Genomic DNA, 68,999 nt, shown 5'->3' with positions numbered 1-68,999 from the left:
GGGTGAGAGGGTCTTTGCGGTACTCACGTAGACTGCTGCTTCCCCATTAAAGTCCTGCCAAGAAAGACAAATGTGTGTTAATGCTGTCTGGTGATGGGAAGAAGGGGATAGAAAATTTTTCTCTGTGGAAGGAAGGTGCCCTCTGTCCCTTTTCCCTAAGCAGACTGTTTCACTGCTCAGGTGTCCTAGGTGAAGACCTTTGCTGAAACCAGTTCTGGGGTTCTTAAAAAGCCCCGTGACTTCAAAGAGACTCTAGTGGGGTCCCATCACACAGGATTCCAGCCTTAGATGAGGTCCCCAGGATTTGTCCAAGATGAGTGTCCTCAAGGCTTGACTTTCATCCAGTGCTCCTCACTCCATCACACGGAAGAGCTCAGCTGCCTTTCAGCCCTTGAGGCTGCACTCCACTCTACCTGGACGTCTCTGGACCAGTCCAACCCAGCCTGACTGTCCTCACCCCCACTTCCTTTTGTCCCTTGGTCTGGATGGGATGGGTGGCCTCTCTGTGTGTCTTGAGTCAGGAGGTGGGAGCAAGGCCTGGGGTCTGTCTCAAATACCTGCCACTTCCACCCTGTCATGTTGACCACGATCCTGCTGTTGAACCTGCCTTTGCCCTGGGAGTCACAGAATGACAGAATGGTAGGGGTTGGAAGGGACCTCTGGAGATCATCTCATCCAACCCTCCTGCCAAAGCAGGTTCGCCTAGAGGAGGTTGCACAGGAACGCGTCCAGGTGGGTTTTGAATGTCTCCAGAGACGGAGAGCCCACCCCCTCTCTGGGCAGCCTGTTCCAGTGCTCTGCCACCCCCAAATGAAGGAAGTTCCTCCTCATGTTTAGGTGGAACTTCCTATGTTCAAGTTTGTTCCTGTTACCTTTTGCCCTGTCGCTGGGCAGCACCTGGCCCCATCGTCCTGACACCCAGCTTTAAGTATTTATAAGAATCAATAAGGTCCCCTCTCAGTCGTCTTTTTTCCAGACTAAAAAGACCCAAGTCTCTCAGCCTTTCTTCATAAGAGAGATGTTCCAGTCCCTTGATCATCTTCGTAGCCCTTTGCTGCACCCTCTCCAGCAGTTCCCTGTTCTTCTTGAACCAGGGAGCCCAGAACTGGGCACAGTACTCCAGGTGCAGCCTCACCAGGGCAGAGGAGAGGGGGAGGATGACCTCCCTCGACCTGCTGGCCACACTCTTCTTGATGCACCCCGGGATGCCGTTGGCCTTCTTGGCCACAACGGCACATTGCTGGCTCATGGTCATCCCGTTGTCCACCAGGACTCCCAGGTCTCTTTCCACTGAGCTGCTCTCCAGCAGGTCAGCCCCCAACCTGTACTGGTGCATGGGGTTATTCCTCCCCAGGTGCAGCACCCTACACTTGCCCTTGTTGAATTTCATAAGGTTTCTCTCCGCCCAACTCTCCAACCTGTCTAGGTCTCTCTATATGGCAGCACAGCCTTCCGGTGTGTCAGACACCCCTCCCAGTTTTGTATCATCAGCAAACTTGCTGGGGGTGCACTCCATCCCTTCATCCAGGTCGTTGATGAATATATTGAAGAGGACTAGGACTGGACTGGAAGAGGACTGGGGACTGGTCCATGAAGAGAACAAGCCCTTTGCAAGAGGTCGTTTCATTCCCCAAGTGGAGCTATCGGAGAGGTTCCACTAAGGAACGTTCAGTCATATTGTTGGGGCTGGGGGTGAGAGTGGGGGCGATGGGGAGCGTTTGTGCTGCTGCCTGCTGTTTTCTACAGTAGGAGTCTGCTGCCTGTATGATTCAGCGCACTCCGTCGGCTTTTTTAGGCAGTTTTGTAGCACCTGAGTACATGCTGATAAACAGAAAAGATGGCTGCCTGTAACTGACTGACAGGCTCCTGAAGATGAAGTTGAAAAATGTTGCAAGACCCTGCTAGTTGAGAGGCACTACAAATATTAAATGTTTTCCCTGGAGTGATATTCCCTGCCTCTGCCCTCCATACAAATGGCCTATGGAAGTACCCAGAGAAATGTTGCACAAAGAAGGGGTGCCTGGAAGTCTTTATTTTTTGATAATTTTGGTGTGTCCAGTCCCAAAACGGAAGAAAATGATGAGGAGAAGAAACAGGTCACATCAGAGAATGAGAGAGAGCGTCTCAGTTGGCAGCTATAGTGTCTTGGATCCAGGAGACATAGTTGCAAACCTTAGTGTAAACTCCGGGATAGCCTCTCTGCGCACATCCAATACCCCAGGAAACAATGCCCTGGAGCTGCCCATTGCAGACTACTGGACCGCCGGAATCCCCCTGTGCACATAAAGGATACGGATATTCAGCAAATGAGAGGAGCGTGAAGTGATGAGGCAGAGATCCCAGAAATCACTGACAGTCGAGGGAGCTCCGTTGGGCTTTTTCTGCACTGAAGTTCTACAGAGGTCATTTCTGATTACCACTCTACACCTGATGCTCCTGTGCCTTACTTTAGCTCCAAGGGCACTGCAGCTGAGGATGAGTAAGCTGCCTATTTTGGATGGATGCAGTCCTTGGCAGACGCTTAGGATATGGGTGTCTTAAACATTATTCTGCCAAATAACTCCGTGGAGCTCGGCACATGTAAAATGCAGACCAATTGTCAGGTGTGTTCGTTTTCCAGACTACCCGGATCTTGGCATACTGGCTATGTAATTTTTGGTGAGTCCAAACCTAACATTTGTGTCCTAAGCTCTGAAGTCACCGTGGTTACTATTGATTCTCTGGTGCAGGACTCCTCCCTTTTCAATAGCCCAGGTGCAGGAGGTGGCATAGTCTGCTTGTGGAAGTTTAGGGCAGAGGTATTGGCCATCTCAAAAAGGGACAATGACCGACAGAGTGGGAAAAAAGCTAGCCTCACTCAGTAAGCAGCTTTCACCCTAAGTCTCTGCTGTTGTTCAAAAATACGACATTCAGACACGCCAGTGCAGTGAGAGTAGCAGATTCTCTAATGCGACGGCCTCTTCTACTGGCAACAGGCAGGAGAGAAACATATGGGAAAGGAGAGACAGATGTTTTACCTGGCAGGAGTCTTTCCCTCCCTCCAGGAATCCTACACACATCATATTGTTGGTAATTTGCCGAGGGTAGGCATCGCTGCACTCTCTTGCGGAGAGTACGGGAGCCTTCAGGCACTGCAAGGTGTCCGGAAACAAATCTAGAAGAAAACAGAGAGAGGTGGTTGATGACATCTCTGAGTTCATTTTGGAGCCCGGAGGAGATCTTCCTTATCAGAAAAGTAATGACTGAGCATCCTGTTTTAGTGGTCGTCATTTTTCCTCTGAACGGTAATCACAGCATGGATTCCTTTTGTTCAGATGGAACTGCAGCCACGTTAATTTTTCTGATACCTAGACAGTCATCAAGTGGCAAGCGTGGTGCCACGAGCTACTCTTGTAGCCCATATGCTGGAGGAAACCTGCGCCTCAGGAAAACCATCCTCTCCTCTGGTGCAGGTTTTGTTGTCGTCGGTGGATTAGACACCAGTCACCATTGGCCATGTGGCCATTGGCCATTGGCCATCTGACCATTGGCGTAGGAGAATGGAGCTCTCTTGTAGTAATTTGAGATCCACAATCACAGATTTTGATCTTGTTCTCAGAGCACTGACAACTCTATTGGCATTAGTTAAATTGCCAGTGCTTGGCACTGCACAGCTGATAGCGCCAGGCCACAAAATTTATGGCGGAGTGAACATGCTGGTGACTCGAGTGATTCCATGTTCGTACCACAGAACAAGAGGAAGGACCTTATAAAGGATTTCCTTCAAAGCAGTTAAATTGTTACCGTCCTATACGGACTCATCAGTGAAAAAGGCCCGTCCCACAGCACTTCTCTGAGCTTTACCCTGCACAGTTTGGAGTTAATTGCGGAGTCTTAGAGCGCCTCCCGGGCCCTTGCGATGCTGTACATTCCCACAGAGTACTCACTGCCATTGCTGAGTGTGTTGCCCCAGCCAGAGATGAGGCACGTGGTGCCTGTGGTCACACAGCTGGTAGGCAGAGGAATTGTTTGGACAGCTCGGTTGAGCTGGGCTGGTACGGAAAGCTTGATGAGCATAATGTCATTGTCCAGTGTTCTGGAGCTGAAGCGAGGGTGGCGGATGACTTTAGCTGAATTGATCAACTGCTGTGTCGATTCTGTGAGTTCCAGGTTATGTTTCCCGAGCTGCACTTGGATGCGCCTGGAAAAGAGAAGGAATGGCACGTACTTTACTGCTACCGCCTGCTTATGAGGAACCTCCCCGTCACCGTATGCGCTCGCTGCAACATCGCTACTGTGGGAGCTGTTTTCATGCAGGTCATCTTTCTTGTCCTGCAACACGTCCTGGGGATCCACACTGAGATCTTACCCACTCCCAGCACAGCTGGTGAGTTTCTGCAGGTTCCTTTTGTTGAGCTGGGACGAGTCGGATATATAACAGTGCTTTATACAAACATTCTGGAAAAAGGCAAACTGCTGTCACCCTGACCTCATTGCCCTTCCTGTTCTCCGGTGACGAAGTTGTAGCAAGATTCATGCAGTTTGTAAGAAGTCACAGCCCGTAACTCATTGCTCGATTATCACCTTGCCATTTCAGAAAGTGCTCTGCATTCCCAGAAGCATTTGCAGAAGTGGAAAAGCCCTCATGATGCCTCAGCCCAGCTTCCTGAACGAGCCACCCATTCCTTGGTTGTCCCCTGTCAGAACAAAGTCCCTTCCAGATTTGGATCTCACAGCTCAGACTTCCTGCTAGAAGCGAACTGGAAGAAAGAAGTAGCTTTAGGGAAGAATATAGTTTTTTGTACTCACGACTTGTAGCAGTGGGCAGCCGACACAACCCACTGGCTGCTGATGAGGGAACCTCCACAGAAGTGATACCCAGAATTCAGGGACACCTGGTAGGGGACAGAGTTCTCTGCACAGGTGTAGCCTCCCACGATCTTGTCATCATCATCGTCAGCGTTGACGGGGAAGGCAACTGGGAGATAAGAAGTGGCATATGTCAACATCTGGCATAGGGAGTCTTGTCCCCCTGCGACTGACTGAAGCGTCTCACTTGCAGGCTGTACTTCTCTGAAAACTCACAGTACCAGCGGGCAAGCACGCGGCCATTGTCCAAAACTTTACAGCAGCTTTAGGACTTCCTGGCCAGCGGTGTTACCTTCGTACTTGGTACTCCTTAAGGGAGAGACAGTCTTTTTTTGAAGCTGACGCCCACATTTCAGTAGTGCTGGGACGAGAACCCCTATGAAGGCTTTCGTTCCCCATTTTGTGACACAAGCAATTGTGAACGGACACAGTCAAAAGAAGTTGCAGTGCTGTGCCGTAAAGTTTGTGCAAGCTGAAACTGGACTTCCCTTTCCCCCAGTAGACTGCCCTGTAAATGTGCTCAGAAAATGGGCTTCCTTACAACTCACAAAAGCAGAAGTACAAAACATACTCACCAGCCACCCCAACAAAGGTGAGAAACAGTATGAATTTCATGATCTCGACACAGCCTCACGCCCCGACTGGTGCACTGCAAGTGTGAGCTGCTAGAAATACATTTTTTGAGATGGCCTTATCTCTAGTCCAAGGTTTTCTCCAGACAAAAAGTACACAGTGGAAAATTTGAAGATCCAAATGTGGTCATTAACAGGCACAGGCAGAAAGTAAAAATAACATATCAGTTAATAATAAACCTTTCCTAAGATAGAGAGCTATTTCAAATTATTTCAGAGGGCTGCCTTCAACTTAAAAATACCTTTGGGCTTTGGAAGGTGTGTAGCTGTTTGTCTGTCTATCTCATTCCTATACGCAGCACCTGTTGAGGGCAACCCTCAAACCCCTTTGAGATTCCTCTGCGCTGATGGTGTCATTATTAAAAATGTGTATTTTTACTGGAAGCTGAATATTGTAGGTAATGGACAGCAATACTATGCATTTATATTTAAAGAAAGCAAAACAAAGCAAAGGAAAGCTGTCCTGGTTCCGGCGGGGATAGGGTTAATTTTCCCTGGTATCCCATGCCATGTGAGCCATGCCCACCCTGAGCTGCCGGGGGAGGGCGCAGGAAGTCGCCGCTTGGAGCGGCGGGGGCGTCCCGGGTCCGGTCGGTGAGTGGCGGTTCCGTAACCGTGTTTGTGTATTCCTCTGTCCGTGTTATTGCTGTTGTTTGCCTGTTCCCTTTGCTGTTCTGGTAAACTGCCTTGGTCTCAACCCAAGAGTCCTGCCTTTTTTTCCTTCCGATTCTTCCTGTATTGGGAAGGCGCGAGCGAGCGGCACCTGGTTCTTTGTTGCTGTCTGAGGCCAAACCACGACAAAAGCAAAACAAAACACCCCCAAACCTCTCAGTGTTCATTTGTTAATTGTATTTCAGCAAATTCCTTTTCTTGAGTCATGTGTGCGTGTGTGTTTTTATCATATCGAACACAGCATTTCCCCAAATAAAATGATTCAAAAGTAGTTTCAATGAGGATAAAACTATTCCGTGCCCACCCCCCACCCCCCCACCTTCTAAGTTAAATAGCTCAAATGTGGGAATTCTCACCACATCTCTTTGAAAGCATTTCTCTCACCTAATCCTTATGATAATATTGGCCTAAGTACCAAAACACGTATTTTTTTATTTAGCTTTGCAATGTTCTACAGATACTAATTTTGGCCACGGAAGAATTTCAGTGTAACATTGATGCTTATGCATGTAGAATCATAGAATCATTTAGATTGGAAAAGAGCCTTGGGATCATCGAGTCCAACCATCAGCTCCACTCTACAAAGTTCTCCCTTACACCATATCCCTTAACACCACATCTAAACGAGTCTTAAACACATTCAGGGATGGTGACTCCACCACCTCCCTGGGCAGCCTATTCCAGTGTCTGACCACTCTTTCTGTGAAGAATTTTTTTCCTAATGTCCAGCCTAAACCTACCGTGCTGCAGCTTGAACCCATTCCCTCTTGTTCTATCGCTAATTACCTGTGAGAAGAGACCAGCACCAACCTCTCTACAATGTCCTTTCAAGTAGTTGTAGAGAGTGAAGAGGTCTCCCCTCAGCCTCCTCTTCCTCAAACTAAACAGTCCCAGCTCCTTCAGTCGCTCCTCATAAGATTTATTCTGCAGGCCCTTCACCAGCTTCGTTGCCCTCCTCTGCACTCGCTCCAGCACCTCGATATCTCTCTCATATTGAGGTGCCCAGAACTGGACACAATACTCAAGGTGTGGCCTCACCAGTGTTGAGTACAGGGCGACAATCACCTCCCTCCTTCTGCTGGTCACACGATTTCTAATACAAGCCAGGATGCCATTGGCCCTCTTGGCCACCTGGGCACACTGCTGGCTCATGTTCAGCCACTTGTCAATTAGAACCCCCAGGTCCTTTTCTGCCAGGCAGCTCTCCAGCCACACTTCCCCAAGGCTGTGGCGATGCATGGGGTTGTTGTGGCCCAAGTGCAGGATCCGGCACTTGGCCTTGTTGAAGCTCATACTGTTAGCATTGGCCCATCAGTCCAATCTATCCAAGTCTCTCTGTAGAGCCTCCCTATCCTCATGTAGATCAACACTCCAGCTTAGCTTTGTGTCATCTGCAAACTTGCTGATGATACACTCTATGTCCTTATCAAGGTCATCAATAAAGATGTTAAACAGAAATGGTCCCAACACTGAGCCCTGAGGGACACCACTTGTGACCGGCTGCCAGCTGGATTTAAGTCTATTGCCCACCACTCTTTGGGACCACCCATCCAGCCAGTGCTTGATCCATCAGATCATATGCTCATCCAGGCCATGAGCTGCCAGTTTTTCCATGAGAATTCTATGGGGGACAGTGTCAAATGCTTTTTGAAAGTCTAGGTAGACAATGTCCACAGCCTTTCCCTCATCCAATAATTGGGTCATCTTGTCATAGAAGGAAATCAGGTTCGTCAGGCAGGATCTGCCTTTCATAAACCCATGCTGACTAGGCCTGATCCCCTGCTTGTCCATTATATGACTTGTAATGGCACTCAAGATGATCTGCTCCATGACCTTCCCTGCTACCGAGGTCAGACTGACAGGCCTATAGTTTCCAGGATCCTCCTTTCTGCCTTTTTTGTACATGTGCGCTGCATTTGCTGCCCTCCAGTCCATTGGGACCTCCCCAGTTAGCTCTGACTTCAGGTAGATAATGGAAAGTGGCTTGGCGAGCACGTCTGCCAACTCTTTCAGCACTCTTGGATGTAACCCATCCAGTCCCATAGACTTGTGCACATCCAAGCAGCGTAGCAGGTCACCGATCACTTCCTCTTTAATTGTGATGACCTCGTTCAGCTTCCCCTCCCTGTCTCCTAGCTCACGAGGCTGGGTGCCCGGGGAACAGCTAGTTCCACTGCTAAAGACTGAGGCAAAGTAGGCATTGAGCACCTCAGCCTTTTCCTCATCCTTTGTGACTATGTTCCCTCTGCATCCAATACAGGAGGAAGATTTTCCCTAATCCTCCTTTTGTTGTTAATGAATTTATAGAAACATTTTTTGTTACCCTTAACGGCTGTAGCTAGGTTGAGCTCTAGCTGCGCTTTGGCTCTCCTAATTTTCTCCCTGCATAGCTTTGCTATATGCTTATAGTCTTCATGAGAGACCTGCCCCCTTTTCCAGAGGTCATAGACTCTCCTTTTGTTCTTGAGGTCCAGCCAAAGGTCCCTATTTAGCCACGCCGGTCTCCTTCCCCACCTACTTGTTTTTGGGCACACGGGGACAGCCTCCTCCTGTGCCTTTATACTTCTCTCTTGAAGTATGTCCAGCCTTCCTGGGCTCCTATATCCTTCAGGGCAGCCTCCCAAGGGATTTTGTCCAGCAGTCTTCTGAACAGGTCAAAATTTGCCCTCCGGAAGTCTAAGGTGGCAGTTTTACTAACCCCTCTCCTTGTTTCCCGAAGAATCAGAAATTCGATCATCTCACGATCACTGTGCCCTAGACGGCCACCAACCTTTACTTCCCCCACAAGTTCTTCCCTGTTCACAAGAAGCAGGTCCAGGAGGGCACCTCCCCTTGTTGGCTCACTTACCAGCTGTGTGAGGAAGTTATCTTCCACACATTCCAGGAACCTCCTGGATTGTTCCCTCTCTGCTGTGTTGTATTCCCAGCAGATATCCGGGAGGTTAAAGTCCCCCACAAGAACAACGGCAAGTGACCGCGAGATTTCCCCCAGCTGCTTATAGAAAGCTTCATCCACCTCACTGCTTTGGTTGGGAGGTCTATAGCAGACTCCCACAGCGATATCAGCTTTATTGGCCCTTAACCTAATCCAAACACTCTCCACCCCATCATCAGTATACTTGATTTCCGAGCTCTCACAGCATTCTCTAATATACAGGGCCACTCCTCCGCCTCTCCTTTCCTGTCTGTCCCTCCTGAAGAGCTTGTAGCCATCGATTGTGGCACTCCAGTCGTATGAGGCATCCCACCACGTTTCTGTGATAGCCACTATGTCATAGTTTCCCTGGTGCATCATGGCTTCAAGCTCCCCCTGTTTGTTGCGCATACTGCTTGCATTGGTATAGATGAACTTCAGATGTGCCAACGACTCCAGCACCTTTTTGTGAGTGTGGGCCCCATTTCCCACCAGACCCCTCTCAGGTGCTTCCATGATTTCTAAACGTCTGTCCCTTCTCTCAAATGAAATGGCAGAGTGAGAGTCCTCGCTAGTCAACCATCCTTCAAGCCCTGGCATGCCTCCCTTGGGTTTATTCCGGACAGGCCCAGTTATCTCCCCTTCCCCCCTCATATCTAGTTTAAAGCCCTGTCAATGAGCCTTGCTAACTCCTGCCCCAAAATTCTTTTCCCCTTCTGGGACAGGTGCATCCCATCTGCCAGCAGCAGGTCAGGTGACTCATATAGCAGCCTGTGGTCAAAAAACCCAAAGCCCTGCTGATAACACCAGTCCCGGATCCAGGAGTTGCCCTTTTGCCTCTTCCTGTTAATTTCCTCATTCATGATTGCCACTGAAGGGATAGAGGAGAAAACAACTTGTGTTCCTGATCCCTTAAGCCACTGCCCCAAGGCTCTAAAATCTCTTTAAATCGATTTTGGGCTCCTCCTACCCACTTCATCACTACCCACCTGAAATACTAAGAGGGGGTAGTAGTCAGAGGAGTTTACTAGGGCTGGAAGTTTGTCCAACACATCCCTGACCCGTGCCCCAGGGAGGCAGCAGACGTCCCTGTGAAGTGGGTCAGGACGGCATATTGGCCCCTCCGCCCCCCTCAGTAGAGAGTCACCCACAACAACGACCCATCTGCTTTTCCTTTTGGAGCCAGTGGTGATGCTGGGTCCATGGCGACTTGGTCTTTCTGACATTTGTGGCCTGGGTGTATCATCCTCCTCTCCAACAGCCAGTTCCTCCTGCAGGACTCCATACCTGTTCTGCAAGGGCAACTGGGAAGGTGGGAGGGGCCGAGAGGGGATTCTCCTGCTTCCCCGAGCAGGGACCTGTTTCCATTCCCCCTCTTCTCTGCGATCCCCTCCTACTGCCTCGTGACGTGAGGGGAGCGAGTCCTCTGACCTGTGTGGGGCCTCACCCTCTTCCCTCTCTCTCAGGGAGGGGGTCCACCAGTCACTCTCCCTCTCACGTTCCCTGACACTCCTCAACCTCTCCACTTCCTCCTTCAGCTCAGCCACCAGAACGAGCAGATCATCTACCTGTTCACACCTGACACAGGTGTTGTCTCCGCTGCCCTCCATCGCGAGTGCCAGGCTCCGGCACTCTCTGCAGCCCGAGGCCTGGACGCCCATATGTTTGCGCGGGGCCTCTGTCTGGGTGCTCACAGTTTTCTAACAGCAGCCTTTGACCGGGTAGCAACCACGGCTGGATCTCTACGCACAAGTGAGACCTTGTGAGTCGACGGTCAGTTGGGGTGAGCACTGGTTGCTCTGTGGCCAGGCACTAGTCCCTGCCCTCCCGGAGGCTTCTTATAAGCTGGTGGCTTGATCGATCGGGGGAGGTGCTGTCTCGGCTCCCAGGCTCCCTCAGCAGCCGGCCCAGCAGCTGTCAGCCCTCAGCACAGGCCGAGGGCTTTTGCCGGCTTCCAAAAGCCCCCCAAAGAGCTTTTTGTCGGCCCTTTTCGCTGCAGATCCCTTCCCCAGCGCAGTCTTACCTGCCCTGCAGCTGGCCCCTGCAGCAGTTTGCCGGGTGTGGTGGCGCACACCTGTCGTCCCAGTACGTGGGAGGCTGAGCCCGCCGGATCGCTGGGCCCCGGGTTCTGGGCTGCAGTTCAGCCATACTAAGCTGGTGTCAGTGCTACAGCCGGCATCACGGCGGCAGTGGGCGCCTTCGGTGGATGAAGGGCAAGCTGTGGGATGTGCTAAGGGGATGGCCGGGCAGACCCCGATGCGGAGTAGGTTTAGAGGTGTGTGGAATTGGTCCCCCATGTAATATATATGCTCACTGCTGTGGGCATCACTCTGGTCCTGCACGTTTGGTGCCAAGGACCGTAGTGATTAACAGCCAGGAATGAAGTCTCTCCGCATGAAGCCAGAGAACAGGACGCAGACGTCTGGCTTCTCAGTACCTCCTTCCCTTTCTGTATCGCCACAGTCGTCTGCTCCATGGCCAGAGCCAGAGGGAATCCAGATGTTGGGGCTGCTGTTCCTTCTATGCCATTCCCGACGGAGAGGTGATGCATCTGATTGGAGGTGGAGTACAGACAACCTCCCCATTTAATGTGCTGGGTGTTTTATTTGTCTCCTAAATAACCGCCAGGAGAATGCACCGTGGGACCGGTGCAGTTCGGGTTTTGACCCCTGGGTGGCACCAGTAACTGCTGACAGAGCGGGATTTTCTGCCGCCCCGTCCCCGCGTCTCCCCTCACGTTCCCGGCCGGCACCTGGCTCCTGCCAAGCGTGCGGAGGAGTTTCAGCCCCGGCTCAGCAGGAACCCGCCACCCCACTGAGATGCGGCACCTCACTGAGATGCTCCCACAGCTGAGTCCCAGGCGCGCTGCCTACCCCTACCCCAGCGGTTGTTCCTGGTAATCCAGTCACACCCAGATTCCCAAAACCCTCTGCCCCCGTGGCAAACCCAAAACCCCCGGGGGGCATGAGGTCCCCCAGCCAGGTGGGGGATGTATGTTCACCTGCCACCTCACCACCATTGGTTAATTAGGAACCACCTCCCGACCCTTTCCCCAAAAGTGACTGTGGGAGGCTTTTCCTTCATCTGCCTGTAAACCGCCTCCTCCTCAGGGAACGCGACGTTCAGGCATACCCTGGTCTAATTCCCAAAACCCACTGCCCTCCAAAGAAAACAAGGTGTCTGGGCCACTACACCTGACTCTAATCTGCAGACGTGGCTGGCTTCTCAGAAGTAGGCTGAGAAAACCAGCATAGAGGCGGTCCTTCCCACTCCCAGATCCACAAAATCCTCGGAGAAAAGAAGAAAAATAACCACTTCACTGCATCATGAAGTAAATAAGCTTGGGGGGCACCGGAGGCCAGTTATCCCAGGGTCAATGGAAAGGAGGGGTGGACGCATCACATCTGAGGATTCTTCGTGTGTGTAGATGAAACAGCCATGGCTCAAACAGGGATGCATCCAATTTATACCTGTTTGTCCTCGTTTCTCACCCGCAAAAGACAACCTCAGGCCTCCACCTCCTTCAGCTCTCCGCTCCCTTCAGCATGGAGCCATAGGGCTCTGGGTTTGTGGAGAACCACAGTTGGGAGAGCAAGGCCACAAAGGGTGATCACAGAGAACAAAGCAATGTGGAGAGGGTGAGGAGCGCTGACATGCAATTTCTACATTTGAATCTGTTGGGAACATTGTGGGAGTCACAAGCTTGCAAACCACAACCCCAGCTCTCTAGGACATGGGTTTATCAAGACCACAAACCTCCAGGAGGATGCAACCCAGGAATTACCTGGAGCCAAACGCATGGACGGTCTCCCCACCTGACCTGTCCTGGCAGGCAGTGGGGTCTATGGCTTAAAAGGGTTAGGCAGGCAACAGGAAGTGAGCTGTTCCCACTCCCAGCAAGAGACATCCCAGATGAGGCATGGGATGGCCAGGATGAGAAAGTCTGGAGAAGTTTCAGAAGGGATTGTTGGGACACCCATTGTTTCGTAGCATGTAGCATCTAGTCTGTCCCACCCACTGCAACCCTTGCTGCTTGCTGCAAGACAAGAGGGCTGCCCTGACTTGCCCACTCTTCTTTTTCTCCCGTGCCGGAGAATGGCAAAAGAGAGTGGGAGTCCCCAGGGGAAGCTGATGCTCAGGTATATTTTCACAGTTTACCAAGGACGGGAGCTGAGAAATCCTTAATGGAGTGTGAGGGATAGGTCCAGTCCGGGGTGCTCCAGCTCATGCTGTAACTGTGGGGAGAGGGAGATGCTGTCTGGCGTGCAAGTGGACTGTGCAACACCACAGTCTCCACCTGTTGATCCAGAGTCTCCCGCTTCGCACCCGCATACAGTTTTCCTTATGCCTTTCCTGAACTGTCTTCTTCAGAGAAACACTGAGCTGGGTGACATCCCACTAGCCTCCTTCTTCCCAGCATGATGAGGCAGGAGTACCACCAGGGATCCTAGCCCATTGCCATTTTGTCTCTTTGCCTGTCACCAGGTAGAGCTCCAGGCACAGGGTCCGACAGTTCCTATGAGGAGGGAAAGGTGCTGCCAGCAGCGCTGGGCATGGTGGAGACCTCTGTCATTTGTTGCCTGGGTTCCTTTCACTCTTGCCACTCTCCCGGCTGCGCATCCCTGCGCCGAGTTTGCCCCATTCAGGAGAAGCCATGTGGCTGTCCCCCTGGGCAGAGACACCCGAGGGCGCTGTGGGGAGGACGGCAGTGGCTGGAGTCCCGTGAGCCTGTGAGCAGAGCAGTAGAGCGGTGTCACTGGTGGGGCACGAGTGAATGAAATCGCACTGTACAGCTGCAGCACCAGGCTGAGACAACCAAGGGTCCCCAGCTGGGTCCCAGGGAGAAATCATCTCTGGAGGAACCTGGGCTACTGCCTGTCAGCAAGGAAAGTGGAGAGAGAAGCCACCCTAGCCCCAGTCCTCAGCGCCTCTTCTCCCTCATGCCTCCCCCTTTGGGCCACACTCTTCAAAGGCATTTACCTTCATCTCCTACTCCTCTCCCCAGCTCTGCTGAGCCAAGGCTGGAGGGAGCCCTGCAGACCCCCACCCCCACACCAAGTGACTCCTCATATACCTATAAAAAAAGAATGAGCCATGGCTGGGGGACAGAGGGAAAATGCCTGGGGAAATGCAAGGGACCTCTGTATGTCCCGCATAGCTCATGTCTCCAGCTCTCGAGGTTTCCAGAAGCAGGAGGGGAACTCTCAGCATTTCTCTGCCTTGCACGCACTCAGACTCCCATGCAACCTCAGCATGGTCCTCTCCATGCAACCCCCCTTCTCCCCTCCCCGCGCACACACCCACCGCCCCCCATCTCTGCAGGGTTTATAGTTTCCTGTGACTGTGTGTGTCCTTCCCCACTGTTCCCAGCCAGCCAATCCTTTCTCACCTTTCATGTCCTGCCCAACCCCAATATGTCTAATATGTCTCACCCTCCTCACCCAGGGCTTCCTCTTCCCATGTCTCTGGGCAGCGACAAAAGGCAGGTCCCTGAAAGGACAGGGGCTTTTCCCGCATGGCTCCCTGCTGGTTCTTTGTGGCCATGCTGGCCCCTATGGGTAAGTGATCTCAAGTCACCCCTGAGCACCTACAGCGATTCCACTGCTGCTGTCCCAGCTGCATCCCCGCTTGCTGGCAGAGCTCCATTCCCCAAAGCTCCCAGTGCTGAGGATGGGCACTGAATGCCGTGGGCAGGAATCCCTGAATCTCCTGCAAGGGCTATCTATTTTTTCTTCTGTGCTCAGCCCCCACATGGTTCATGTTTTGGACACAAACTGCCCAGGAATGTTTCTTGCCTCTTGGAGAGAGACTGGAAAGTCCCCTGCTGATCAGAAGAGCTGTCCCATCCCTTCCACTGCTCCTTAATCTGTCCTGTTCCTTCCCACCCTCTTCTGTACCAATGCGTAGTGCCCAGTTAATGTTTTTCCATTTTTTCCTCTTCCTCAGTGTTCCTCCTTTTCTCTTCCAGCACTGTCTCTTGAACAGTCCCCAGACACAGTGATACGACAAGGCCAGTCCGTGAGTCTGAGCTGTTCCAAGAAGAAACCCTCCAACACAGAAATATACTGGTACAAGCTTCCTTTAGGGAAGGACTCCAGGCTGATCCTGTTGGTTTCTGCATTAGTAGGTGGTAAAGCAGATGTGGAGGAGGATCTCCGCAGCCGTTTGAAGAGCAGTGGGATACAAGGAGACGCGATGACCATCTCGATCGAGCATGCCTTTCTGAATGACTCTGGCACGTATTACTGTGCTGAGAGTGAAACACAGTGGGTAGGCTGCTGAGGGAGCTGAGCGCAAACCTGCTCCTGCACAAAGGGGACCTGCTTTCCTCCTCGTCAGAGCTGCACAAGGCGGGATGCTCCCTTTCCACTCATGAGCTCCTCTGCTTCCTAGCCTGCCCTTCATGCTCTTCTTAGACTCTGTGAGTTTATTTGTCCTGCTTTCTCTCCATGCCACCCCACTCCTCCTTGCCTCTCTCTCCGTTTAGCTCTCATTTCCATTATAGCCACTTCCCTCAATGCTTCTTCCCCTCTCTGACTCCTTTCCTACCCCCGACTTCTTTCTGTCTCTCCTCAGTCTGCACTCTGCAGACCTCCTCTCATTTAACTCCAGGCAGCCCTGGAGTTCATCATTCTCACCGTCACACAGAAAGGATGTTTGCATGAGAGGTTCTTGGTGCACCTTTAGATAAAGGGAAGGCCGGGCACGTGGCGTAAGAGCTGTGAACCGAGCGGGAGCTGCCCACGTCCTGCTCCGTTACAACGACCTGCCTGAGGTTATCCTGTGGCTGAGGAGAAAAGAAGACTGTGGAAAGAAGGCTGGGAAAAGCAGCCAGGAAAGGGGGTCCTGGCCTGCCTTCTTCCTGCCCCTCCTGGTCCCAGGATGAAAGGTGTTCTGGGTAGGGATAGCATGGGGCAGCTGAGACCTCCATGCCTCTCTGTCCTTTGTGATGTCCTGGAACATTCCCAACTCTGCTGCAGAGAGTAAGAGAAACAAAGTGCAGTGGGATTCATAGTTCCCTGCAGGAGAGCAGCGGGAAGCTGCAGGTACAGTTTTGCTCTTCAGAGAACGGGATGGGGGAAGAGTTTCACTGCAAAGCCCGTGAGAGCCCTCAGCAGGCAGAATGCTTGGGCTGTTGTGGTGTCTTTCCTGGTCCTGCCTCCCACTGATATTAATTGCTGTGCTCAGAGTACCGCAGAGAGAAAAAGCAGCCTCACACAGTCAGGGGAAAAAGTAATAAAAAGAAGAAAGAGCTATGGCTGGGGGAGAGAGGGAAAATGCCTGGGGAAGTGCAAGGGACCTGTGTGTGTCCTGCATAGCTCATGTCTCCAGCTCTTGAGGACTTCAGAAGGAGAAAGGGAACTCTCAGCATTTCTCTGCCTTGCACGCACTCAGACTCCCATGCAACCTCAGCATGGTCCTCTCCATGCAAATCCTCTTCTCCCCTCCCCACGCACACACCCACCGCCCCCCATCTCTGCAGGGTTTATAGTTTCCTGTGACTGTGCGTGTCCTTCCCCACTGTTCCCAGCCAGCCAATCCTTTCTCACCTTTCATGTCCTGCCCAACCCCAATATGTCTAATATGTCTCACCCTCCTCACCCAGGGCTTCCTCTTCCCATGTCTCTGGGCAGCGACAAAAGGCAGGTCCCTGAAAGGACAGGGGCTTTTCCCGCATGGCTCCCTGCTGGTTCTTTGTGGCCATGCTGGCCCCTATGGGTAAGTGATCTCAAGTCACCCCTCAGCACCTACAGCGATTCCACTGCTGCTGTCCCAGCTGCATCCCTGCTTGCTGGCAGAGCTCCATTCCCCAAAGCTTCCAGTGCTGAGGATGGGCACTGAATGCCGTGGGCAGGAATCCCTGAATCTCCTGCAAGGGCTGTCTATTTTTTCTTCTGTGCTCAGCCCCCACATGGTTCATGTTTTGGACACAAACTGCCCAGGAATGTTTCTTGCCTCTTGGAGAGAGATTGGAAACTCCCCTGCTGATCGGAAGAGCTGTCCCATCCCTTCCACTGCTCCTTAATCTGTCCTGTTCCTTCCCACCCTCTTCTCTACAAACCCACAGTGTCCAGTTAAAGCTTTTCCATTTTTTCTCATCCTCAGTGCTCTTCCTTTTCCCTTCCAGTGCTGGCTCTGGAACAGTCCCCAGACACAGTGACACGAGAAGGCCAGTCTGTGAGTCTGAGCTGTTCCAAGAAGAAATCCGACAGCACTGCTATATACTGGTACAAGCTTCCTTTGGGGAAGGACTCCAGGCTAATCCTCGTAGTTTCTGCATTAGTCGGTGGTAAAGCAGATGTGGAGGAGGATCTCCGCAGCCGTTTGAAGAGCAGTGGGATACAAGGAGACGCGATGACCATCTCGATCGAGCATGCCTTTCTGAATGACTCTGGCACGTATTACTGTGCTGAGAGTGAAACACAGTGGGTAGGCTGCTGAGGGAGCTGAGCGCAAACCTGCTCCTGCACAAAGGGGACCTGCTTTCCTCCTCGTCAGAGCTGCACAAGGCGGGATGATCCCTTTCCACTCCTTACCTCCTCTGCTTCCTAGCCTGCCCTTCATCCTCTTCTCAGACTCTGTGAATTTATTCGTCCTGCTTTCTTTCCATGCCACCCCACTCCTCCTTGCCTCTCTCTCCGTTTAGCTCTCATTTCCATTATAGCCACTTCCCTCAACCCTTCTTCCCCTCTCTGCCTCCCTTTCTCTCCCCACCTTCTTCTTTCTGTCTCTCCTCAATCTGCACTCTGCAGACCTCCTCTCATTTAACTCCAGGCAGCCCTGGAGTTCATCATTCTCACCGTCACACAGAAAGGATGTTTGCATGAGATGTTCTTGGTGCACCTTTAGATAAAGGCAAGGCCGGGCACGTGCCGTAAGAGCCGGTACCGAGCGGGAGCTGCCCACGTCCTGCTCCGTTATAACGACCTGCCTGAGGTTATCCTGTGGCCAGGGGGAATGTGCAGCACAGCACAGGCCTGAAGGCCATGTTGCAGGTGCAGCACAGCCCAGGCGGGCGCGTGCTCGGGTTCACTGTTTTGTGCATCACTGACTCCTCCATCTACAGTGGTCTCTGGGTCAGGATCACTGCCTTCCACCCCCTGATCCTCACACAGTTTACCTTTCCCAAGGATATATCTAAATTCCAGATTACGTTAGCAAGCTGTGCAGCTAACAGAAGGTTTCCTGATGGGTTAGAGTGGTATCTCTGTCTTAACACACACCGGTGCGCAGCACAGGCCATCATGGGGCTCTCCAGCAGGTTCCCACACTGCATCTTCCCATGCTGACAGACGGGTTTCTCCAGCCCTAAGCACAGGGCCCAAGAGAGCAGGCGTGCCGCGTTTGACATCTCTAACTCCTCGCATCCCATGTGCCCTGCAGGGCTCCCAATGCCCTGCCCTGCCGCCTGCGCACCCCAGGGAACACCATGGGAAATGGAGACCCTTCCCATGGACACATCAAGCCCAGCCTCCTCTCAGCTGGAGTGCTGGGGGTATTGTGGGGTATTGTGGGGTTTCTTCCTGTTGCCTGCACAGTTTAGCCCACCCTCTTGGTTCTTTTCTCCCTTTTCTTTTGAGGAAGCTGGGGTCATTCCTGAATCTTCTACAGGCATTTTTGTGCTAATGAATGCAGTGGGATTTGCTTGGACCTGGAACAGAGGGAGTGGGAGCTGCTGGCATTGCTGCACCCTTCTGCATGGACACAGGGGTACATCTTCTCTGCAAAGCCCATGACAGCCTTGAGCAGCCAGATCCCTTGCTCTCTTGTATGGGCTGTCCTTGCACTGCCGTGCATTGCTGGGCCCACAGCATGGCAGGGACGTGCAGAAGCTCTGTCAGGCCTCTGACACACAGAGAGGGTGTCAGTGTGGACACAAAGCAAGTCAGATCTTGCCAGCAGTGATTTCTCACAGCGTTGGGCTGGTGAACAGGCTGTTCCCCAAGCAGAGAAGAAGACAGGATTTTCTCCAGCTCTGCCCATCCTCGTCCTGCTGCTCCTTTGCAGAATGCTCCAGAAAAAAGGCTGCTGGAGAGAAGACTCAGCTGAGGGGCACACAACAAACATGCATCCCTACGCTCTCTTTCTCTTCCCTTCGTTTGGTGCCTCCTTGTGCACCCCTGTGCCGTGCACGCACTCAGGCTGCCACACAGCCCCATCCTGCTCCTGTGATCACCCCTGTCCCCCACCTCTGCCTATACACACACACAGACACAGCAGGAAGTGCGTGGAGCAGGGTGGATGCACCTCATGCCTGCATGCAGGTCTCATTCCCTGCTGTTCCCAACTGCCTCCTCACACTTCAGGCTCTCTCTCACCGCCCTGCCCACCCGCAGAGAGACACGTGTCTCTTCCTCTCCCAGCCTCTCGTCTTGGCACGTCTCTGTGCCTGTGCTGCCACACCGGGCAGGGTGCTGGAAGGAGGTGGCCTTTCCCCATGGTTCTCCTCTGGTTCCTTGTGGCTGTCCTGGTCCCTGTGGGTAAGTGATCTTCTCTTCTGCTTGAAGAGCTGCCCTGGAGCTGCTGCTGCTGCCTCAGCCGTGTGCCCAGTTGTTGTCAGTGCCCCATTCCCCAAGGCTTCCTGGGGGAGGATGGGCAATGAATGAGGTGAGCTTTTCCTCAACCTCTAAACTCAGAAAACTCTACACATCTACAAAGGTGTTTTTTCTATCCCAGTTTAATACTTCAATTGAGAGTACTGAAGCCATTATTTGTCATAACAAATTTGCCGTTATCTGGAAGGTGGTTTATGTTTTTTTTTTTCTGTGTGTGTCTCTCAGAGAAATGGGACACTGTCCCATAGAGCTTGCTGACATCCTTATGCCGACCCATGCCATGTCTTAATTCTAGGATGTGTTTTCATGTCTCCTTCAGTGTGTTTCACTCCTCGCATCTCTTCCCTTCTCTTTGCAGGCCAGGCCCTTCAGCAGTCGCCAGACACAGTTTTCCGAGTGGGAGACTCTGTGGTTCTGAACTGTTCCCAAAAGGACAATGCATACTCTGCCATGTCCTGGTACAAGTTGCCCATGGGAAGGATGCCACTCTGCAGTTGGTTGTATATTCGGTGGAAGGTGGCAGGGCAGAGATTGAGAAGGAATTCAGAAATCACTTTTTAGTAATGGGACTAAGGGCTACCGCTTATCTGTGGCGATAGATTACGCCCTACTCAATGACTCTGGCACATATTTCTGTGCTGAGGGAGGCCCACAGTGACTCAAAATGCGGAGCAGCATAGCACAAACCTTTCCATGCAACGAGGGATGTGCCCCCAGCACACACACAGAGCCCTGTGTTTGACAGTAGATCATTTTGTCTTGGTTCACCCAGCCCTTTCCTTCTCCATCTGCTGGAAAGCCAAGCCAAATGGAGTTAAATCTGGCAAGGGATTCGAGGTCTCCTGGGATTGCTCACACTGTGGTTTCCTAGAGTACAGGTTCCTCGCTGGTAACCCAGGGCTCGACACACTGCTGTACACGAGGGGCTCTGAGTTGCAGAGTACTGGCAGGACCATGCCACTGAGGACTTCTATGTGTGCATTGGTCCCTTGGCCCCAGCAGTCTCCAGGGAATGGGTACGCTGTTGTGTTCGCTGTTGTGTGCCATGGTCCTTGGGTCATGCCACTACCCTGTGACCTGAACATTCAGATGTATGCCATATAGCCCAAGTCTCAACGGTATTCAGGATGGAGCGCAGCCCTGTAGGTGAGGAGCCCCAGGCCACAAGGTGCTCTGTGGCAATAACCCACCATACCCTTGGCTCTGCTAGCCTGAATGGAGGTGTCAGGGCCAGGAGGGGGATCATTCCTCCACCGGGCTTGATGAGAATGCAGGGGAGCATTAGGTGCAGCCTCTCGTTCCCTGGAGGGAGCTGAGGATGAGTTAGAGACAGAGTCTTCTTGGAGCTCCCCATGAAAAGACTGAAAAGCGATGGGCACAATCTGTGATGGGGAAATTCTGCTGAGGCAGAGGGACAAATTCTTTGCCAGAGGAGTGTGGCAGCCCAGGGACAAGGCCACAAGGCCTTTCACTCGAAGGAGAAGTTTGCATTTAGGGAGACTTTCCCACCTGCCCTGGTCCATGCCCTGAGAGACCTGCTCCAATTTTAGAGACAAACCTTACCTGAGTGCAGGGCAGACTGGAAACCCTTGGATACCACCCCCCACCCCCCAAGCGCTTCCGTCAGCCTTTGGTGTGTTCCCCAGTGCCCTACGTCTTTCAAGAAAAATGGGGGAATATTTGGGTGAGAGGGTCTTTGTGGTACTCACGTAGACTGCTGGTTTCCCATTAAAGTCCTGCCAGGAAAGAGAAATGTGTGTTAATGATGTCTGGTGATGGGAAGAAAGGGATAGAAAGTTCCTCTCTGTGGAAGGAAGGTGCCCTCTGTCCCTTTTCCCTAAGCAGACTGTTTCACTGCTCAGGTGTCCCAGGTGAAGACCTTTGCTGAAACCAGTTTTGGGCTTCTTAAAAAGCCCTGTGACTTCAAAGAGATTCTAGTGGGGTCTCATCACACAGGATTCCAGCCTTAGATGAGGTCCCCAGGATTTGTCCAAGATGAGTGTCCTCAAGGCTTGACTTTCATCCAGTGCTCCTCACTCCATCACACGGAAGAGCTCAGCTGCCTTTCAGCCCTTGAGGCTGCACTCCACTCTACCTGGACGTCTCTGGACCAGTCCAACCCAGCCTGACTGTCCTCACCCCCACTTCCTTTTGTCCCTTGGTCCGGATGGGGTGGGTGGCCTCTCTGTGTGTCTTGAGTCAGGAGGTGGGAGCAAGGCCTGGGGTCTGTCTCAAATACCTGCCACTTATATCCTGTCACGTTGACCACAATCCTGCTGTTGAACCTGCCTTTGCCCTGGGAAGACAAATGGCTGTCAGCCTTTGCCCAGCGTGAAGCAGGGGCCACTCTATGCTGCTGCCCAGGGCCAGGGCTCATCTCTGTGCCCAAACCTCTGCCCACTCAGGTCCAGCCTGGGAAGTGACTGCTCTGCAGTAACTCATGTCACCAGGTTATAAGGCACAGATAGCTTTCCCAGAGACGGAGAGGCCATAATCCATGTGGGGATTAATCCCGTAACCCCCCTGGGAACTAATCCCATAATTCTTTTTTGATTAATCCGATTATCTCAATGAAAAGAATTCCGTAATGCCATTGAGCAGTAATATCATAGCCCCCCCGAGGTTAGTCCCATCACCTCAGTGAGGATTAATCCTGTAATCCCAAATGGCATAAACTCTGAAATCCCATTTGGGATTATTCCCAAACCACATATGGGAATTAAGCAGGAAATTGCAATGCGATTATACCCATAACTGGATTCTACTTATGTCCTAATCCCAGTGGGCAAGAATCCCATCATCCCCACCAAGAGACAGAAGCCAGAAATAATCCCCAGAGAGAGACCATCCACATTTTTCCTGAAGGAAGAATCACAGGGCTGCAAATGGGGTGGGTGAGGATGCCTAAACCTATTTGTTCACTTTGGTATGGAAGATATGAGGGATTAATTTTTGTGCCCACAGCCTCACTGGCATCCAGACGCCCAGCCCCATAGCCCCAACCAAACCGTGGATTTCATCTAAGGGGTTCCAGTGGACTCAGGAGAGAGCTCGCCAAGAGCACTTATGTGTCCCAGGGCTTTTGAAGCAGAAGATGTTCCTTTGCCCGTTCCCGTCATCCTCTCCCCATGCCCGGACACCCAGAGCACAGGCTTTTTATTTGACTTGCTTGGATATTTCTGGAATGTGGATACACCAGCTAGGGCTTCACTGTGTCTCAAACTTGCCCTGCCCCAGGTCGAGTTCTCAACTTTGGGTCCAGCCCAGCCCTGAGAAGAGGGGAGAGTGTGGTCCTCAAGGAGACCTCCCTCTCCACCTACCTGGTCCTTCTGTGTCTATGGTCTGTATCCCCCACAACAGGTTCATTACTCTTTGCACATTCCCTAGAGACTCACCCTAGACCCCCCCAGCATTGCCCTGGGCTGGGAGCGTTTTAACCTGGGCTTGTTGGAGAGGCCTTGGCCCCCCTTCATGACCCCATCCAGAGCTGTCGGCATGGTGGGAGAAAGGGGTAAGTTAGGTTGCTTCTCGGCATGAGGAGAATGTGAAATCTGGGTTCCCAGCACACGGGAAACTCTGAAGAGTAACACAGGGAACAAAGCAGGTGTCTCACCACCACCTCCCACCCCCAATCCCAGGAATGCGGAGGGACCGCAGCTGCATGCTGGCTGCCCATGGCCACCTTTTTGTTCTGCCATTGTGCTGAAAGCTTTTGAACTCCACCCATGGAAGCTCTTGCCATGGAATGGTAAGGGTGGTAGATGGGGATGGAGGTGGAGGGGTATGGCTGTGGGAGTGTGTGTGCTCCCTGCTTTCCTACGGCATGGGGGATCTTGACCTTTCCCCAGACCCACTCTCGGAATGACATGAACACACAGAGCCAGTCCCCAGGGATCCATGGAACCAAGATTTGACTGTCCCTATGAGCATCAAGAACACTGGACATTTGGAAGTGGATGCGATCCGTGGGGGGGAAAGAAAGTCTCCTGTTTGACCAGAAATAACCCACAAGGAGGAGGCAGGCATTAGATGTTACCTTGTTCTATGTCCTTGAGGGGGAATTCCTGAAGAGCTTCTTCCTACTACCCTCACCCCCAAATAATCATTCTCACGGGGAAGTTTTCTTGGCACGGTCATTGGATCTCTACTCCTAGTCTAATGCCAAGGGTAGGTTTTTCTCCCTTCAGATCTCTCTTTGGAGGAGAAAGTTGCATTTCACAGAATCACAGAATCACAGAATCTTCAGAGTTGGAAGGGACCTCTAGAGATCGTCTAGTCCAACTCCCCTGCTAGAGCAGGATTACCTAAAGCACATCCCTCAGGGCTGCATCCAGGCGGGTCTTGAAAATCTCCAGAGAAGGGGACTCCACAACCTCCCTGGGCAGCCTGTTCCAGTGCTCCGTCACCCTCACCGTAAAGAAGTTTTTCCGTGTATTTGAACGGAACTTCCTATGTTCTAGCTTGTGCCCATTGCCCCTCGTCCTGTCACTGGGAACCATTGAAAAAAGCCTGGCTCCATCCTCCTTAAACCCACACTTTAGGTACTTGTAAACATTAATCAGGTCCCCCCTCAACCTTCTCTTCTCCAGGTTAAAGAGTCCCAGCTCTTTCAGCCTTTCCTCATAAGGGAGGTGCTCCAGTCCCATAATCATCTTGGTTGCCCTTCGCTGGACTCGCTCCAGTAGTTCCCTGGAGGAACTCCTCTCTGTCAAGCTACAAGCCATGCCAAGAGCGTTATGTCAGCAGCCTGCTTGGTGCCTGGGGCCATGGCATGGACAGCATAGGGCTGAGCAGAGACAACACGACGCTGTGGCTTGTGGGGTCAGGGCCTGTGAAGTTCCAGGGCGTCTGGAATGGCGTGTCAGCTGTGGGACAGCGAAGCAGAACCCGTGCCCCATATCTCTGTGTCCTTTGCATAATACTTCTTTTCTGGAGATCTCAGCTGATGCCACAGGAAGAAAGGGAAAACCCCCAGCATCCCCCCTGCCCTGCCTCAAACCCAGGCTCCCATCCAGCCCCATCATGTTCCTGTGATTGCACGCATAATCACACACACACACACACATAGCAAGACATCTGTGCAGGATTCATACCACCCATTGCTGTGTGTGAGCGTTCTCTCCCACTGATCCCAGCCAGCCATCTCCTTTCTCACATTTCAGGTGCTCTCCCACTGCCTTGCCCACCCCCACTGTCATGCCTATCTTCCTTCCTCAGCATTTCCTCCACACACGTCTCTGTGCCTGTGCTGCCTGTGCTGCCACCATGGGCAGATTTCCATCGCTGACTGCTCCTTTCTTCTGATTTCCTCCCCATTTCAAATATTGACATTTGCTGTCAGCTGTTTCTCCTGGTCTTTCATAGACAGATGAGAAACTTGCCCATAGCTTTTAAACTCATCCCATCTCTTACCCCTGCTAGATTTTGTGGGTTTTTTTCATCCCCTTCCTCCTCACACCATTTCACCTTCTGCCTAGACTCCCCCTACTTTTTTCTTTTGTTTTTCTTTTCTCCCGGCAGTGTGGGCCCTTCAACAGCCTGCTGATGCAGTCATCCGAGAGGGAGGAGCTGTGACTCTCAGCTGTTTCCAGATGGGAACCACATGCCCCTACATGCCATGGTAGGAGTAGGCTCAAAGAAAGGATGCCATACTGCAGCTGGTACCATACTGCAGTGTGTGGAGTGGAAGGGGAAAAGGCAGAGTTTGAGGACGAATTTCAGAATGCCTTCAAGAGTTGTGGGAGTATGCGATATTGCATGTCCTTTTCAATAGATTTTGCCTCAGTGAATGATTCTGGCAGCTATGACTGCGCTAGGATACACCTTGATTCAGATGCTGAGGCAGCTGAGCACAAATCTCTTTGTACGTGCAGGCTTCTCTCTGTTTCTATAGACAGCAGGGTAGACAGTGATGAGACAGGGTTACTTCCCAAGGCAGATGAGAGTCTGAATGTCTGGGATGTGCATCAGGTATTGTCTCTGTGGAGAAGGTAGGACCTTGCAGGGTGCTCAAGGCCAGCTGCGCTTCCTGCAAGCACCCAGAACCACTGGAAAAGCTGAGGACGGTTTGTGGAGGGAAAGAACCTCTAGATGTGCATGAGGCAGGGAAACAGAGCTGATGCTGGGGGGAAAGATGGAATGCACCTCATCAGAGACACACTGAATTTCTGTGCTGCCTATGTGTGTGCTGATATTGCCAGTACATCATCTGTGCATCATAATGCTTTCTCCCTTTCCCTTTTGTCTTAAGCACCACGTGAATGAGGAAAGTGTTAGCCACCTTGGAGAGGCAGACAACGATCCCCACTTTTCTAGAGGGAAATGGGAGGAAAACTTCAATGTTAAGCATATCAGAGACTGCAGAGACACCTACACACCCTATTCAGCTCGGGCTGTCTTTCTCTGTACCGTGCAGCTGTGTCATACCTGCAGAGCTGTAGCATGCCCATGCATGAAGCCCTTCCCAGTAACGCAGACTGCAGTCTCCCAAGCACAAAGCCAGGTGGCCCCAAGAATGAGGTGTCTCAGAAGTCTGATATATCAGGGTAAAGTCTCCCACTTATAGCCATACGCCCACAGAAAGAATAGACCCCTGTGTGCGCTCAGAGTCCAGAGATCTGTTCACACCAGCTGTGTGGGGACAGGCTTGCTCACTAATGGCATTATTGCTCCTCTGCCAGATTTTATCTTTCCTTCTCTGTCACTTTTTTTTTCTTTGCTCTTTTTGGTCCTTTTTTTTGATCTTATGAGGTTTTGCTCCCTTCTTCTGCATGAGGCAGGAGTACCACCAGGGATCCTAGCCCATTGCCATTTCTTCTCTTTGCCTGTCACCAGGTAGAGCTCCAGGCACAGGCTCCGACAGTTCCTATGAGGAGGGAAAGGTGCTGCCAGCAGCGCTGGGCATGGTGGAGACCTCTGTCATTTGTTGCCTGGGTTCCTTTCACTCTTGCCACTCTCCCGGCTGCGCATCCCTGCGCCGAGTTTGCCCCATTCAGGAGAGGCCATGTGGCTGTCCCCCTGGGCAGAGACACCCGAGGGCGCTGTGGGGAGGACGGCAGTGGCTGGAGTCCCGTGAGCCTGTGAGCAGAGCAGTAGAGCGGTGTCACTGGTGGAGCACGAGTGAATGAAATCGCACTGTACGGCTGCAGCACCAGGCTGAGACAACCAAGGGTCCCCAGCTGGGTCCCAGGGAGAAACAATCTCTGGAGGAACCTGGGCTACTGCCTGTCAGCAAGGAAAGTGAAGGGAGAAGCCACCCTAGCCCCAGTCCTCAGCGCCTCTTCTCCCTCATGCCTCCCCCTTTGGGCCACACTCTTCAAAGGCATTTACCTTCCTCTCCTACTCCTCTCCCCAGGTCTGCTGAGCCAAGGCTGGAGGGAGCCCTGCAGACGCCCACCCCCACCTCCACACAGAGTGACCCCTCATATACCTATAAAAAAAGAACGACCCATGGCTGGGGGAGAGAGGGAAAATGCCTCGGGAAATGCAAGGGACCTCTGTGTGTCCTGCATAGCTCATGTCTCCAGCTCTCGAGAACTTCAGAAGGAGAAAGGGAACTCTCAGCATTTCTCTGCCTTGCACGCACTCAGACTCCCATGCAACCTCAGCACGGTCCTCTCCATGCAACCCCCCTTCTCCCCTGCCCACACACACCCACCGCCCCCCATCTCTGCAGGGTTTACAGTTTCCTGTGACTGTGCGTGTCCTTCCCCACTGTTCCCAGCCAGCCAATCCTTTCTCGACTTTCATGTCCTGCCCAACCCCAATATGTCTAATATGTCTCACCCTCCTCACCCAGGGCTTCCTCTTCCCATGTCTCTGGGCAGCGACAAAAGGCAGGTCCCTGAAAGGACAGGGGCTTTTCCCGCATGGCTCCCTGCTGGTTCTTTGTGGCCATGCTGGCCCCTATGGGTAAGTGATCTCAAGTCACCCCTGAGCACCTACAGCGATTCCACTGCTGCTGTCCCAGCTGCATCCCTGCTTGCTGGCAGAGCTCCATTCCCCAAAGCTCCCAGTGCTGAGGATGGGCACTGAATGCCGTGGGCAGGAATCCCTGAATCTCCTGCAAGGGCTGTCTATTTTTTCTTCTGTGCTCAGCCCCCACATGGTTCATGTTTTGGACACAAACTGCCCAGGAATGTTTCTTGCCTCTTGGAGAGAGATTGGAAACTCCCCTGCTGATCGGAAGAGCTGTCCCATCCCTTCCACTGCTCCTTAATCTGTCCTGTTCCTTCCCACCCTCTTCTGTACCAATGCGTAGTGCCCAGTTAATGTTTTTCCATTTTTTCCTCTTCCTCAGTGTTCCTCCTTTTCTCTTCCAGCACTGGCTCTGGAACAGTCCCCAGACACAGTGATACGACAAGGCCAGTCCGTGAGTCTGAGCTGTTCCAAGAAGAAACCCTTCAACAGAGAAATATACTGGTACAAGGTTCCTTTGGGGAAGGACTCCAGGCTGATCCTGGTGGTTTCTGCATTTGAAGGTGGTAAAGCAGATGTGGAGGAGGATCTCCGCAGCCGTTTGAAGAGCAGTGGGATACAAGGAGACACGATGACCATCTCGATCGAGCATGCCTTTCTGAATGACTCTGGCACGTATTACTGTGCTGAGAGTGAAACACAGTGGGTAGGCTGCTGAGGGAGCTGAGCGCAAACCTGCTCCTGCACAAAGGGGACCTGCTTTCCTCCTCGTCAGAGCTGCACAAGGCAGGATGATCCCTTTCCACTCCTTACCTCCTCTGCTTCCTAGCCTGCCCTTCATCCTCTTCTCAGACTCTGTGAATTTATTCGTCCTGCTTTCTCTCCATGCCACCCCACTCCTCCTTGCCTCTCTCTCCGTTTAGCTCTCATTTCCATTATAGCCACTTCCCTCAACCCTTCTTCCCCTCTCTGCCTCCCTTTCTCTCCCCACCTTCTTCTTTCTGTCTCTCCTCAGTCTGCACTCTGCAGACCTCCTCTCATTTAACTCCAGGCAGCCCTGGAGTTCATCATTCTCACCGTCACACAGAAAGGATGTTTGCATGAGATGTTCTTGGTGCACCTTTAGATAAAGGCAAGGCCGGGCACGTGGCGTAAGAGCCGGTACCGAGCGGGAGCTGCCCACGTCCTGCTCCGTTACAACGACCTGCCTGAGGTTACCCTGTGGCCAGGGGGAATGTGCAGCACAGCACAGGCCTGAAGGCCATGTTGCGGGTGCAGCACAGCCCAGGCGGGCGCGTGCTCGGGTTCACTGTTTTGTGCATCACTGACTCCTCCATCTACAGTGGTCTCTGGGTCAGGATCACTGCCTTCCACCCCCTGATCCTCACACAGTTTACCTTTCCCAAGGATATATCTAAATTCCAGATTACGTTAGCAAGCTGTGCAGCTAACAGAAGGTTTCCTGATGGGTTAGAGTGGTATCTCTGTCTTAACACACACCGGTGCGCAGCACAGGCCATCATGGGGCTCTCCAGCAGGTTCCCACACTGCATCTTCCCATGCTGACAGACGGGTTTCTCCAGCCCTAAGCACAAGGCCCAAGAGAGCAGGCGTGCCGCGTTTGACATCTCTAACTCCTCGCATCCCATGTGCCCTGCAGGGCTCCCAATGCCCTGCCCTGCCACCTGCGCACCCCAGGGAACACCATGGGAAATGGAGACCCTTCCCATGGACACATCAAGCCCAGCCTCCTCTCAGCTGGAGTGCTGGGGGTATTGTGGGGTATTGTGGGGTTTCTTCCTGTTGCCTGCACAGTTTAGCCCACCCTCTTGGTTCTTTTCTCCCTTTTCTTTTGAGGACGCTGGGGTCATTCCTGAATCTCCTGCATAAGTTTTTGTGGCAATGATTGCATTGGGATACACTCAGACCTGGAACAGAGGGTGTGGGAGGTGCTAGCATTGCTGCACCCTTCTGCATGGACACAGGGGTACATCTTCTCTGCAAAGCCCATGACAGCCTTGAGCAGCCAGATCCCTTGCTCTCTTGTATGGGCCGTCCTTGCACTGCCGTGCATTGCTGGGCCCACAGCATGGGCAGAGACGTGCAGAAGCTCTGTCAGGCCTCTGACACACAGAGAGGGTGTCAGTGTGGACACACTGTGAGCCCCACTTCCTGCCAGCAGTGATTTCTCACAGCATTGGGCTGCTGAACAGGCTGTGCCCCATGTAGAGAAGAAGACAGGATTTTCTTCAGCTCTGCCCGTCCTCATCCTCCTGCTCCTTTGCAGAATGCTCCAGAAAAGAGAGTGTCATCTCTTCTCTGGCATGGAGAAGGTAAGTCTGTACCAGCCTATCCCACGGTGAATAGCCTTCTCCTCACAAACTGCTCTGTGGTGCGGTTTCCCAAGAGAACTCTTGGGAGTCCCGGTCCCAGTGCAGAGCCAAAGGCAGCCTTTTCTCTCCTTGAGATGTCTCTTTGGAGGAAGAGAGGAACAGTTACAGAACTCCTCTCTGGCATACTACAGTAGACAGCAGGGTGAGAGGTCAGCAGCCTTTCCCATACCTGGGCAACATGACGAGCAGCACTGGGATAAGCAGAGAAGATTCCACAATACCAGCTCGAGTCCTGAACTTTGGGCTCAGCCCTGCCCTGAGATGCGGGGAGAGTGAGGTCCTCAAGGAGACCTCCCTCTCCACCTACCTGGTCCTTCTGTGTCTATGGTCTGTATCCCCCACAACAGGTTCATTACTCTTTGCACATTCCCTAGAGGATCACCACAGCCTGACTCACCACTGCCCTGGGCTGGGTGCATTTTCACCTGGGCTTGTTGGAGAGGCCTTGGCCCCACTTCATGACCCCATGCAGTGCTTTCAGTCTGGTTGGAGGAAGGGTCAACATTGTTTGTTTCTCGGCATGAGGAGAATGTGAAATCTGTGTTCCCAGCACATGGAAAACTCTGAAGAGTAACACAGGGAGCAAAGCAGGCATCTCACCACCACCTCCCACCCCCAGTCCCAGGAGTGAGGAGGGACCGCAGCTGCATGCTGGCTGCCCATGGCCACCTTTCTTGTTCCACCATTGTGCTGAAAGCTGTTGGACTCCACCCATGGAAGCTCTTGCCATGGAATGGTAAGGGTGGTAGATGGGGATGGAGGTGGAGGGGTATGGGTGTGGGAGTGTGTGTGCTCCCTGCTTCCCTAGGGCATGGGGATTCTCGACCTTTCCCCAGACCCACTCTCGGAATGACATGAACACACAGAGCCAGTCCCCAGGGATCCATGGAACCAAGATTTGACTGTCCCTATGAGCATCAAGAACACTGGACATTTGGAAGTGGATGTGATCCGTGTGAGGGAAAGTAAGTCTCCCGTTTGACCAGAAATAACCCACAAGGAGGAGGCAGGCATTAGATGTTACCTTGTTCTATGTCCTTGAGGGGGAATTCCTGAAGAGCTTCTTCCTACTACCCTCACTCCCAAATAATCATTCTCACGGGGAAGTTTTCTTGGCACGGCCATTGGATCTCTACTCCTAGTCTAATGCCAAGGGTAGGTTTTTCTCCCTTCAGATCTCTCTTTGGAGGAGAAAGGTGCTTTTGTGCAACTCCTCTCTGTCAAGCTACAAGCCACGCCAAGAGCGTTATGTCAGCAGCCTGCTCGGTGCCTGGGGCCATGGCATGGACAGCATAGGGCTGAGCAGAGACAACACCACGCTGTGGCTTGTGGGGTCAGGGCCTGTGAAGTTCCAGGGCGTCTGGAATGGCGTGTCAGCTGTGGGACAGCGAAGCAGAGCCCGTGCCCCATATCTCTGTGTCCTTTGCGTAATACTTCTTTTCTGGAGATCTCAGCTGATGCCACAGGAAGAAAGGGAAAACCCCCAGCATCCCCCCTGCCCTGCCTCAAACCCAGGCTCCCATCCAGCCCCATCGTGTTCCTGTGATTGCACGCATAATCACACACACACACACATAGCAAGACATCTGTGCAGGATTCATACCACCCATTGCTGTGTGTGAGTGTTCTCTCCCACTGATCCCAGCCAGCCATCTCCTTTCTCACATTTCAGGTGCTCTCCCACTGCCTTGCCCACCCCCACTGTCATGCCTATCTTCCTTCCTCAGCATTTCCTCCACACACGTCTCTGTGCCTGTGCTGCCTGTGCTGCCACCATGGGCAGATTTCCATCGCTGACTGCTCCTTTCTTCTGACTTCCTCCCCATTTCAAATATTGACATTTGCTGTCAGCTGTTTCTCCTGGTCTTTCATAGACAGATGAGAAACTTGCCCATAGCTTTTAAACTCATCCCATCTCTTACCCCTGCTAGATTTTGTGGGTTTTTTTCATCCCCTTCCTCCTCACACCATTTCACCTTCTGCCTAGACTCCCCCTACTTTTTTCTTTTGTTTTTCTTTTCTCCCGGCAGTGTGGGCCCTTCAACAGCCTGCTGATGCAGTCATCCGAGAGGGAGGAGCTGTGACTCTCAGCTGTTTCCAGATGGGAACCACATGCCCCTACATGCCATGGTAGGAGTAGGCTCAAAGAAAGGATGCCATACTGCAGCTGGTACCATACTGCAGTGTGTGGAGTGGAAGGGGAAAAGGCAGAGTTTGAGGACGAGTTTCAGAATGCCTTCAAGAGTTGTGGGAGTATGCGATATTGCGTGTCCTTTTCAATAGATTTTGCCTCAGTGAATGATTCTGGCAGCTATGACTGCGCTAGGATACACCTTGATTCAGATGCTGAGGCAGCTGAGCACAAATCTCTCTGTACGTGCAGCCTTCTCTCTGTTTCTATAGACAGCAGGGTAGACAGTGATGAGACAGGGTTACTTCCCAAGGCAGATGAGAGTCTGAATGTCTGGGATGTGCATCAGGTATTGTCTCTGTGGAGAAGGTAGGACCTTGCAGAGTGCTCAAGGCCAGCTGCGCTTCCTGCAAGCACCCAGAACCACTGGAAAAGCTGAGGACATTTTGTGGAGGGAAAGAACCTCTAGATGTGCATGAGGCAGGGAAACAGAGCTGATGCTGGGGGGAAAGATGGAATGCACCTCATCAGAGACACACTGAATTTCTGTGCTGCCTATGTGTGTGCTGATATTGCCAGTACATCATCTGTGCATCATAATGCTTTCTCCCTTTCCCTCTTGTCTTAAGCACCACGTGACTGAGGAAAGTGTTAGCCACCTTGGAGAGGCAGACAACGATCCCCACTTTTCTAGAGGGAAATGGGAGGAAAACTTCAATGTTAAGCATATCAGAGACTGCAGAGACACCTACACACCCTATTCAGCTCGGGCTGTCTTTCTCTGTACCGTGCAGCTGTGTCATACCTGCAGAGCTGTAGCATGCCCATGCATGAAGCCCTTCCCAGTAACGCAGACTGCAGTCTCCCAAGCACAAAGCCAGGTGGCCCCAAGAATGAGGTGTCTCAGAAGTCTGATATATCAGGGTAAAGTCTCCCACTTATAGACATACGCCCACAGAATGAATAGACCCCTGTGTGCGCTCAGAGTCCAGAGATCTGTTCACACCAGTTGTGTGGGGACAGGCTTGCTCACTAATGGCATTATTGCTCCTCTGCCAGATTTTATCTTTCCTTCTCTGTCACTTTTGTTTTCTTTGCTCTTTTTGGCACTTTTTTTTTGATCTTATGAGGTTTTGCTCCCTTCTTCTGCATGAGGCGGGAGTACCACCAGGGATCCTAGCCCATTGCCATTTCTTCTCTTTGCCTGTCACCAGGTAGCGCTCCAGGCACAGGCTCCGACAGTTCCTATGAGGAGGGAAAGGTGCTGCCAGCAGCGCTGGGCATGGTGGAGACCTCTGTCATTTGTTGCCTGGGTTCCTTTCACTCTTGCCACTCTGCCAGCTGCGCATCCCTGCGCCGAGTTTGCCCCATTCAGGAGAGGCCATGTGGCTGTCCCCCTGGGCAGAGACACCCGAGGGCGCTGTGGGGAGGACGGCAGTGGCTGGAGTCCCGTGAGCCTGTGAGCAGAGCAGTAGAGCGGTGTCACTGGTGGAGCACGAGTGAATGAAATCGCACTGTACGGCTGCAGCACCAGGCTGAGACAACCAAGGGTCCCCAGCTGGGTCCCAGGGAGAAACAATCTCTGGAGGAACCTGGGCTACTGCCTGTCAGCAAGGAAAGTGAAGGGAGAAGCCACCCTAGCCCCAGTCCTCAGCGCCTCTTCTCCCTCATGCCTCCCCCTTTGGGCCACACTCTTCAAAGGCATTTACCTTCCTCTCCTACTCCTCTCCCCAGGTCTGCTGAGCCAAGGCTGGAGGGAGCCCTGCACACACCCACCCCCACCCCCACACAGAGTGACCCCCCACATACATTTAAAAAAAGAATAAGCCATGGCTGAAGGGAGAGAGGGAAAATGCCTCGGGAAATGCAAGGGACCTCTGTGTGTCCTGCATAGCTCATGTCTCCAACTCTCGAGGACTTCAGAAGCAGAAGGGGAACTCTCAGCATTTTTCTGCCTTGCACGCACTCAGACTCCCATGCAACCTCAGCATGGTCCTCTCCATGCAACCCCCCTTCTCCCCTCCCCATGCACACTCCCACCGCCCCCCATCTCTGCAGGGTTTATAGTTTCCTGTGATTGTGTGTGTCCTTCCCCACTGTTCCCAGCCAGCCAATCCTTTCTCGCCTTTCATGTCCTGCCCAACCCCAATATGTCTAATATGTCTCACCTTCCTCACCCAGGGCTTCCTCTTCCCATGTCTCTGGGCAGCGACAAAAGGCAGGTCCCTGAAAGGACAGGGGCTTTTCCCGCATGGCTCCCTGCTGGTTCTTTGTGGCCATGCTGGCCCCTATGGGTAAGTGATCTCAAGTCACCCTTGAGCACCTACAGCGATTCCACTGCTGCTGTCCCAGCTGCATCCCCGCTTGCTGGCAGAGCTCCATTCCCCAAAGCTCCCAGTGCTGAGGATGGGCACTGAATGATGTGGGCAGGAATCCCTGAATCTCCTGCAAGGGCTGTCTATTTTTACTTCTGTGCTCAGCCCCCACATGGTTCATGTTTTAGACACAAACTGACCAGGAATGTTTCTTGCCTCTTGGAGAGAGACTGGAAACACCCCTGCTGATCGGAAGGACTGTCCCATCCCTTCCACTGCTCCTTAATCTGTCCTGTTTCTTCTCACCCTCTTCTCTACAAACCCACAGTGCCTAGTTAATCTTTTTCCATTTTTTCGTCTTCCTCAATGTTCCTCCTTTTCTCTTCCAGTGCTGGCTCTGGAACAGTCCCCAGACACAGTGACACGAGAAGGCCAGTCCGTGAGTCTGAGCTGTTCCAAGAAGAAATCCGCTGGCTCAGCTGTATACTGGTACAAGGTTCCTATGGGGAAGGACTCCAGGCTGATCCTCGTGGCTTCTGCAATACCAGGTGGTAAAGCAGATGTGGAGGAGGATCTCCGCAGCCGTTTGAAGAGCAGTGGGATACAAGGAGACGCGATGACCATCTCGATCGAGCATGCCTTTCTGAATGACTCTGGCACGTATTACTGTGCTCAGGATGAAACACAGTGGGTAGGCTGCTGAGGGAGCTGAGCGCAAACCTGCTCCTGCACAAAGGGGACCTGCTTTCCTCCTCGTCAGAGCTGCACAAGGCGGGATGCTCCCTTTCCACTCATGACCTCCTCTGCTTCCTAGCCTGCCCTTCATTCTCTTCTCAGGCTCTGTGAGACTTCTCACACTCTTTGCCTCTCTCTCCATTTATCTCTCATTTCCATTTATCCTCTTCTCATATTCTGTGAGTTTATTTGTCCTGCTTTCTCTCCACGCCACCCCACTCCTCCTTGCGTCTCTCTCCGTTTAGCTCTCATTTCCATTATAGCCACTTCCCTCAACGCTTCTTCCCCTCTCTGCCTCCCTTTCTCTCCCCACCTTCTTCTTTCTGTCTCTCCTCAATCTGCACTCTGCAGACCTCCTCTCATTTAACTCCAGGCAGCCCTGGAGTTCGTCATTCTCACCATCACATAGAAAGGATGTTTGCATGAGAGGTTCTTCTACCTAAGGTGCACCTTTAGATAAAGACAAGGCCGGGCACGTGGCGTAAGAGCCGGTACCGAGCGGGAGCCGCCCACGTCCTGCTCCGTTACAACGACCTGCCTGAGGTTATCCTGTGGCTAGGGGGAATGTGCAGCACAGCAGAGGCCTGAAGGCCATGTTGCGGGTGCAGCACAGCACAGGCGGGCGCGTGCTCGGGTTCACTGTTTTGTGCATCACTGACTCCTCCATCTACAGTGGGAAATGGAGACCCTTCCCATGGACACATCAAGCCCAGCCTCCTCTCAGCTGGAGTGCTGGGGGTATTGTGGGGTATTGTGGGGTTTCTTCCTGTTGCCTGCACAGTTTAGCCCACCCTCTTGGTTCTTTTCTCCCTTTTCTTTTGAGGAAGCTGGGGTCATTCCTGAATCTGCTACAGGCATTTTTGTGGCAATGAATGCATTGGGATACACTCGGACCTGGAACAGAGGGTGTGGGAGCTGCTGGCATTGCTGCACCCTTCTGCATGGACACAGGGGTACATCTTCTCTGCAAAGCCCATGACAGCCTTGAGCAGCCAGGTCCCTTGCTCTCTTGTATGGGCTGTCCATACACTGCCGTGCATTGCTGGGCACACAGCATGGGCAGAGACGTGCAGAAGCTCTGTCAGGCCTCTGACACACAGAAAGGGTGTCAGTGTGGACACACTGTGAGCCCCACTTCCTGCCAGCAGTGATTTCTCACAGCATTGGGTTGGTGAACAGGCTGTGCCCCATGTAGAGAAGAAGCCAGGATTTTCTTCAGCTCTGCCCATCCTCGTCCTGCTGCTCCTTTGCAGAATGCTCCAAGAAAGAGAGTGTCATCTCTTCTCTGGCATGGAGAAGGTAAGTCTGTACCAGCCTATCCCACAGTGAATAGCCTTCTCCTCACAAATTGCTCTGTGGTGCGGTCTACGAAGAGGCAGTCCCAGTGCAGAGCCAAAGGCAGCCTTTTCTCTCCTTGAGATGTCCCTTTGGAGGAAGAGAGGGACAGCTACAGAACTCCTCTCTGGCATACTACAGTAGGCAGCAGGGTTAGAGGTCAGCAGCCTTTCCCATACCTGGGCAACATGACGAGCAGCACTGGGATAAGCAGAGAAGATTCCACGTTGCAGCTTGCGGGCTGGGAGCCTGAGTGTGAGGCTGCTGGAGAGAAGACTCAGCTGAGGGGCACACAACAAACATGCATCCCTACGCTCTCTTTCTCTTCCCTTCGTTTGGTGCCTCCTTGTGCACCCCTGTGCCGTGCACGCACTCAGGCTGCCACACAGCCCCATCCTGCTCCTGTGATCACCCCTGTCCCCCACCTCTGCCTATAGACACACACAGACACAGCAGGAAGTGCGTGGAGCAGGGTGGATGCATCTCATGCCTGCATGCAGGTGTCATTCCCCGCTGTTCCCAGCCAGCCAACTGCCTCCTCACACTTCAGGCTCTCTCTCACCGCCCTGCCCACCCGCAGAGAGACACGTGTCTCTTCCTCTCCCAGCCTCTCGTCTTGGCACGTCTCTGTGCCTGTGCTGCCACACCGGGCAGGGTGCTGGAAGGAGGTGGCCTTTCCCCATGGTTCTCCTCTGGTTCCTTGTGGCCGTCCTGGTCCCTGTGGGTAAGTGATCTTCTCTTCTGCTTGAAGAGCTGCCCTGGAGCTGCTGCTGCTGCCTCAGCCGTGTGCCCAGTTGTTGTCAGTGCCCCATTCCCCAAGGCTTCCTGGGGGAGGATGGGCAATGAACGAGGTGAGCTTTTCCTCAACCTCTAAACTCAGAAAACTCTACACATCTACAAAGGTGTTTTTTCTATCCCATTTTAACACTTCAACTGAGAGTACCGAAGTAATTGTTTGTCATAAGAAATTTGCCATTGTCTTTGAAGCTGGTTTGTGTTTTTTTTTTTTCCTGTGTGTCTCAGCGAAACGGGACACTGTCCCATAGAGCTTGCTGACATCCTTATGCCACCCCATCTCCTTCAGTGTGTTTCACTCCTCACATCTCTTCCCTTCTCTTTGCAGGCCAGGCCCTTCAGCAGTCGCCAGACACCGTCGTCCGAGTGGGAGACTCTGTGGTTCTGAACTGTTCCCAAAAGGACAATGCATACTCTGCCATGTCCTGGTACAAGTTGCCCATGGGAAGGATGCCACTCTGCAGTTGGTTGTATATTCGGTGGAAGGTGGCAGGGCAGAGATTGAGAAGGAATTCAGAAATCACTTTTGGAGTAATGGGACTAAGGGCTACCGCTTATCTGTGGCGATAGATTACGCCCTTCTCAATGACTCCTGCACATATTTCTGTGCTGAGGGAGGCCCACAGTGACTCAAAATGCGGAGCAGCATAGCACAAACCTTTCCATGCAACGAGGGATGTGCCCCCAGCACACACACAGAGCCCTGTGTTTGACAGTAGATCATTTTGACTTGGTTCACCCAGCCCTTTCCTTCCCCATCTGCTGGAAAGCCAAGCAAAGCTGGAGTTAAATCTGGCAAGGGATTCAAGGTCTCCTGGGATTGCTCACATTGCGGTTTCCTAGAGTACAGGTGCCTCGCTGGTAACCCAGGGCTCGACACACTGCTGTACACGAGGGGCTCTGAGTTGCAGAGTACTGGCAGGACCATGCCACTGAGGACTTCTATGTGTGCACTGGTCCCTTGGCCCCAGAAGTCTCCAGGGAATGGGTACGCTGTTGTGTTCGCTGTTGTGTGCCATCGTCCTTGGGTCATGCCACTACCCTGTGACCTGAACATTCGGATGTATGCCATATAGCCCAAGTCTCCACGGTATTCAGGATGGAGCGCAGCCCTGTAGGTGAGGAGCCCCAGGCCACAAGGTGCTCTGTGGCAATAACCCACCGTACCCTTGGCTCTGCTAGCCTGAATGGAGGTGTCAGGGCCAGGAGGGGGATCATTCCTCCACCGGGCTTGATGAGAATGCAGGGGAGCATTAGGTGCAGCCTCTCGTTCCCTGGAGGGAGCTGAGGATGAGTTAGAGACAGAGTCTTCTTGGAGCTCCCCATGAAAAGACTGAAAAGCGATGGCACAATCTGTGATGGGGAAATTCTGCTGAGGCAGAGGGACAAATTCTTTGCCAGAGGAGTGTGGCAGCTCAGGGACAAGGCCACAAGGGCTTTCACTCGAAGGAGAAGTTTGCATTTAGGGAGACTTTCCCACGTGCCCTGGTCCAGGCCCTGAGAGACCTGCTCCAATTTTAGAGACAAACCTTATGTGGAATAAATACTAAATTGGCTAAAATATACAAAAGTACAGCATTGTTCACACATTAAGGAAAACTATAAAATCAAGAGGCTTCTGAGGTAGAAAATAGCCGCAGCTGGCATGAAGGACACAACATCTGTGGTTCCCTGATAAGCTACATGAGGTATGGGATGGGATGCAATTATTCCGTGGCTTTACCTTATGATGTATAGCGGATACGGGAATGGGATGATACCGTGAAACAGATAAGCTGCCAATTAGCTGCCTGCTAGATGCTCAGAGCCAACATTTTGTCAAATTTTGATGAAATGCTGTCCTTTGTGCGAACTTTGCTCATTATAATGTCATTATAATACCAAAACACACCTCCATCCCGAAGGCTACCTGCCTCCAAGGTGCGACCACTCCTTCTTGAGTCTGCGCCCTGAATTTCTCATAAACTATACCTTTAATTGTGAAGCGAGAGAAATTTACACCAATCATGATAAAAGTATGTATGACTAAAGTCACCCAAACTCCACCTTAAAGATAACAAATAGTATAAAAATAGCCTGAGAGAGGGGGGATACCCAGGGAAGACACCATCATAAAGAATTACATCACTGACTTCTGGGATCAGTCGACGGGCTGAGCCTCTCTTCCCCCCCATAGGGACGCCTTTGGGTAAGACTTAGATTATACTGAGTGCTTCCTCGGGAAACTTAGAAATTTCTCTAGAGACTCTTTTTTCTACATTTAGAGCCAGGCTGTACCGTTTATAACTGTCGCGCATTTTGTATATGTAAAAATACTTTCATTTGCACGTGCTTTGCAGACAGTGTATTTATCACCGGCAATCCTAAGAACCTATATATCTGTTGTTTAAATAAACTGTACTTTTTTAAGTAGCTAGTCGTTTTGGTTTCTCACTGAACGCGACCAAAGACTCAAGAGTGGCCGTGCTAGTTCATGAGCATGACTAGACTGAAGGTGCAGTCCACTGTTAGTGTATCCAAATCGTAATAGTTTAATACATATTAAACGCGATTGGACTGATAGTGCTGAATTGGGCATCACTCAGAATTTAAACCTAGCCGCACCTAGCCTCCCACCTCGGTGAGGAGTGTTAGAACGCAAGGGGGTTTATTTTCTGCCAAAACCGCTTTGCCCCTTTTCACGCAACACCTTACCTGAGTGCAGGGCAGACTGGAAACCCTTGGATACCACCCCCCCACCCCCCAAGCGCTTCTGTCAGCCTTTGGTGTGTTCCCCAGTGCCCTACGTCTTTCAAGAAAAATGGGGGAATATTTGGGTGAGAGGGTCTTTGTGGTACTCACGTAGACTGCTGGTTCCCCATTAAAGTCCTGCCAAGAAAGACAAATGTGTGTTAATGCTGTCTGGTGATGGGAAGAAGGGGACAGAAAGTTCCTCTCTGTGGAAGGAAGGTGCCCTCTGTCCCTTTTCCCTAAGCAGACTGTTTCACTGCTCAGGTGTCCCAGGTGAAGACCTTTGCTGAAACCAGTTCTGGGCTTCTTAAAAAGCCCTGTGACTTCAAAGAGACTCTAGTGGGTTCCCATCACACAGGATTCCAGCCTTAGATGAGGTCCCCAGGATTTGTCCAAGATGAGTGTCCTCAAGGCTTGACTTTCATCCAGTGCTCCTCACTCCATCACACGGAAGAGCTCAGCTGCCTTTCAGCCCTTGAGGCTGCACTCCACTCTACCTGGACGTCTCTGGACCAGTCCAACCCAGCCTGACTGTCCTCACCCCCACTTCCTTTTGTCCCTTGGTCCAGATGGGATGGGTGGCCTCTCTGTGTGTCTTGAGTCAGGAGGTGGGAGCAAGGCCTGGGGTCTGTCTCAAATACCTGCCACTTCCACCCCGTCGTGTTGACCACGATCCTGCTGTTGAACCTGCCTTTGCCCTGGGAATCACAGAATGACAGAATGGTAGGGGTTGGAAGGGACCTCTGGAGATCATCTCATCCAACCCTCCTGCCAAAGCAGGTTCGCCTAGAGGAGGTTGCACCGGAACGCGTCGAGGTGGGTTTTGAATGTCTCCAGAGATGGAGAGCCCACCCCCTCTCTGGGCAGCCTGTTCCAGTGCTCTGCCACCCCCAAATGAAGGAAGTTCCTCCTCATGTTTAGGTGGAACTTCCTATGTTCAAGTTTGTTCCTGTTACCTTTTGTCCTATCATTGGGCAGCACTGAAAAGAGCCTGGCCCCATCCTCCTGACACCCACTCTTTAAGTATTTATAAGTGTTGATAAGGTTCCCCCTCAGCTGTCTTTTCCAGACTAAAAAGACCCAAATCTCTCAGCCTTTCTTCATAAGAGAGATGTTCCAGTCCCCTGATCATCTTCGTAGCCCTTTGCTGCACCCTCTCCAGCAGTTCCCTGTTCTTCTTGAACCAGGGAGCCCAGAACTGGACACAGTACTCCAGGTGCAGCCTCACCAGGGCAGAGGAGAGGGGGAGGATGACCTCCCTCGACCTGCTGGCCACACTCTTCTTGATGCACCCCGGGATGCCGTTGGCCTTCTTGGCCACAACGGCACATTGCTGGCTCATGGTCATCCTGTTGTCCACCACGACTCCCAGGTCTCTTTCCACTGAGCTGCTCTCCAGCAGGTCAGCCCCCAACCTGTACTGGTGCATGGGGTTATTCCTCCCCAGGTGCAGCACCCTACACTTGCCCTTGTTGAATTTCATAAAGTTTCTCTCCGCCCAACTCTCCAACCTGTCTAGGTCTCTCTATATGGCAGCACAGCCTTCCGGTGTGTCAGACACCCCTCCCAGTTTTGTATCATCAGCAAACTTGCTGGGGGTGCACTCCATCCCTTCATCCAGGTCGTTGATGAATATATTGAAGAGGACTAGGACTGGACTGGAAGAGGACTGGGGACTGGTCCATGAAGAGAACAAGCCCTTTGCAAGAGGTCATTTCATTCCCCAAGTGGAGCTTTCGGAGAGGTTCCACTAAGGAACGTTCAGTCATATTGTTGGGGCTGGGGGTGAGAGTGGGGGCGATGGGGAGCGTTTGTGCTGCTGCCTGCTGTTTTCTACAGTAGGAGTCTGCTGCCTGTATGATTCAGCGCACTCCGTCGGCTTTTTTAGGCAGTTTTGTAGCACCTGAGTACATGCTGATAAACAGAAAAGATGGCTGCCTGTAACTGACTGACAGGCTCCTGAAGATGAAGCTGAAAACTGTTGCAAGACCCTGCTAGTTGAGAGGCACTACAAATATTAAATGTTTTCCCTGGAGTGATATTCCCTGCCTCTGCCCTCCATACAAATGGCCTATGGAAGTACCCAGAGAAATGTTGCACAAAGAAGGGGTGCCTGGAAGTCTTTATTTTTTGATAATTTTGGTGTGTCCAGTCCCAAAACGGAAGAAAATGATGAGGAGAAGAAACAGGTCACATCAGAGAATGAGAGAGAGCGTCTCAGTTGGCAGCTATAGTGTCTTGGATCCAGGAGACATAGTTGCAAACCTTAGTGTAAACTCCGGGATAGCCTCTCTGCGCACATCCAATACCCCAGGAAACAATGCCCTGGAGCTGCCCATTGCAGACTACTGGACCGCCGGAATCCCCCTGTGCACATAAAGGATACGGATATTCAGCAAATGAGAGGAGCGTGAAGTGATGAGCCAGAGATCCCAGAAATCACTGACAGTCGAGGGAGCTCCGTTGGGCTTTTTCTGCACTGAAGTTCTACAGAGGTCATTTCTGATTACCACTCTACACCTGATGCTCCTGTGCCTTACTTTAGCTCCAAGGGCACTGCAGCTGAGGATGAGTAAGCTGCCTATTTTGGATGGATGCAGTCCTTGGCAGACGCTTAGGATATGGGTGTCTTAAACATTATTCTGCCAAATAACTCCGTGGAGCTCGGCACATGTAAAATGCAGACCAATTGTCAGGTGTGTTCGTTTTCCAGACTACCCGGATCTTGGCATACTGGCTATGTAATTTTTGGTGAGTCCAAACCTAACATTTGTGTCCTAAGCTCTGAAGTCACCGTGGTTACTATTGATTCTCTGGTGCAGGACTCCTCCCTTTTCAATAGCCCAGGTGCAGGAGGTGGCATAGTCTGCTTGTGGAAGTTTAGGGCAGAGGTATTGGCCATCTCAAAAAGGGACAATGACCGACAGAGTGGGAAAAAAGCTAGCCTCACTCAGTAAGCAGCTTTCACCCTAAGTCTCTGCTGTTGTTCAAAAATACGACATTCAGACACGCCAGTGCAGTGAGAGTAGCAGATTCTCTAATGCGACGGCCTCTTCTACTGGCAACAGGCAGGAGAGAAACATATGGGAAAGGAGAGACAGATGTTTTACCTGGCAGGAGTCTTTCCCTCCCTCCAGGAATCCTACACACATCATATTGTTGGTAATTTGCCGAGGGTAGGCATCGCTGCACTCTCTTGCGGAGAGTACGGGAGCCTTCAGGCACTGCAAGGTGTCCGGAAACAAATCTAGAAGAAAACAGAGAGAGGTGGTTGATGACATCTCTGAGTTCATTTCGGAGCCCGGAGGAGATCTTCCTTATCAGAAAAGTAATGACTGAGCATCCTGTTTTAGTGGTCGTCATTTTTCCTCTGAACGGTAATCACAGCATGGATTCCTTTTGTTCAGATGGAACTGCAGCCACGTTAATTTTTCTGATACCTAGACAGTCATCAAGTGGCAAGCGTGGTGCCACGAGCTACTCTTGTAGCCCATATGCTGGAGGAAACCTGCGCCTCAGGAAAACCATCCTCTCCTCTGCTGCAGGTTTTGTTGTCGTCGGTGGATTAGACACCAGTCACCATTCACACCTCTGACCATTGGCGTAAGAGAACGGAGCTCTCTTGTAGTAATTTGAGATCCACAATCACAGATTTTGATCTTGTTCTCAGAGCACTGACAACTCTATTGGCATTAGTTAAATTGCCAGTGCTTGGCACTGCACAGCTGATAGCGCCAGGCCACAAAATTTATGGCGGAGTGAACATGCTGGTGACTCGAGTGATTCCATGTTCGTACCACAGAACAAGAGGAAGGACCTTATAAAGGATTTCCTTCAAAGCAGTTAAATTGTTACCGTCCTATACGGACTCATCAGTGAAAAAGGCCCGTCCCACAGCACTTCTCTGAGCTTTACCCTGCACAGTTTGGAGTTAATTGCGGAGTCTTAGAGCGTCTCCCGGGCCCTTGCGATGCTGTACATTCCCACAGAGTACTCACTGCCATTGCTGAGTGTGTTGCCCCAGCCAGAGATGAGGCACGTGGTGCCTGTGGTCACACAGCTGGTAGGCAGAGGAATTGTTTGGACAGCTCGGTTGAGCTGGGCTGGTACGGAAAGCTTGATGAGCATAATGTCATTGTCCAGTGTTATGGAGCTGAAGCGAGGGTGGCGGATGACTTTAGCTGAATTGATCAACTGCTGTGTCGATTCTGTGAGTTCCAGGTTATGTTTCCCGAGCTGCACTTGGATGCGCCTGGAAAAGAGAAGGAATGGCACGTACTTTACTGCTACCGCCTGCTTATGAGGAACCTCCCCGTCACCGTATGCGCTCGCTGCAACATCGCTACTGTGGGAGCTGTTTTCATGCAGGTCATCTTTCTTGTCCTGCAACACGTCCTGGGGATCCACACTGAGATCTTACCCACTCCCAGCACAGCTGGTGAGTTTCTGCAGGTTCCTTTTGTTGAGCTGGGACGAGTCGGATATATAACAGTGCTTTATACAAACATTCTGGAAAAAGGCAAACTGCTGTCACCCTGACCTCATTGCCCTTCCTGTTCTCCGGTGACGAAGTTGTAGCAAGATTCATGCAGTTTGTAAGAAGTCACAGCCCGTAACTCATTGCTCGATTATCACCTTGCCATTTCAGAAAGTGCTCTGCATTCCCAGAAGCATTTGCAGAAGTGGAAAAAGCCCTCATGATGCCTCAGCCCAGCTTCCTGAACGAGCCACCCATTCCTTGGTTGTCCCCTGTCAGAACAAAGTCCCTTCCAGATTTGGATCTCACAGCTCAGACTTCCTGCTAGAAGCGAACTGGAAGAAAGAAGTAGCTTTAGGGAAGAATATAGTTTTTTGTACTCACGACTTGTAGCAGTGGGCAGCCGACACAACCCACTGGCTGCTGATGAGGGAACCGCCACAGAAGTGATACCCAGAATTCAGGGACACCTGGTAGGGGACAGAGTTCTCTGCACAGGTGTAGCCTCCCACGATCTTGTCATCATCATCGTCAGCGTTGACGGGGAAGGCAACTGGGAGATAAGAAGTGGCATATGTCAACATCTGGCATAGGGAGTCTTGTCCCCCTGCGACTGACTGAAGCGTCTCACTTGCAGGCTGTACTTCTCTGAAAACTCACAGTACCAGCGGGCAAGCACGCGGCCATTGTCCAAAACTTTACAGCAGCTTTAGGACTTCCTGGCCAGCGGTGTTACCTTCGTACTTGGTACTCCTTAAGGGAGAGACAGTCTTTTTTTGAAGCTGACGCCCACATTTCAGTAGTGCTGGGACGAGAACCCCTATGAAGGCTTTCGTTCCCCATTTTGTGACACAAGCAATTGTGAACGGACACAGTCAAAAGAAGTTGCAGTGCTGTGCCGTAAAGTTTGTGCAAGCTGAAACTGGACTTCCCTTTCCCCCAGTAGACTGCCCTGTAAATGTGCTCAGAAAATGGGCTTCCTTACAACTCACAAAAGCAGAAGTACAAAACATACTCACCAGCCACCCCAACAAAGGTGAGAAACAGTATGAATTTCATGATCTCGACACAGCCTCACGCCCCGACTGGTGCACTGCAAGTGTGAGCTGCTAGAAATACATTTTTTGAGATGGCCTTATCTCTAGTCCAAGGTTTTCTCCAGACAAAAAGTACACAGTGGAAAATTTGAAGATCCAAATGTGGTCATTAACAGGCACAGGCAGAAAGTAAAAATAACATATCAGTTAATAATAAACCTTTCCTAAGATAGAGAGCTATTTCAAATTATTTCAGAGGGCTGCCTTCAACTTAAAAATACCTTTGGGCTTTGGAAGGTGTGTAGCTGTTTGTCTGTCTATCTCATTCCTATACGCAGCACCTGTTGAGGGCAACCCTCAAACCCCTTTGAGATTCCTCTGCGCTGATGGTGTCATTATTAAAAATGTGTATTTTTACTGGAAGCTGAATATTGTAGGTAATGGACAGCAATACTATGCATTTATATTTAAAGAAAGCAAAACAAAGCAAAGGAAAGCTGTCCTGGTTCCGGCGGGGATAGGGTTAATTTTCCCTGGTATCCCATGCCATGTGAGCCATGCCCACCCTGAGCTGCCGGGGGAGGGCGCAGGAAGTCGCCGCTTGGAGCGGGCTGGGGCATCCCGGGTCCGGTCGGTGAGTGGCGGTTCCGTAACCGTGTTTGTGTATTCCTCTGTCCGTGTTATTGCTGTTCTTTGCCTGTTCCCTTTGCTGTTCTGGTAAACTGCCTTGGTCTCAACCCAAGAGTCCTGCCTTTTTTTCTTCCGATTCTTCCTGTATTGGGAAGGCGCGAGCGAGCGGCACCTGGTTCTTTGTTGCCGTCTGAGGCCAAACCACGACAAAAGCAAAACAAAACACCCCCAAACCTCTCAGTGTTCATTTGTTAATTGTATTTCAGCAAATTCCTTTTCTTGAGTCATGTGTGCGTGTGTGTTTTTATCATATCGAACACAGCATTTCCCCAAATAAAATGATTCAAAAGTAGTTTCAATGAGGATAAAACTATTCCGTGCCCACCCCCCACCCCCCCACCTTCTAAGTTAAATAGCTCAAATGTGGGAATTCTCACCACATCTCTTTGAAAGCATTTCTCTCACCTAATCCTTATGATAATATTGGCCTAAGTACCAAAACACGTATTTTTTTATTTAGCTTTGGAATGTTCTACAGATACTAATTTTGGCCACGGAAGAATTTCAGTGTAACATTGATGCTTATGCATGTAGAATCATAGAATCATTTAGATTGGAAAAGACCCTTGAGATCATCGAGTCCAACCATCAGCTCCACTCTACAAAGTTCTCCCTTACACCATATCCCTTAACACCACATCTAAACGAGTCTTAAACACATTCAGGGATGGTGACTCCACCACCTCCCTGGGCAGCCTATTCCAGTGTCTGACCACTCTTTCTGTGAAGAATTTTTTTCCTAATGTCCAGCCTAAACCTACCGTGCTGCAGCTTGAACCCATTCCCTCTTGTTCTATCGCTAATTACCTGTGAGAAGAGACCAGCACCAACCTCTCTACAATGTCCTTTCAAGTAGTTGTAGAGAGTGAAGAGGTCTCCCCTCAGCCTCCTCTTCCTCAAACTAAACAGTCCCAGCTCCTTCAGTCGCTCCTCATAAGATTTATTCTGCAGGCCCTTCACCAGCTTCGTTGCCCTCCTCTGCACTCGCTCCAGCACCTCGATATCTCTCTCATATTGAGGTGCCCAGAACTGGACACAATACTCAAGGTGTGGCCTCACCAGTGTTGAGTACAGGGCGACAATCACCTCCCTCCTTCTGCTGGTCACACTATTTCTAATACAAGCCAGGATGCCATTGGCCCTCTTGGCCACCTGGGCACACTGCTGGCTCATGTTCAGCCACTTGTCAATTAGAACCCCCAGGTCCTTTTCTGCCAGGCAGCTCTCCAGCCACACTTCCCCAAGGCTGTGGCGATGCATGGGGTTGTTGTGGCCCAAGTGCAGGATCCGGCACTTGGCCTTGTTGAAGCTCATACTGTTAGCATTGGCCCATCAGTCCAATCTATCCAAGTCTCTCTGTAGAGCCTCCCTATCCTCATGTAGATCAACACTCCAGCTTAGCTTTGTGTCATCTGCAAACTTGCTGATGATACACTCTATGTCCTTATCAAGGTCATCAATAAAGATGTTAAACAGAAATGGTCCCAACACTGAGCCCTGAGGGACACCACTTGTGACTGGCTGCCAGCTGGATTTAAGTCTATTGCCCACCACTCTTTGGGACCACCCATCCAGCCAGTGCTTGATCCATCAGATCGTACGCTCATCCAGGCCATGAGCTGCCAGTTTTTCCATGAGAATTCTATGGGGGACAGTGTCAAATGCTTTTTGAAAGTCTAGGTAGACAATGTCCACAGCCTTTCCCTCATCCAATAATTGGGTCATCTTGTCATAGAAGGAAATCAGGTTCCACCACCCCCACCACCCCGAAGTGCTTCCGTCAGCCTTTGGTGTGTTCCCCAGTGCCCTACGTCTTTCAAGAAAAATGGGGGAATATTTGGGTGAGAGGGTCTTTGCGGTACTCACGTAGACTGCTGGTTTCCCATTAAAGTCCTGCCAAGAAAGACAAATGTGTGTTAATGATGTCTGGTGATGGGAGAAAGGGATAGAAAGTTCCTCTCTGTGGAAGGAAGGTGCCCTCTGTCCCTTTTCCCTAAGCAGACTGTTTCACTGCTCAGGTGTCCCAGGTGAAGACCTTTGCTGAAACCAGTTCTGGGGTTCTTAAAAAGCCCTGTGACTTCAAAGAGATTCTAGTGGGTTCCCATCACACAGGATTCCAGCCTTAGATGAGGTCCCCAGGATTTGTCCAAGATGAGTGTCCTCTAGGCTTGACTTTCATCCAGTGCTCCTCACTCCATCACACGGAAGAGCTCAGCTGCCTTTCAGCCCTTGAGGCTGCACTCCACTCTACCTGGACGTCTCTGGACCAGTCCAACCCAGCCTGACTGTCCTCACCCCCACTTCCTTTTGTCCCTTGGTCTGGATGGGGTGGGTGGCCTCTCTGTGTGTCTTGAGTCAGGAGGTGGGAGCAAGGCCTGGGGTCTGTCTCAAATACCTGCCACTTCCACCCCGTCGTGTTGACCACGATCCTGCTGTTGAATGTGCCTTTGCCCTGGGAAGACAAATGGCTGTCAGCCTTTGCCCAGCGTGAAGCAGGGGCCACTCTATGCTGCTGCCCAGGGCCAGGGCTCATCTCTGTGCCCAAACCTCTGCCCACTCAGGTCCAGCCTGGGAAGTGACTGCTCTGCAGTAACTCACGTCACCAGGTTATAAGGCACAGATAGCTTTCCCAGAGACGGAGAGGTCATAATCCATGTGGGGATTAATCCCGTAACCCCCCTGGGAACTAATCCCATAATTCTTTTTTGATTAATCCGATTATCTCAATGAAAAGAATTCCGTAATGCCATTGAGCAGTAATATCATAGCCCCCCTGAGGTTAGTCCCATCACCTCAGTGAGGATTAATCCTGTAATCCCAAATGGCATAAACTCTGAAATCCCATTTGGGATTATTCCCAAACCACACATGGGAATTAAGCAGAAAATTGCAATGCGATTATGCCCATAACTGCATTTTCTTATGTCCTAATCCCAGTGGGCAAGAATCCCATCATCCCCACCAAGAGAAAGAATCCAGAAATAATCCCCAGAGAGAGACCATCCACATTTTTCCCGAAGGAAGAATCACAGGGCTGCAAATGGGGTGGGTGAGGATGCCTAAACCTATTTGTGCACTTTGGTATGGAAGATATGAGGGGTTAATTTTTGTGCCCACAGCCTCACTGGCATCCAGACTCCCAGCCCCACAGCCCCAACCAAACCGTGGATTTCATCTAAGGGGTTCCAGTGGACTCAGGAGAGAGCTCGCCAAGAGCACTTATGTGTCCCAGGGCTTTTGAAGCAGAAGATGTTCCTTTGCCCGTTCCCGTCATCCTCTCCCCACACCCGGACACCCAGAGCACAGGCTTTTTATTTGACTTGCTTGGATATTTCTGGAATGTGGATAAACTAGTTATGGCTTCCCTGTGTCTCAAACTGGCCCTGCCCCAGCTCGAGTCCTCAACTTTGGGCCCAGCCCTGCCCTGAGAAGAGGGGAGAGTGAGGTCCTCAAGGAGACCTCCCTCTCCACCTACCTGGTCCTTCTGTGTCTATGGTCTGTATCCCCCACAACAGGTTCATTACTCTTTGCACATTCCCTAGAGGATCACCGCAGCCTGACTCACCACTCCCCTGGGCTGGGTGCATTTTCACCTGGGCTTGTTGGAGAGGCCTTGGCCCCCCTTCATGACCCCATGCAGTGCTTTCAGTCTGGTTGGAGGAAGGGACAAGTTTGCTTCTCGGCATGAGGAGAATGTGAAATCTGGGTTCCCAGCACACGGGAAACTCTGAAGAGTAACACAGGGAACAAAGCAGGCGTCTCACCACCACCTCCCACCCTCAATCCAGGAGTGAGGAGGGACCGCAGCTGCATGCTGGCTGCCCATGGCCACCTTTTTGTTCTGCCATTGTGCTGAAAGCTTTTGAACTCCACCCATGGAAGCTCTTGCCATGGAATGGTAAGGGTGGTAGATGGGGATGGAGATGGAGGGGTATGGGTGTGGGAGTGTGTGTGCTCCCTGCTTCCCTACGGCATGGGGGATCTTGACCTTTCCCCAGACCTCCAGACCTAGCTTGTGCCCATTGCCCCTCGTCCTGTCACTGGGAACCATTGAAAAATCCTGGCTCCGTCCTCCTTAAACCCACACTTTAGGTACTTGTAAACATTAATCAGGTCCCCCCTCAACCTTCTCTTCTCCAGGCTAAAGAGTCCCAGCTCTTTCAGCCTTTCCTCATAAGGGAGGTGCTCCAGTCCCATAATCATCTTGGTTGCCCTTCGCTGGACTCGCTCCAGTAGTTCCCTGGAGGAACTCCTCTCTGTCAAGCTACAAGCCATGCCAAGAGCGTTATGTCAGCAGCCTGCTCGGTGCCTGGGGCCATGGCATGGACAGCATAGGGCTGAGCAGAGACAACACCACGCTGTGGCTTGTGGGGTCAGGGCCTGTGAAGTTCCAGGGCGTCTGGAATGGCGTGTCAGCTGTGGGACAGCGAAGCAGAACCCGTGCCCCATATCTCTGTGTCCTTTGCGTAATACTTCTTTTCTGGAGATCTCAGCTGATGCCACAGGAAGAAAGGGAAAACCCCCAGCATCCCCCCTGCCCTGCCTCAAACCCAGGCTCCCATCCAGCCCCATCATGTTCCTGTGATTGCACGCATAATCACACACACACACACACACATAGCAAGACATCTGTGCAGGATTCATACCACCCATTGCTGTGTGTGAGCGTTCTCTCCCACTGATCCCAGCCAGCCATCTCCTTTCTCACATTTCAGGTGCTCTCCCACTGCCTTGCCCACCCCCACTGTCATGCCTATCTTCCTTCCTCAGCATTTCCTCCACACACGTCTCTGTGCCTGTGCTGCCTGTGCTGCCACCATTTCACCTTCTGCCTAGACTCCCACTACTTTTGTTTTTTCCTTTCTTTTCTTCTAACACCGTGGGCCCTTAAACAGCCTGCTGATGCAGTCATCCGAGAGGGAGGAGCTGTGACTCTCAGCTGTTTCCAGATGGGAACCACATGCCCCTACATGCCATGGTAGGAGTAGGCTCAAAGAAAGGATGCCATACTGCAGCTGGTACCATACTGCAGCGTGTGGAGTGGAAAGGGAAAAGGCAGAGTTTGAGGACGAATTTCAGAATGCCTTCAAGAGTTGTGGGAGTATGCGATATTGCGTGTCCTTTTCAATAGATTTTGCCTCACTGAATGATTCTGGCAGCTATGACTGCGCTAGGATACACCTTGATTCAGATGCTGAGGCAGCTGAGCACAAATCTCTTTGTACGTGCAGGCTTCTCTCTGTTTCTATAGACAGCAGGGTAGACAGTGATGAGACAGGGTTACTTCCCAAGGCAGATGAGAGTCTGAATGTCTGGGATGTGCATCAGGTATTGTCTCTGTGGAGAAGGTAGGACCTTGTGGAGTGCTCAAGGCCAGCTGCGCTTCCTGCAAGCACCCAGAACCACTGGAAAAGCTGAGGACATTTTGTGGAGGGAAAGAACCTCTAGATGTGCATGAGGCAGGGAAACAGAGCTGATGCTGGGGGGAAAGATGGAATGCACCTCATCAGAGACACACTGAATTTCTGTGCTGCCTATGTGTGTGCTGATATTGCCAGTACATCATCTGTGCATCATAATGCTTTCTCCCTTTCCCTCTTGTCTTAAGCACCGCGTGAATGAGGAAAATGTTAGCCACCTTGGAGAGGCAGACAACGATCCCCACTTTTCTAGAGGCAAACGGGAGGAAAACTTCAATGTTAAGCATATCAGAGACTCCAGAGAGACCTACACACTCTATTCAGCTCGGGCTGTCTTTCTCCGTACCGTGCAGCTGTGTCACACCTGCAGAGCTGTAGCATGCCCATGCATGAAGCCCTTCCCAGTAACGCAGACTGCAGTCTCCCAAGCACAAAGCCAGGTGGCCCCAAGAATGAGGTGTCTCAGAAGTCTGATATATCAGGGTAAAGTCTCCCACTTATAGCCATACGCCCACAGAATGAATAGACCCCTGTGTGCGCTCAGAGTCCAGAGATCTGTTCACACCAGCTGTGTGGGGACAGGCTTGCTCACTAATGGCATTATTGCTCCTCTGCCAGATTTTATCTTTCCTTCTCTGTCACTTTTGTTTTCTTTTTGGTCCTTTTTTTTTTGATCTTATGAGGTTTTGCTCCCTTCTTCTGCATGAGGCAGGAGTACCACCAGGGATCCTAGCCCATTGCCATTTCTTCTCTTTGCCTGTCACCAGGTAGAGCTCCAGGCACAGGCTCCGACAGTTCCTATGAGGAGGGAAAGGTGCTGCCAGCAGCGCTGGGCATGGTGGAGACCTCTGTCATTTGTTGCCTGGGTTCCTTTCACTCTTGCCACTCTCCCGGCTGCGCATCCCTGCGCCGAGTTTGCCCCATTCAGGAGAGGCCATGTGGCTGTCCCCCTGGGCAGAGACACCCGAGGGCGCTGTGGGGAGGACGGCAGTGGCTGGAGTCCCGTGACCCTGTGAGCAGAGCAGTAGAGCGGTGTCACTGGTGGAGCACGAGTGAATGAAATCGCACTGTACAGCTGCAGCACCAGGCTGAGACAACCAAGGGTCCCCAGCTGGGTCCCAGGGAGAAACAATCTCCGGAGGAACCTGGGCTACTGCCTGTCAGCAAGGAAAGTGGAGGGAGAAGCCACCCTAGCCCCAGTCCTCAGCGCCTTTTCTCCCTCATGCCTCCCCCTTTGGGCCACAATCAAGTCTGTCTTCCTTCCTTCCTTTGCCAGAGCATTGAGTGTCCCTGGGCTCTTCACAGGCATTTACCTTCCTCTCCTACTCCTCTCCCCAGCTCTGATGGGCCAGGGCTGGAGGGAGCCCTGCACATGCCCACACCGCCATCACCGAGTGACCCCCCATTATACCTATAAAAAGGAACGACCCATGGCTGGGGGAGAGAGGGAAAATGCCTGGGGAAATGCAAGGGACCTCTGTGTGTCCTGCATAGCTCATGTCTCCAGCTCTCGAGGTTTCCAGAAGCAGAAGGGGAACTCTCAGCATTTCTCTGCCTTGCACGCACTCAGACTCCCATGCAACCTCAGCACGGTCCTCTCCATGCAACCCCCCTTCTCCCCTCCCCACACACACACCCACCGCCCCCCATCTCTGCAGGGTTTATAGTTTCCTGTGACTGTGCGTGTCCTTCCCCACTGTTCCCAGCCAGCCAATCCTTTCTCGCCTTTCATGTCCTGCCCAACCCCAATATGTCTAATATGTCTCACCCTCCTCACCCAGGGCTTCCTCTTCCCATGTCTCTGGGCAGCGACAAAAGGCAGGTCCCTGAAAGGACAGGGGCTTTTCCCGCATGGCTCCCTGCTGGTTCTTTGTGGCCATGCTGGCCCCTATGGGTAAGTGATCTCAAGTCACCCCTCAGCACCTACAGCGATTCCACTGCTGCTGTCCCAGCTGCATCCCCGCTTGCTGGCAGAGCTCCATTCCCCAAAGCTCCCAGTGCTGAGGATGGGCACTGAATGCCGTGGGCAGAAATCCCTGAATCTCCTGCAAGGGCTGTCTATTTTTTCTTCTGTGCTCAGCCCCCACATGGTTCATGTTTTGGACACAAACTGCCCAGGAATGTTTCTTGCCTCTTGGAGAGAGACTGGAAACTCCCCTGCTGATGGGAAGAGCTGTCCCATCCCTTCCACTGCTCCTTAATCTGTCCTGTTCCTTCCCACCCTCTTCTCTACCAACGCGTAGTGCCCAGTTAATGTTTTTCCATGTTTTCCTCTGCCTCAGTGTTCCTCCTTTTCTCTTCCAGCACTGGCTCTGGAACAGTCCCCAGACACAGTGATACGACAAGGCCAGTCCGTGAGTCTGAGCTGTTCCAAGAAGAAACCCTCCAACACACAAATATACTGGTACAAGGTTCCTTTGGGGAAGGACTCCAGGCTGATCCTGGTGGTTTCTGCATTTGAAGGTGGTAAAGCAGATGTGGAGGAGGATCTCCGCAGCCGTTTGAAGAGCAGTGGGATACAAGGAGACACGATGACCATCTCGATCGAGCATGCCTTTCTGAATGACTCTGGCACGTATTACTGTGCTGAGAGTGAAACACAGTGGGTAGGCTGCTGAGGGAGCTGAGCGCAAACCTGCTCCTGCACAAAGGGGACCTGCTTTCCTCCTCGTCAGAGCTGCACAAGGCGGGATGATCCCTTTCCACTCATTACCTCCTCTGCTTCCTAGCCTGCCCTTCATCCTCTTCTCAGACTCTGTGAGTTTATTCATCCTGCTTTCTCTCCATGCCAGCCCACTCCTCCTTGCCTCTCTCTCCGTTTAGCTCTCATTTCCATTATAGCCACTTCCCTCAACGCTTCTTCCCCTCTCTGACTCCCTTTCTCTCCCCACCTTCTTCTTTCTGTCTCTCTTCAATCTGCACTCTGCAGACCTCCTCTCATTTAACTCCAGGCAACCCTGGAGTTCGTCATTCTCACCGTCACACAGAAAGGATGTTCGCATGAGAGGTTCTTCTACCTAAGGTGCACTTTTAGATAAAGACAAGGCCAGGCACGTGGCGTAAGAGCGGGCGCGTGCTCGGGTTAAATGTTTTCTGCATCACTGACTCCTCCATTGTCCTGGTCCCTGTGGGTAAGTGAACTTCTCTTCCGCCTGAAGAGCTGCCCTGGAGCCGCTGCTGCCGCCTCAGCCGTGTGCCCAGTTGTTGTCAGTGCCCCATTCCCCAAGGCTTCCCGGGGGAGGATGGGCAATGAACGAGGTGAGCTTTTCCTCATCCCCTTAACTCAGAAAAATCTACACATCTACAAATGTGTTTTTTTCTATCCCAGTTTAATACTTCGATTGAGAGTACCGAAGTAATTGTTTGTCGTAAGAAATTTGCCATTGTCTTTGAAGCTAGTTTTTGTTTTGTTTTTTTTTTTCTCCTGTGTGTGTCTCTCAGAGAAACGGGACACTGTCCCATAGAGCTTGCTGACATCCTTATGCCGCCCCATGCCATGCCGTATTTCAAGGATGTGTTTTCATGTCTCCTTCCGTGTGTTTCACTCCCCACATCTCTTCCCTTCTCTTTGCAGGCCAGGCCCTTCAGCAGTCGCCAGACACCGTCGTCCGAGTGGGAGACTCTGTGGTTCTGAACTGTTCCCAAAAGGACAATGCATACTCTGCCATGTCCTGGTACAAGTTGCCCATGGGGAAGGATGCCACTCTGCAGTTGGTTGTATATTCGGTGGAAGGTGGCAGGGCAGAGATTGAGAAGGAATTCAGAAATCACTTTTGGAGTAATGGGACTAAGGGCTACCGCTTATCTGTGGCGATAGATTACGCCCTACTCAATGACTCTGGCACATATTTCTGTGCTGAGGGAGGCCCACAGTGACTCAAAATGCGGAGCAGCATAGCACAAACCTTTCCATGCAACGAGGGATGTGCCCCCAGCACACACACAGAGCCCTGTGTTTGACAGTAGATCATTTTGTCTTGGTTCACCCAGCCCTTTCCTTCCCCATCTGCTGGAAAGCCAAGCCAACCTGGAGTTAAATCTGGCAAGGGATTCAAGGTCTCCTGGGATTGCTCACATTGCGGTTTCCTAGAGTACAGGTGCCTCGCTGCTAACCCAGGGCTCGACACACTGCTGTACACGAGGGGCTCTGAGTTGCAGAGTACTGGCAAGACCATGAGGACTTCTATGTGTGCACTGGTCCCTTGGCCCCAGCAGTCTCCAGGGAATGGGTACGCTGTTGTGTTCGCTGTTGTGTGCCATGGTCCTTGGGTCACGCCACTACCCTGTGACCTGAACATTTGGATGTATGCCATATAGCCCAAGTCTCCACGGTATTCAGGATGGAGCGCAGCCCTGTAGGTGAGGAGCCCCAGGCCACAAGGTGCTCTGTGGCAATAACCCACCGTACCCTTGGCTCTGCTAGCCTGAATGGAGGTGTCAGGGCCAGGAGGGGGATCATTCCTCCACCGGGCTTGATGAGAATGCAGGGGAGCATTAGGTGCAGCCTCTCGTTCCCTGGAGGGAGCTGAGGATGAGTTAGAGACAGAGTCTTCTTGGAGCTCCCCATGAAAAGACTGAAAAGCGATGGCACAATCTGTGATGGGGAAATTCTGCTGAGGCAGAGGGACAAATTCTTTGCCAGAGGAGTGTGGCAGCCCAGGGACAAGGCCACAAGGCCTTTCACTCGAAGGAGAAGTTTGCATTTAGGGAGACTTTCCCACCTGCCCTGGTCCATGCCCTGAGAGACCTGCTCCAATTTTAGAGACAAACCTTACCTGAGTGCAGGGCAGACTGGAAACCCTTGGATACCACCCCCCACCCCCCAAGCGCTTCCGTCAGCCTTTGGTGTGTTCCCCAGTGCCCTACGTCTTTCAAGAAAAATGGGGGAACGTTTGGGTGAGAGGGTCTTTGTGGTACTCACGTAGACTGCTGGTTTCCCCATTAAAGTCCTGCCAAGAAAGAGAAACGTGTGTTAATGCTGTCTGGTGATGGGAAGAAAGGGATAGAAAGTTCCTCTCTGTGGAAGGAAGGTGCCCTCTGTCCCTTTTCCCTAAGCAGACTGTTTCACTGCTCAGGTGTCCCAGGTGAAGACCTTTGCTGAAATCAGTTCTGGGCTTCTTAAAAAGCCCCGTGACTTCAAAGAGATTCTAGTGGGGTCTCATCACACAGGATTCCAGCCTTAGATGAGGTCCCCAGGATTTGTCCAAGATGAGTGTCCTCAAGGCTTGACTTTCATCCAGTGCTCCTCACTCCATCACATGGAAGAGCTCAGCTGCCTTTCAGCCCTTGAGGCTGCACTCCACTCTACCTGGACGTCTCTGGACCAGTCCAACCCAGCCTGACTGTCCTCACCCCCACTTCCTTTTGTCCCTTGGTCCGGATGGGGTGGGTGGCCTCTCTGTGTGTCTTGAGTCAGGAGGTGGGAGCAAGGCCTGGGGTCTGTCTCAAATACCTGCCACTTATATCCTGTCACGTTGACCACAATCCTGCTGTTGAACCTGCCTTTGCCCTGGGAAGACAAATGGCTGTCAGCCTTTGCCCAGCGTGAAGCAGGGGCCACTCTATGCTGCTGCCCAGGGCCAGGGCTCATCTCTGTGCCCAAACCTCTGCCCACTCAGGTCCAGCCTGGGAAGTGACTGCTCTGCAGTAACTCACGTCACCAGGTTACAGGACACAGATAGCTTTCCCAGAGACGGAGAGGTCATAATCCATGTAGGGATTAATCCCGTAACCCCCCTGGGAACTAATCCCATAATTCTTTTTTGATTAATCCGATTATCTCAATGAAAAGAATTCTGTAATGCCATTGAGCAGTAATATCATAGCCCCCCTGAGGTTAGTCCCATCACCTCAATGAGGATTAATCCTGTAATCCCAAATGGCATAAACTCTGAAATCCCATTTGGGATTATTCCCAAACCACACATGGGAATTAAGCAGAAAATTGCAATGCGATTATGCCCATAACTGGATTCTACTTATGTCCTAATCCCAGTGGGCAAGAATCCCATCATCCCCACCAAGAGACAGAAGCCAGAAATAATCCCCAGAGAGAGACCATCCACATTTTTCCCGAAGGAAGAATCACAGGGCTGCAAATGGGGTGGGTGAGGATGCCTAAACCTATTTGTGCACTTTGGTATGGAAGATATGAGGGGTTAATTTTTGTGCCCACAGCCTCACTGGCATCCAGACTCCCAGCCCCACAGCCCCAACCAAACCGTGGATTTCATCTAAGGGGTTCCAGTGGACTCAGGAGAGAGCTCGCCAAGAGCACTTAAGTGTCCCAGGGCTTTTGAAGCAGAAGATGTTCCTTTGCCCGTTCCCGTCATCCTCTCCCCACACCCGGACACCCAGAGCACAGGCTTTTTATTTGACTTGCGTGGATATTTCTGGAATGTGGATACACCAGCTAGGGCTTCCCTGTGTCTCAAACTGGCCCTGCCCCAGCTCGGTCATTGGATCTCTACTCCTAGTCTAATGCCAAGGGTAGGTTTTTCTCCCTTCAGATCTCTCTTTGGAGGAGAAAGGTGCTTTTGTGCAACTCCTCTCTGTCAAGCTACAAGCCATGCCAAGAGCGTTATGTCAGCAGCCTGCTCGGTGCCTGGGGCGATGGCACGGACAGCATAGGGCTGAGCAGAGACAACACCACGCTGTGGCTTGTGGGGTCAGGGCCTGTGAAGTTTCAGGGCGTCTGGAATGGCGTGTCAGCTGTGGGACAGCGAAGCAGAACCCGTGCCCCAGATCTCTGTGTCCTTTGCGTAATACTTCTTTTCTGGAGATCTCAGCTGATGCCACAGGAAGAAAGGGAAAACCCCCAGCATCCCCCCTGCCCTGCCTCAAACCCAGGCTCCCATCCAGCCCCATCATGTTCCTGTGATTGCACGCATAATCACACACACACACACACATAGCAAGACATCTGTGCAGGATTCATACCACCCATTGCTGTGTGTGAGCGTTCTCTCCCACTGATCCCAGCCAGCCATCTCCTTTCTCACATTTCAGGTGCTCTCCCACTGCCTTGCCCACCCCCACTGTCATGCCTATCTTCCTTCCTCAGCATTTCCTCCACACACGTCTCTGTGCCTGTGCTGCCTGTGCTGCCACCATGGGCAGATTTCCATCGCTGACTGCTCCTTTCTTCTGATTTCCTCCCCATTTCAAATATTGACATTTGCTGTCAGCTATTTCTCCTGATCTTTCATGCACAGATGAGAAACTTGCCCATAGCTTTTAAACCCATCCCATCTCTTACCCCTGCTAGATTTTGTGGGGTTTTTTTCATCCCCTTCCCCCTCACACCATTTCACCTTCTGCCTAGACTCCCCCTACTTTTTTCTTTTGTTTTTCTTTTCTCCCGGCAGTGTGGGCCCTTCAACAGTCTCCAGATGCAGTCATCCGAGAGGGAGGAGCTGTGACTCTCAGCTGTTTCCAGATGGGAACCACATGCCCCTACATGCCATGGTAGGAGTAGGCTCAAAGAAAGGATGCCATACTGCAGCTGGTACCATACTGCAGCGTGTGGAGTGGAAAGGGAAAAGGCAGAGTTTGAGGACGAGTTTCAGAATGCCTTCAAGAGTTGTGGGAGTATGCGATATTGCGTGTCCTTTTCAATAGATTTTGCCTCAGTGAATGATTCTGGCAGCTATGACTGCGCTAGGATACACCTTGATTCAGATGCTGAGGCAGCTGAGCACAAATCTCTTTGTACGTGCAGGCTTCTCTCTGTTTCTATAGACAGCAGGGTAGACAGTGATGAGACAGGGTTACTTCCCAAGGCAGATGAGAGTCTGAGTGTCTGGGATGTGCATCAGGTATTGTCTCTGTGGAGAAGGTAGGACCTTGTGGAGTGCTCAAGGCCAGCTGCGCTTCCTGCAAGCACCCAGAACCACTGGAAAAGCTGAGGACATTTTGTGGAGGGAAAGAACCTCTAGATGTGCATGAGGCAGGGAAACAGAGCTGCTGCTGGGGGGAAAGATGGAATGCCCCTCATCAGAGACACACTGAATTTCTGTGCTGCCTATGTGTGTGCTGATATTGCCAGTACATCATCTGTGCATCATCATGAGGAAAATGTTAGCAATCTTTGAGAGGCAGACAACGATCCCCACTTTTCTAGAGGCAAACGGGAGGAAAACTTCAATGTTAAGCATATCAGAGACTCCAGAGAGACCTACACACTCTATTCAGCTCGGGCTGTCTTTCTCCGTACCGTGCAGCTGTGTCATACCTGCAGAGCTGTAGCATGCCCATGCATGAAGCCCTTCCCAGTAACGCAGACTGCAGTCTCCCAAGCACAAAGCCAGGTGGCCCCAAGAATGAGGTGTCTCAGAAGTCTGATATATCAGGGTAAAGTCTCCCACTTATAGCCATACGCCCACAGAATGAATAGACCCCTGTGTGCGCTCAGAGTCCAGAGATCTGTTCACACCAGCTGTGTGGGGACAGGCTTGCTCACTAATGGCATTATTGCTCCTCTGCCAGATTTTATCTTTCCTTCTCTGTCACTTTTGTTTTCTTTTTGGTCCTTTTTTTTTTGATCTTATGAGGTTTTGCTCCCTTCTTCTGCATGAGGCAGGAGTACCACCAGGGATCCTAGCCCATTGCCATTTCTTCTCTTTGCCTGTCACCAGGTAGAGCTCCAGGCACAGGCTCCGACAGTTCCTATGAGGAGGGAAAGGTGCTGCCAGCAGCGCTGGGCATGGTGGAGACCTCTGTCATTTGTTGCCTGGGTTCCTTTCACTCTTGCCACTCTCCCAGCTGCGCATCCCTGCGCCGAGTTTGCCCCATTCAGGAGAGGCCATGTGGCTGTCCCCCTGGGCAGAGACACCCGAGGGCGCTGTGGGGAGGACGGCAGTGGCTGGAGTCCCGTGAGCCTGTGAGCAGAGCAGTAGAGCGGTGTCACTGGTGGAGCACGAGTGAATGAAATCGCACTGTACAGCTGCAGCACCAGGCTGAGACAACCAAGGGTCCCCAGCTGGGTCCCAGGGAGAAACAATCTCCGGAGGAACCTGGGCTACTGCCTGTCAGCAAGGAAAGTGGAGGGAGAAGCCACCCTAGCCCCAGTCCTCAGCGCCTCTTCTCCCTCATGCCTCCCCCTTTGGGCCACAATCAAGTCTGTCTTCCTTCCTTCCTTTGCCAGAGCATTGAGTGTCCCTGGGCTCTTCACAGGCATTTACCTTCCTCTCCTACTCCTCTCCCCAGCTCTGATGGGCCAGGGCTGGAGGGAGCCCTGCACACACCCACACCGCCATCACCGAGTGACCCCCCATTATACCTATAAAAAGGAACGACCCATGGCTGGGGGAGAGAGGGAAAATGCCTGGGGAAATGCAAGGGACCTCTGTGTGTCCCGCATAGCTCATGTCTCCAGCTCTCGAGGTTTCCAGAAGCAGGAGGGGAACTCTCAGCATTTCTCTGCCTTGCACGCACTCAGACTCCCATGCAACCTCAGCATGGTCCTCTCCATGCAACCCCCCTTCTCCCCTCCCCGCGCACACACCCACCGCCCCCCATCTCTGCAGGGTTTATAGTTTCCTGTGACTGTGTGTGTCCTTCCCCACTGTTCCCAGCCAGCCAATCCTTTCTCACCTTTCATGTCCTGCCCAACCCCAATACGTCTAATATGTCTCACCCTCCTCACCCAGGGCTTCCTCTTCCCATGTCTCTGGGCAGCGACAAAAGGCAGGTCCCTGAAAGGACAGGGGCTTTTCCCGCATGGCTCCCTGCTGGTTCTTTGTGGCCATGCTGGCCCCTATGGGTAAGTGATCTCAAGTCACCCCTGAGCACCTACAGCGATTCCACTGCTGCTGTCCCAGCTGCATCCCCGCTTGCTGGCAGAGCTCCATTCCCCAAAGCTCCCAGTGCTGAGGATGGGCACTGAATGCCGTGGGCAGGAATCCCTGAATCTCCTGCAAGGGCTGTCTATTTTCTCTTCTGTGCTCAGCCCCCACATGGTTCATGTTTTGGACACAAACTGCCCAGGAATGTTTCTTGCCTCTTGGAGAAAGACTGAAAACTCCCCTGCTGATCGGAAGGGCTGTCCCATCCCTTCCACAGCTCCCTAGCCTTTCCTGTTCCTTCCCACCCTCTTCTCTACCAACGCGTAGTGCCCAGTTAATGTTTTTCAATTTTTTTGTCCTCCTCAGTGTTCCTCCTTCTCTCTTCCAGCACTGGCTCTGGAACAGTCCCCAGACACAGTGATACGACAAGGCCAGTCCGTGAGTCTGAGCTGTTCCAAGAAGAAACCCTCCAACACACAAATATACTGGTACAAGGTTCCTTTGGGGAAGGACTCCAGGCTGATCCTGGTGGTTTCTGCATTTGAAGGTGGTAAAGCAGATGTGGAGGAGGATCTCCACAGCCGTTTGAAGAGCAGTGGCATACAAGGAGACGCGATGACCATCTCAATCGAGCATGCCTTTCTGAATGACTCTGGCACGTATTATTGTGCTGAGAGTGAAACACAGTGGGTAGGCTGCTGAGGGAGCTGAGCGCAAACCTGCTCCTGCACAAAGGGGACCTGCTTTCCTCCTCGTCAGAGCTGCACAAGGCAGGATGAACCCTTTCCACTCCTTACCTCCTCTGCTTCCTAGCCTGCCCTTCATCCTCTTCTCAGACTCTGTGAGTTTATTTGTCCTGCTTTCTCTCCATGCCACCCCACTCCTCCTTGCCTCTCTCTCCGTTTAGCTCTCATTTCCATTATAGCCACTTCCCTCAACCCTTCTTCCCCTCTCTGACTCCTTTCCTACCCCTGCCACCTTCTTTCTGTCTCTCCTCAATCTGCACTCTGCAGACCTCCTCTCATTTAACTCCAGGCAGCCCTGGAGTTCATCATTCTCACCGTCACACAGAAAGGATGTTTGCACGAGAGGTTCTTGGTGCACCTTTAGATAAAGACAAGGCCAGGCACGTGGCGTAACAGCTGTTAACCGAGCGGGAGCTGCCCACGTCCTGCTCCGTTACAACGACCTGCCTGAGGTTATCCTGTAGCTAGGGAGAAAAGAAGGCTGTGGAAAGAAGGCTGGGAAAAGCAGCCAGGAAAGGGGGTCCTGGCCTGCCTTTTTCCTGCCCCTCCTGGTCCCAGGATGAAAGGTGTTCTGGGTTGGGATAGCATGGGGCAGCTGAGACCTCCATGCCTCTCTGTCCTTTGTGATGTCCTGGAACATTCCCAACTCTGCTGCAGAGAGTAAGAGAAACAAAGTGCAGTGGGATTCATAGTTCCCTGCAGGAGAGCAGCGGGAAGCTGCAGGTACAGTTTTGCTCTTCAGAGAACGGGATGGGGGAAGAGTTTCACTGCAAAGCCCATGAGAGCCCTCAGCAGGCAGAATGCTTGGGCTGTTGTGGTGTCTTTCCTGGTCCTGCCTCCCACTGATATTAATTGCTGTGCTCAGAGTACCGCAGAGAGAAAAAGCAGCCTCACACAGTCAGGGGAAAAAGTAATAAAAAGAAGAAAGAGCTATGGCTGGGGGAGAGAGGGAAAATGCCTGGGGAAGTGCAACAGACCTCTGTGTGTCCTGCATAGCTCATGTCTCCAGCTCTCGAGAACTTCAGAAGCAGAAGGGGAACTCTCAGGATTTCTCTGCCTTGCACGCACTCAGACTCCCATGCAACCTCAGCATGGTCCTCTCCATGCAACCCCCCTTCTCCCCTCCCCATGCACACTCCCACCGCCCCCCATCTCTGCAGGGTTTATAGTTTCCTGTGATTGTGTGTGTCCTTCCCCACTGTTCCCGGCCAGCCAGTCCTTTCTCGCCTTTCATGTCCTGCCCAACCCCAATATGTCTAATATGTCTCACCCTCCTCACCCAGGGCTTCCTCTTCCCATGTCTCTGGGCAGCGACAAAAGGCAGGTCCCTGAAAGGACAGGGGCTTTTCCCGCATGGCTCCCTGCTGGTTCTTTGTGGCCATGCTGGCCCCTATGGGTAAGTGATCTCAAGTCACCCCTCAGCACCTACAGCGATTCCACTGCTGCTGTCCCAGCTGCATCCCCGCTTGCTGGCAGAGCTCCATTCCCCAAAGCTCCCAGTGCTGAGGATGGGCACTGAATGCCGTGGGCAGGAATCCCTGAATCTCCTGCAAGGGCTATTTTCTCTTCTGTGCTCAGCCCCCACATGGTTCATGTTTTGGACACAAATTGCCCAGGAATGTTTCTTGCCTCTTGGAGAGAGATTGGAAAGTCCCCTGCTGATCGGAAGAGCTGTCCCATCCCTTCCACTGCTCCTTAATCTGTCCTGTTCCTTCCCACCCTCTTCTCTACAAACCCACAGTGCCTAGTTAAAGCTTTTCCATTTTTTCTCATCCTCAATGCTCTTCCTTTTCCCTTCCAGTGCTGGCTCTGGAACAGTCCCCAGACACAGTGATACGACAAGGCCAGTCCGTGAGTCTGAGCTGTTCCAAGAAGAAATCCGACAGCACTGCTATATACTGGTACAAGGTTCCTTTGGGGAAGGACTCCAGGCTGATCCTGGTGGTTTCTGCATTTGAAGGTGGTAAAGCAGATGTGGAGGAGGATCTCCGCAGCCGTTTGAAGAGCAGTGGGATACAAGGAGATGCGATGACCATCTCGATCGAGCATGCCTTTCTGAATGACTCTGGCACGTATTACTGTGCTGAGAGTGAAACACAGTGGGTAGGCTGCTGAGGGAGCTGAGCGCAAACCTGCTCCTGCACAAAGGGGACCTGCTTTCCTCCTCGTCAGAGCTGCACAAGGCGGGATGATCCCTTTCCACTCATTACCTCCTCTGATTCCTAGCCTGCCCTTCATCCTCTTCTCAGACTCTGTGAGACTTCTCACACTCTTTGCCTCTCTCTCTCCATTTATCTCTCATTTCCATTCATCCTCTTCTCATATTCTGTGAGTTTATTTGTCCTGCTTTCTCTCCATGCCACCCCACTCCTCCTTGCCTCTCTCTCTGTTTAGCTCTCATTTCCATTATAGCCACTTCCCTCAACGCTTCTTCCCCTCTCTGACTCCCTTTCTCTCTCCACCTTCTTCTTTCTGTCTCTCCTCAATCTGCACTCTGCAGACCTCCTCTCATTTAACTCCAGGCCACCCTGGAGTTCATCATTCTCACCGTCACACAGAAAGGATGTTTGCATGAGAGGTTGTTCTACCTAAGGTGCACCTTTAGATAAAGGCAAGGCCGGGTACGTGGCGTAAGAGCCGGTACCGAGCGGGAGCTGCCCACGTCCTGCTCCGTTATAACGACCTGCCTGAGGTTATCCTGTGGCCAGGGGGAATGTGCAGCACAGCAGAGGCCTGAAGGCCATGTTGCAGGTGCAGCACAGCCCAGGCGGGCGCGTGCTCGGGTTCACTGTTTTGTGCATCACTGACTCCTCCATCTACAGTGGTCTCTGGGTCAGGATCACTGCCTTCCACCCCCTGATCCTCACACAGTTTACCTTTCCCAAGGATATATCTAAATTCCAGATTACGTTAGCAAGCTGTGCAGCTAACAGAAGGTTTCCTGATGGGTTAGAGTGGTATCTGTCTTAACACACACCGGTGAGCAGCACAGGCCATCATGGGGCTCTCCAGCAGGTTCCCACAGTGCAGCTTCCCATGCTGACAGACGGGTTTCTCCAGCCCTAAGCACAGGGCCCAAGAGAGCAGGCGTGCCGCGTTTGACATCTCTAACTCCTCGCATCCCATGTGCCCTGCAGGGCTCCCAATGCCCTGCCCTGCCGCCTGCGCACCCCAGGGAACACCATGGGAAATGGAGACCCTTCCCATGGACACATCAAGCCCAGCCTCCTCTCAGCTGGAGTGCTGGGGGTATTGTGGGGTATTGTGGGGTTTCTTCCTGTTGCCTGCACAGTTTAGCCCACCCTCTTGGTTCTTTTCTCCCTTTTCTTTTGAGGAAGCTGGGGTCATTCCTGAATCTGCTACAGGCATTTTTGTGGCAATGAATGCATTGTGATACACTCGGACCTGGAACAGAGGGAGTGGGAGCTGCTGGCATTGCTGCACCCTTCTGCATGGACACAGGGGTACATCTTCTCTGCAAAGCCCATGACAGCCTTGAGCAGCCAGATCCCTTGCTCTCTTGTATGGGCCGTCCTTGCACTGCCGTGCATTGCTGGGCCCACAGCATGGCAGAGACGTGCAGAAGCTCTGTCAGGCCTCTGACACACAGAAAGGGTGTCAGTGTGGACACACTGTGAGCCCCACTTCCTGCCAGCAGTGATTTCTCACAGTGTTGGGTTGGTGAACAGGCCGTGCCCCATGTAGAGAGGAAGACAGGATTTTCTTCAGCTCTGCCCGTCCTCGTCCTGCTGCTCCTTTGCAGAATGCTCCAGAAAAGAGAGTGTCATCTCTTCTCTGGCATGGAGAAGGTAAGTCTGTACCAGCGTATCCCACGGTGAATAGCCTTCTCCTCACAAACTGCTCTGTGGTGCGGTCTCCCAAGAGGCAGTCCCAGTGCAGAGCCAAAGGCAGCCTTTTCTCTCCTTGAGATGTCCCTTTGGAGGAAGAGAGGAACAGCTACAGAACTCCTCTCTGGCATACTACAGCAGACAGCAGGGTGAGAGGTCAGCAGCCTTTCCCATACCTGGGCAACATGACGAGCAGCACTGGGATAAGCAGAGAAGATTCCACGTTGCAGCTTGCGGGCTGGGAGCCTGAGTGTGAGGCTGCTGGAGAGAAGACTCAGCTGAGGGGCACACAACAAACATGCATCCCTACGCTCTCTTTCTCTTCCCTTCGTTTGGTGCCTCCTTGTGCATCCCTGTGCCGTGCACGCACTCAGGCTGCCACACAGCCCCATCCTGCTCCTGTGATCACCCCTGTCCCCCACCTCTGCCTATACACACACACAGACACAGCAGGAAGTGCGTGGAGCAGGGTGGATGCACCTCATGCCTGCATGCAGGTCTCATTCCCCGCTGTTCCCAGCCAGCCAACTGCCTCCTCACATTTCAGGCTCTCTCTCACCGCCCTGCCCACCCACAGAGAGACACGTGTCTCTTCCTCTCCCAGCCTCTCGTCTTGGCACGTCTCTGTGCCTGTGCTGCCACACCGGGCAGGGTGCTGGAAGGAGGTGGCCTTTCCCCATGGTTCTCCTCTGGTTCCTTGTGGCCGTCCTGGTCCCTGTGGGTAAGTGATCTTCTCTTCCGCCTGAAGAGCTGCCCTGGAGCTGCTGCTGCTGCCTCAGCCGTGTGCCCAGTTGTTGTCAGTGCCCCATTCCCCAAGGCTTCCTGGGGGAGGATGGGCAATGAACGAGGTGAGCTTTTCCTCAACCTCTAAACTCAGAAAACTCTACACATCTACAAAGGTGTTTTTTCTATCCCATTTTAACACTTCAACTGAGAGTACTGAAGCCATTATTTGTCATACCAAATTTGCCGTTGTCTTTTATGCCACTGTCTGGTTTATGTTTTTTTTTTTTTTTTCTCCTGTGTGTGTCTCTCAGAGAAACGGGACACTGTCCCATAGAGCTTGCTGACATCCTTATGCCACCCCATGCCATGTCTTAATTCTAGGATGTGTTTTCATGTCTCCTTCAGTGTGTTTCACTCCTCACATCTCTTCCCTTCTCTTTGCAGGCCAGGCCCTTCAGCAGTCGCCAGACACAGTTTTCCGAGTGGGAGACTCTGTGGTTCTGAACTGTTCCCAAAAGGACAATGCATACTCAGCCATCCCCTGGTACAAGTTGCCCATGGGGAAGGATGCCACTCTGCAGTTGGTTGTATATTCGGTGGAAGGTGGCAGGGCAGAGATTGAGAAGGAATTCAGAAATCACTTTTGGAGTAATGGGACTAAGGGCTACCGCTTATCTGTGGTGATAGATTACGCGCTACTCAATGACTCTGGCACATATTTCTGTGGTAAGAGAGATGCACAGTGACTCAAAAGCTGGAGCAGCATAGCACAAACCTTTCCATGCGACGAGGGATGTGCCCCCAGCACATAGACAGAGCCCTGTATTTGACAGTAGACCATGTTCTCCTCTTGCCCTGTAGCACTGTCTACTTCAGGAAAGTAGTGTTTATCATCTGTCTGTCTACTGCCTGATCTCTAATTGCTTGGCTGGAAATCCAAGGCCAACCTGGAGTTGAATCTGGCAAGGGATTCTGGCGTCTCCTGGGGTGGCTCACACTGTGGTTTCCTAGAGTACAGGTGCCTCGCTGGTAACCCAGGGCTCAACACACTGCTGTAGACGAGGGGCTCCAAGTTGCAGAGGCAAGACCATGCCACTGAGGACTTCTATGTCTGCACTGGTCCCTTGGTCCCACCAGTCTGCAGTGAATGGGTATGCTGCTGTGTGCCAGGGTGCCTGGGTCACGCCGTTACGCCGTGACCTGAATACTCTGATATACACCATGTAGCTCAGGTCTTGATGGTATCCAAGGATGGAGCATGGTCCTGTAGGTGAGGAGCCCCAGGCCACAAGGTGCTCCGTGGCAATAATCCACCATACCTTTGGCTCTGCTAACCGGAATGGAGGTGTCAGGGCCAGGAGGGGGATCATTCCTCCACCCTGCTCCACACTTTGGAGACCATAACTGCAGACTGGAACCACTTGGCGTCCCCAGGACAAGGGAGATGTCCACCAGGGGTCTTGAGATGATGAGCACTGGAACACAGGGCAGGTGGGCAGAGGTTGAAGGTTCTAGGTTTGTCTGGCCAGAAGGTAGGGGAGCATTAGGTGCAGCCTCTCATTCCCTGGAGGGAGCTGAGGACGAGTTAGAGACAGAGTCTTCTTGGGGGTCCCCATGAAAGGACTGAAAAGTGATGGGCACAATCTGGGATGGGGAAATTCTGCTGAGGCAGGGGGACAAATCCTTTGCCAGAGTAGTGAGGCAGCCCAAGCACAAGGCCTTGTACTTGAAGGAGAGGTTTGCATTTAGGGAGACTTTCCAACCTGCCCTGATCCATGCCCTGAGAGACCTGCTCCAATTTTAGGGAGAAACCTTACCTGAGTGCAGGGCAGACTGGAAACCCTTGGATACCACACCCCCGAGTACCTCCATCAGCCTTTGGTGTATTCCCCAGTGCCCTACGTCTTTCAAGAAAAATGGGGGAACGTTTGGGTGAGAGGGTCTTTGTGGTACTCACGTAGACTGCTGCTTCCCCATTAAAGTCCTGCCAAGAAAGACAAATGTGTGTTAATGCTGTCTGGTGATGGGAAGAAGGGGATAGAAAATTTTTCTCTGTGGAAGGAAGGTGCCCTCTGTCCCTTTTCCCTAAGCAGACTGTTTCACTGCTCAGGTGTCCCAGGTGAAGACCTTTGCTGAAACCAGTTCTGGGGTTCTTAAAAAGCCCCGTGACTTCAAAGAGACTCTAGTGGGGTCCCATCACACAGGATTCCAGCCTTAGATGAGGTCCCCAGGATTTGTCCAAGATGAGTGTCCTCAAGGCTTGACTTTCATCCAGTGCTCCTCACTCCATCACACGG

The 68,999-nt window shown here is 52.1% G+C and overlaps 2 protein-coding genes and 7 gene segments (V, D, J or C); 7 read left to right on the top strand and 2 right to left on the bottom strand.

Moving 5' to 3' along the window:
- Window positions 1-2,122: 2,122 nt before the first annotated feature.
- LOC128913079 (trypsin I-P1-like) lies at window positions 2,123-5,478 on the bottom strand. Its single transcript, XM_054210093.1, has 5 exons — window positions 5,424-5,478; window positions 4,789-4,957; window positions 3,927-4,180; window positions 3,018-3,154; window positions 2,123-2,274 (listed from the first exon to the last, which is right to left on the bottom strand). Exons 1-5 carry the CDS (start codon window positions 5,461-5,463, stop codon window positions 2,125-2,127), a joined length of 750 nt encoding a protein of 249 aa, XP_054066068.1. The 5' UTR covers window positions 5,464-5,478; the 3' UTR covers window positions 2,123-2,124.
- A 9,054-nt stretch (window positions 5,479-14,532) lies between these two features.
- Window positions 14,533-15,348, top strand: LOC128907039 (T cell receptor beta variable 14-like). The segment is given in 2 exon segments: window positions 14,533-14,624; window positions 15,035-15,348. Coding segments are annotated over 2 exon segments (357 nt in total).
- Window positions 15,349-16,693: 1,345 nt separating this feature from the next.
- On the top strand, window positions 16,694-17,508 carry LOC128906997 (T cell receptor beta variable 14-like). The segment is given in 2 exon segments: window positions 16,694-16,785; window positions 17,195-17,508. Coding segments are annotated over 2 exon segments (357 nt in total).
- A 1,996-nt stretch (window positions 17,509-19,504) lies between these two features.
- LOC128906955 (T-cell receptor beta chain V region PHDS203-like) lies at window positions 19,505-20,280 on the top strand. The segment is given in 2 exon segments: window positions 19,505-19,547; window positions 19,981-20,280. Coding segments are annotated over 2 exon segments (343 nt in total).
- A 7,161-nt stretch (window positions 20,281-27,441) lies between these two features.
- LOC128906905 (T cell receptor beta variable 14-like) lies at window positions 27,442-32,016 on the top strand. The segment is given in 4 exon segments: window positions 27,442-27,533; window positions 27,944-28,241; window positions 29,200-29,311; window positions 31,963-32,016. Coding segments are annotated over 4 exon segments (507 nt in total).
- Window positions 32,017-37,103: 5,087 nt separating this feature from the next.
- Window positions 37,104-37,872, top strand: LOC128906865 (T-cell receptor beta chain V region PHDS203-like). The segment is given in 2 exon segments: window positions 37,104-37,172; window positions 37,572-37,872. Coding segments are annotated over 2 exon segments (344 nt in total).
- A 4,316-nt stretch (window positions 37,873-42,188) lies between these two features.
- LOC128912536 (trypsin I-P1-like) lies at window positions 42,189-45,509 on the bottom strand. Its single transcript, XM_054208607.1, has 5 exons — window positions 45,470-45,509; window positions 44,835-45,003; window positions 43,972-44,225; window positions 43,084-43,220; window positions 42,189-42,340 (listed from the first exon to the last, which is right to left on the bottom strand). Exons 1-5 carry the CDS (start codon window positions 45,507-45,509, stop codon window positions 42,191-42,193), a joined length of 750 nt encoding a protein of 249 aa, XP_054064582.1. The 3' UTR covers window positions 42,189-42,190.
- Window positions 45,510-61,268: 15,759 nt separating this feature from the next.
- LOC128906815 (T cell receptor beta variable 14-like) lies at window positions 61,269-62,084 on the top strand. The segment is given in 2 exon segments: window positions 61,269-61,360; window positions 61,771-62,084. Coding segments are annotated over 2 exon segments (357 nt in total).
- Window positions 62,085-63,430: 1,346 nt separating this feature from the next.
- Window positions 63,431-65,522, top strand: LOC128906764 (T cell receptor beta variable 14-like). The segment is given in 4 exon segments: window positions 63,431-63,524; window positions 63,930-64,227; window positions 65,266-65,377; window positions 65,463-65,522. Coding segments are annotated over 4 exon segments (513 nt in total).
- The last annotated feature ends 3,477 nt before the right edge of the window (window positions 65,523-68,999 follow it).

Source organism: Rissa tridactyla, chromosome 1 (assembly GCF_028500815.1).
Source record: "Rissa tridactyla isolate bRisTri1 chromosome 1, bRisTri1.patW.cur.20221130, whole genome shotgun sequence".
Taxonomy (NCBI): domain Eukaryota; kingdom Metazoa; phylum Chordata; class Aves; order Charadriiformes; family Laridae; genus Rissa; species Rissa tridactyla.
Note: the sequence above shows the minus strand (reverse complement) of the source record. Positions and strands in the feature narration are given on the sequence as shown.

Bases quoted from the DNA above. Each gene is read 5' to 3' on its own strand.
- LOC128912536 (XM_054208607.1), bottom strand. From the start codon at position 45,509: ATGAAATTCATACTGTTTCTCACCTTTGTTGGGGTGGCTG. The intron at 45,004-45,469 runs GTGAGTATGTTT...CTTATCTCCCAG, and splicing joins CACCTTTGTTGGGGTGGCTG to TTGCCTTCCCCGTCAACGCT. The intron at 43,221-43,971 runs GTGAGTACTCTG...GTTTTCTTCTAG, and splicing joins CAACACACTCAGCAATGGCA to ATTTGTTTCCGGACACCTTG.
- LOC128913079 (XM_054210093.1), bottom strand. From the start codon at position 5,463: ATGAAATTCATACTGTTTCTCACCTTTGTTGGGGTGGCTG. The intron at 4,958-5,423 runs GTGAGTATGTTT...CTTATCTCCCAG, and splicing joins CACCTTTGTTGGGGTGGCTG to TTGCCTTCCCCGTCAACGCT. The intron at 4,181-4,788 runs GTGAGTACAAAA...TCTCTTTTCCAG, and splicing joins GCTGCCCACTGCTACAAGTC to GCGCATCCAAGTGCAGCTCG.